The following is a 71342-nucleotide window of genomic DNA, read 5'->3' as shown; positions in this document are numbered from 1 at the left end:
TCTTATTTTCGGGGGGTGTCTTATTATTTTTTTAAAAAATTACAGTATGGTACCTCCCCTGTCCGGCGCCCGGAACTGGCTGCTGCTGCGCTGCTGGGCGCGTTGTCGGCACTTCAGCAGGGCACGCTGCTGGGTCCCGCCGGGTCGGGGCTTCACGCGGCGCGCGCTGAGGCTCTTGCCGGATCCCGGCTCGGAGCAGCGCGCGCTGCGGCTCTTGCTGCGTCCCGCAGCGCCAGCGCCAAGCGCCAACCCAGCAGCGGGACCGGCGGGACCTGCAGCGCGCGCGACAGGAAGAGGAGGGACCAGCGAGTGGCAGCCGTGGCGGCCAATGAAGGCTTGGCCGGGTGTTTTTTGTCGTTGTAGCTGCGTCCCGCTGCGTCCCTCCTCTTCCTGTCGCGGCTCGGCGCCCGGAACTGGCGGCTGCTGCGCGCGTTGTCGGCGCTTCAGCAGGGCACGCTGCTGGGTCCCGCCGGGTCGGGGCTCCACGCGGCGCGCGCTGAGGCTCTTGCCGGGTCTCGCCGCCGGGTCGGGGCTCGGAGCAGCGCACGCTGCGGCTCTTGCTGCGTCCCGCCGCCGGGTCAGCGCTTGGCGCGGTGCATGCTGCTGGACATTTTGGAGGGGCAGCAGCAGCCGATTCCGGGCGCTTACAGGTATCTTCCTCTTCCATGGCGCCATCCAGACCTGCTCCCACCACTACGGATTATTTTTGGGGTATGTCTTATATTTCTTCAACTCAGGAAAATCCTGCCATGGCTTATTTTGTAGGGACGACTTAAAATATGAGAAACACGGTATATCTATTAACTCTCCTTCCTCCTCCCGGTGCCTTTCCCCCCCTTGGATCAGCAGTCCTTTAACAAGCCAAGATTTCAAAAACCGTTGTTCAGACACCAAAATACTTTTTAACTAAAATTTCTCACCCCACACCTATTCTTTCCCACTTCCAAATCCAGGCCTCTGTCCCCCCCTTCCTCTGCCTTTTCTTTCCCTCTGTTACCCATGCCCAATTTTTATCACCAGGGGAATGTCAAGGAGCAGAACATTTTACAGCTCACCTCCTATAATTATGGTGGAAATCCTTCCCCACCCCTGAGGGAAGGTGTAAATTTCCTTCCTCTGATGCCCTTAGAAGGCTGCATCCTTTCTTGCATTGTGAAGGAATGTACGTTTCCGAGAACAGTCAAAGTGCTGGTGCTGACCTTTAAAGCCCTAAATGGCCTCGGTCCAGTATACCTGAAGGAGCGTCTCCACCCCCATTGTCCAGCCTGATCACAGTCTCCCCTTGCCAGACATATGCCACACATTCACAACAGCACTTTCTTCTTCCTCGCTAGTCCTCTCTTCCATCTCTCCAACCCTCCCAACATTCCCCTTTAAATGCAAACGGAATCAAATTTATTCCCCATCCCTGGTCCTGAGTGGCGGTTTCCCAGAAACCCTCATTAACCTTGCTATGAATCTGGTGAGCCTCTAGTTATTAGCCTGCACTGACTTGTGGGTGTTAAAGGTCATCATGGTTCGTGAAGTGACAAATGTGTGGGCAATTGTCTTATATCTCTACTTTTGGTTCTCTTTCTTGTGTGTCACTCAAGGCCCGTCTCTTCATCAAATGTTATGTTACGGCTCCACTTCTTCATTTCACAGAGGATTCTATTTGTCTTTAAAATTCTATTATTATTATTAGCATCATTAGCATTTTTAGTCACTTATACAATAAACAAATGTCTCAAAGTGACTTAACAGCAACAACAAATACAAACAAATAAAATAACTTAAAAGCCAAATTAGAACGATGCAATGGCATACAATACAAAATTCTTAAAACGTTCAGTCAGCTATGCAGCAAGAAGCACAAGTCTTACTCCACCTGGCTAAAGGATGATCACAGTAAAGCCTAACTTAACCTCTAAAAGCAGATCTTCTGTCTGCTTGTGAGTCTAAAGGTAAAGGGACCCCTGACCATTAGGTCCAGTCGTGACCGACTCTGGGGTTGTGGCGCTCATCTCGCATTATTGGCCGAGGGAGCCGGCGTACAGCTTCCAGGTCACGTGGCCAGCATGACAAAGCCGCTTCTAGCGAACCAGAGCAGCACACGGAAACGCCGTTTACCTTCCCGCTGTAGTGGTACCTATTTATCTACTGTGAGTCTACACATGACCAATTCTGAAACATAGTAATAACCAGTAAGTCTGAGATTTTCGCACATAGTTCCTTAATGGAATTGTTGATTAATGACTTGGTTAGAAGTAATGAATTGATACAGGCATTAATCACCTGACAGCCTTCATCAGAAGAATATTTGTAAAAGCAAAACAACAACAACAACAACAACAACAACAACAACAACAACAACAACAACAACAACAACAACTGGTTTGTATAGGGCAGGGGTCAGCAAACTTTTTCAGCAGGGGGCCGGTCCACTGTCCCTCAGACCTGGACTATATTTTGAAAAAAATATGAACAAATTCCTAGGCCCCACAAATAACCCATAGATGCATTTTAAATAAAAGGACACATTCTACTCATGTAAAAACATGCTGATTCCCGGACCGTCCGTGGGCCGGATTTAGAAGACGATTGGGCTTCATCCGACCCCCGGGCCTTAGTTTGGGGACCCCCTGGTATAGGAAGTTTCAGCCTCCCAAGATACCTCGACCAATGCAAAGTCCTCTAGAAGACAGTAGTGGCGATAACTAAGATGTATAGGGGTGCATTACATCAGTCAAGATGCAGCAGAGCAACATATATTTGCCATGTTCTGCCTTCACACAGGCACAGCTACTAGAATCTCAGAGCAGGCAAGGTCCAAAAATATGTGTTCTTTAATACAAGCGACTAATCAAATTAAGAAAAAGTCCTTGCAATCTGCCCACTCTGCCGTGAAACTAAGCCATGTGGGCGACTTTAGCTTTGACACATGAGTCAATAACACCCCCTACACCCAGAAAAAAAACCCCTCAGGGCTCTCTTTTACTGAAAAATCAAATGCCACTATACCTTCAATCGTTATTTGCACAGGCTTCTGTGTTACAGTATTTTACACATTTACAAGTACAGTATATAGGATAGGAACTTGTTGAATGTGACTCAGATTCCCAGCAGCAACTTGGACACTGACTCAAAGAGAGAGGATCCAGATGAGACAGAATGGCCAGTAACACAGGCCAGAGAAGCAAAGAATCATCAAGCCTGAGTCCATCAAGTACCTCCTAAGGCAGAGATCCCTAACGAGGATGCCCCAGCAAGTGTCAGCACCCTCATCCACTACAGGCAGTGCACCCAGTGATAGACAACAGAGAGGAGACAGAGTGTCAGGCTCCAAGCCAAAAGGCTGTTCATTTGAGGAACTCTTTCTCATCAGGTAGGTAGGGCCTGAGAAGGGTTGTCAGGTCCAGGGTATATGCAATGATACACATAATACCATGCATCCATTGGAATAAGCCATCTTCTCTCTGGACCACCCTTGTTCCCAGATGGTCCCTGAATGTCTCTTGTTTTCCACTCTAGGCTAGGGATTCCCAAATAGCTTCATGAGCTTCATTCATGTGGTCCATGGCTTATCTGTAAAAAATACACTTTAAAATCATACAGTGAAGATCTGGCCACTGGAAGTTTGGGGCTTTTTAGTTTAGAAAAAAAAGGTGAATAAGTGACAGAAGTGCCTAAAACTTTACATGGTGTGGATAAATTTGAAAATGTTTTCTCCCTCTCTCATAATACTAGAATCTGTTCTGATCTGATCCCATGCTGCAGAACTAATCGCCGAGAGATTCAGGGCAAACAAAGGAAGTACTTGCCCACTTATAATATTCACTGCCACAATATGTGGGGACTGATAACCACCGACTTGGATGGCTTTAAAAGGGAATTGAATGAATTCATGTAGGATGACTATAAGTCATGATGTCTCTACGTGTCTATAAAAGTCATGATGGTAATGTGCTAGATCCAGGTTCAGAGGAAGTATGCCTCTGATGGTGTAATCCTATACATCAGGCATCCCCAAACTTGGCCCTCCATATGTTTTGAGACTACAACTCCCATCCCTAGCTAACAGGGCCAGTGGTCAGGGATGATGGGAATTGTAGTCCCGAAGCATCTGGGGGTGCTATACATGTTTGCTATACATGTTTGCTCAGAAGTAAGTCTCATTGTGTTTAATGGGACTTACTCCCAGATACATCAGTCTAGGATTACATTATGAGGCTGTGCACACATTGTCCTTTTATTCTGGCTCCAGCACACTCCCACCTCTGATGTTTGAAGCCAAGTACACACGGTGCTAGCCACAAATACCTTCATCCTGCAGCTTCTTGAGAAATACACCTGTCTGATGCACTTTCCCTCAGACCAGGTTCCATCCAATTTGAGAACAAAAGCTGTTTGTGAAGCTGAGATGTGTACATTCCAGACAGCTGTTGCGCATGCTCTGATGTTAGTGCATGCACAGATGACAGCTTCAGTGAATTGGCGTTCAGCATGAGAAAATAAATCAGGTGATGGGCATACAGTTACTTAATAAAGCAGCTTGAAACACAGTGGGGGGGAAACAGCCCAGCTGCCCTTCAAGCCAATAGCCCAAATTACTAGTTGCTGAAAAATAACAGAGGAGGCTATTGCTCTCGTGTCCTGCCTGTGCAAGACGCATCTGGTTGGCTATTTCGGGTTGCCATATTTTGAAGAGCCAAAAAAGAGGACACATTTGCTGATTTATACTTTTATCTAGGGATTGCTATGATGACTCTACCCATGAAAAATAGGGCGTGTCCTGGAAAAAAGAGGACATATAGCAACCCTAAAGATAAAGGTACCCTTGACCGTTAGGTCCAGTCGCAGACGACTCTGGGGTTGCGTGCTCATCTCACTCTATAGGCCAAGGGAGCCGGCGTTTGTCCACAGACAGCTTCCAGATGCCATGTGGCCAGCATGACTAAGCCGCTTCTGGTGAACCAGAGCACACGGAAACACCATTTAGCTTCCTGCTGGAGTGGTTCCTATTTATCTACTTGCATTTTGATGTGCTTTCGAACTGCTAGGTGGGCAGGAGCTGGGACCGAACAATGGGAGCTCACCCCGTCGCGGGGATTTGAACCGCCGACCTTCTGATCGGCAAGCCCTAGCCTCTGTTTTGTGAGTAATGGGAAGAAATGTGGAAGATCCAGCAGAACCATTTCTGGATGCTTGACAATTACAGATGTCCAGATTTGGCATTTTCATACCTTTATTTTCAAGCATCTTAGGAGATGGTAGGAACTCACAAGGTTATTATTCGACAAGTAATCTTAAGATTTTTTTTGGACAGCCCTATATGGGATTTCCATAAGGAGAGAAATCGAAATGCAAAGCAGGGTTTTGTCTTCACTTGCCCTGAGGGCCATGCAGGAATGTATTTTTGCTGCTTCCTTTCAAGGTTAATTAGGAAACCTTTTTATTTCAAAGAGCACATAGACTGAGCTAAGCCTGGAGCTGTCAAGTTGTAATTCCTACTGCTAACCTGTCCATATTTTCTTAGTATTGTGGTGGAAACAGAGGAAATTAAGTCACCCATTAGTCCCACTGAAATGAATGGGAGACAAGTTAGTCATGGCTAAACTTGTCCAGTTCATTTCAGTGGGACTAATTCATGACAAAGTTCCTCTGAATCCAGCTCATTGTAATTGCAGCATGTTTGGTTTATATAGCACAAACAGCCTTGTATCTGACATGGCTTGGAAAGAAACAAAAAAACAGTGCCGTTTTGAAATGTTCAGTATGCCATCTTGATTCAAGAAGATCCCCATGATTCCAGGAACTATCATGCAAATTTTGGTTACCATATCTTAAGAAGTGCCCAAATGCATAGAAAACAGATTTTTTAAAATTGCCCAGAATCAAGGCATGTTCTCATACGTACAGGCCCGGCTCTAGGTGTAGTCCCGGTGGCGCGGGGCCGGCAGGGGGGGCACTGCGCGGCAAAACCGTGCGGAATCCGTGCTACGTGCTGCGAGGGCGGGGGCGCCGGAGCGATCTCCGCGTCTCAGTGCCAGGGCGCCCGACCTCCTTGAGACGGCCCTGCATACATAGCATGTGGCCTCTGGTGGGGCTTGATTATGTTGCTCTAGAACCACTTGCTTACTGCTTGTTCCTTCTTCTGTAGCATTTGCCTTGGCTTAATTATTTAAGCCTCTGATTGTAGCAGCCCATGTGCATTAATGGATCTGTTGATGTCATGCCTTGGAAATGGGAGGTCCTTTCTGATATTACAGTCCTCATTGATTTAAATAATTTATACTCTACTAGCTGGGTTCCCTTCCCCCCAAATATGTGAAAATCACTTTCAAAGCTAAAACAGTCTAGGAAATGGTGCTTTTAGAGTAATTAACAAATTCATTATGATTGCCATGTGAACAGATCCAGAATATCTTTACCCCAGGTGTGCTTTGATGTTACAGTCATACCTCGGTTTAAGTACACCTCGGTTTGAGTACGCTTCAGGTTGAGTACTCCGCGGACCCGTCTGGAACGGATTAATCCACTTTCCATTACTTTCAGTGGGAAAGTTCGCTTCAGGTTAAGTACGCTTCAGGTTAAGTACGGACTTCCAGAACCAATTGCACTCATACTTCAGGTTAAGTATGCTTCAGGTTGAGTACTCCGCGGACCTGTCTGGAACGGATTAATCCACTTTCCATTACTTTCAATGGGAATGTTCGCTTCAGGTTAAGTACGCTTCCGGTTAAGTACAGACTTCCGGAACCAATTGTGTACTTAAACCAAGGTACCACTGTAAAATATATGTCAGCACTCCAGAAAACGAACCATCTTCACCATCAGCCTTTAGTTCAATTCAGTTGAATTAAATAGATGGTCTCTCTCTCACACACCCAATCCACATTTCTCCGTACTCCACTTTGAATTACCCACAACACAAAAGTGAAAGGACTACTGTTGCTTACCTGATCCAACTCAGATATTATATTAATCAGAAACATCAAGGACATCTGGCTGTATAATGTTGAATGTTAACCATTGATTTTGTTGTTCCCTTTATTTTAATTCTGTTTCTAAATTAAGATTAATGCACTAGTTATAGTGAACCTAATACATTTCATCCTGTTCATGTATGAATGATACTAGGGTGTCATGGTTTGCTTATTTGTATTTGCATTTGCATATATATATTTTTGTAAAACCCAATAAAAGCTATACTAAAAAAACAAACTAGATTTGGCATTACTGACTTATGTCTTTGATAATCACAATAAAACAGAGTCCTAAATCAGAGCCCTTTGCTAAATGTTGCCAGACAACGCCATCAGATAACAATGCATTGGTGTCATTCAAAATACTACGTTGACTCTCAAGATTGCCTTGTCTAGAGTGCTCCTGTTTCCTACAATCATGTTTCTAACAGAAAACCCCCAAAATAGCGCACCTAGTCAAATTTCCCCAGTTGGTTGTAAACAGAATTTGGGGAAATCCTGTCCTTAATCAACTGTAACAAAGCTCTCTGGGACTTTCTCAAAGTTCTGACACTCGAGGGGTGTAGAAAGGTCAAACTGAAAATGAAACTTTCTGCTGCTTTATTTGGAACAAAGTGAATGAATCACGCAAAGATGTTTTTGTTCATTTCCTGCGGCTGCACATAGCTGAAACAAGTAAGAGAAACCTTGTGTTATTGCTACACTGAATATATTCACCAGTTTTGATTTGGGGTAGAAATTGTCATTTCATTGGGGTAGGATCCCCACACCCCTGGAAATGATTAAAATGATTAAAATGTGTTGATAGTCACCTTTTCTCTGTTCTGCTCAGTGTCATTGCTTCTCTAAGCTGCTACTGTCTCTCCCCCCCCCCCTTTGGCAGCTTCTTCTTCATCCATTCTGGATTAGTCACAATCAGAGATAATACCATGAACGCTAGATAGCGAATTGGATTTGGCTCAGCACAGTGTATAAGTCAGCTTTTTTTTCAAGGAATGCAAAAAGAAGGGGAGGATTATAATTTATTTATTTATTTTAGCACTGCCAACATTTTTTATTTTATTTTTTTTAAAAAGCACCTGTGAGTAATTTCAGCTCAGCTCACCCATGGAAAAAGCAGAGGTTGAATGCAGAGGTTTGTTTTGAACAAGGTAAACTGCTGCCTGTGGCGGAATAGTGCCTGATGATGATTACAGTTCATCATGGGTTAATTTATCACTCCCATTATAGGCAGGTGTTCCTTGGGAGGCGGAGCTTGATGGGATTCTAAATGGCAGTTGGCAGTTGGGGAGAGTAGAGTGTTAGAGAGGGATGCAGGAGCTGTATTAACAAGTCTGTGTTATATGAAAAGAAGATGATGAACTAAGAGTTTAAACAAATGAAACCATAAAGAAATATACATGTTCTCCAGTTAAATAAAGCTTTCATCTATGTTGTGTCAAAATTGGATGTTCCTCCTTATTCCAGCAACGTGTCTAAACTCAAAAGGGTGGTGACTGAAGAGGGGAGATAAAACTCAGCCTGAGGAGCAGGTGGATAGTTTGCATCTCAAAGTCATGCACAGAGGAGGCAAGTGGAGGGAAAGAGTTGGGCTGAGGCAAACAGCTGCTGAGGTGAACCTGAGTTGAGAGGGAAACCTTACTGAGGGCACAATATTGTTCCTGAAACATTTGCCTGGAGTTTTTAAGGATACAGAGCCACGTTATTTGGAAAGCTGGAACCGTACTCTATGTACTAGCAAACCCATATAAAAACAGGGAGTTTATTTGGGAGAAAGAAGGAATAGTGGGTTGTTTGAACAATAACGGAATTCCTTCAGCACACTGTTAGTAATAGAGGAGGGAGGATCGTCACACTGCCCTGATCTTTTTATGCTGACTTTGGCTACAATGTGTCCTTGTGAATAACTACTTGTATGCAAATAACATCTAGCTATTTTGGCTCAGATCTTCACGTGTGCTTCATTGGAGACGGGAAGCCGGGTGGCTTTAAAAAGAGGATTAGGCTATCAGCAGTTGCTCGCCACAACAGTTATGTTCTACCTCCACTTAGCTCCTGTGTAAGAAAGCTGCCCCAGGTACTCAAATACAGGTGAAGCTCGGAAAATTAGAATATCGTCGAAAAGTGCATTTATTTCAGTAATGCAACTTTTTATTTTTTATTTTAATTTTAATTTTTACAAATGCTTTCTTTTGGAAATTCCACAGTAATGAAACAAATAGTTTCAATAATACAAAAATAAACATCGCTATTACATTTCATTAATTACATTCCGTTTATAATTGACCTGCCTAACGACAAATAATTACAATTACAGTGGTACCTCGGTTTACGAACACCTCGGGTTACGAACTTTCGGTTTACGAACGATCGAAACCCGGAAGTAAGTAACCCGAGGTTTCCGAGGCCACGGAAGCGCTCCGGTCTTACCTCACGGGTAGAAAAGGTCTCCCAGCAGCAGCAGCAACAGCGGCTGCGGAGGAGGCAGGTGGAGACTCCCGAGCCGCTTCATGGTGGAGACCCCTGCTGCAGCTCCCGCAGCCCCTGCATGACACAGCCTCTCCCCTGCTTGGCAAGCGGCGAGAGGCTTGTTGAGTTGTTTTATTGCGCCGCGGCGGCGGCCGCGGCTCTCCGTCCCTCTCGCTCCGCGGTGCCGGCGGGCAACCTTCCTCCTTCTCAGAGCAGCCGCCGCCACCACCAGGTGCCAGGAGTGGCCGGGGTGGCTCGCGGTGGCTCGCGGGGTGGCTCGTCGTCGGCTGCTTCTCTTGGCCCTGTGCCGACATCTCTCTCCACCCCGCAGGGTGAAGGTCCAGCTTCACTTCTCTCGACTCCTCCGCGAGGCCGGGACTTCGCTGTCGCGCTCCTGCGACGTCTCTCCACCTTCTCCGTCGCGTTCCTGGACGGCGCGACCTCCAGGAGCGCGACGGCGAAGGTGGAGAGACGTCGCAGGAGCGCGACTGCGAAGGCCCGGCTTCGCTTCTCTCAACCCCTCCGCGATGCCGGGACTTCGCCGTCGCGCTCCTGCGACGTCTCTCCACCTTCTCCGTCGCGTTCCTGGACGGCGCGACCTCCAGGAGCGCGACGGCGAAGGTGGAGAGACGTCGCAGGAGCGCGACTGCAAAGGCCCGGCTTCGCTTCTCTCAACCCCTCTGCGAGGCCGGGACTTCGCAGTCGCGCTCCTGCGACGTCTCTCCACCTTCGCGCTGTCCAGGAACGCGACGGAGAAGGTGGAGAGACGTCGCAGGAGCGCGACGGCGAAGGCCCAGCCTCGCGGAGGAGTCGAGAGAAGCCGGACCTTCACCGTTGCGCCCCTGCGGGGTGGAGAGAGACGTCGGCACAGGGTCAAGAGAAGCAGCCGACGACGAGCCACACCGTGAGCCACCGCGAGCCACCCCGGCCACTCCTGGCACCTGGTGGTGGCGGCGGCTGCTCTGAGAAGGAGGAAGGTCGCCCGCCGGCCGCGGCGCAATGAAACAACTCAACAAGCCTCTCGCCGCTTGCCAAGCAGGGGAGAGGCTGTGTCATGCAGGGGCTGCGGGAGCTGCAGCAGGGGTCTCCACCATGAAGCGGCTCGGGAGTCTCCACCTGCCTCCTCCTCCGCAGCCGCTGTTGCTGCTGGGAGACCTTTTCTACCCGTGAGGTAAGACCGGAGCGCTTCCGAAGGGAAACCCCCCCCCTCCGGTTTTCAGCCTCCTTAAATGAGCACAGCGCAGCGTTTCCCATTGTCAGGAACGGATTAATCCACTTTCCATGACTTTCAATGGGAAAGTTTGCTTCGGTTTATGAACACTTCGGTTTATGAACAGACTTCCGGAACCAATTGTGTTCGTAAACCGAGGTTCCACTGTACAACAAATAAAGGCTTGACATATCTTGCTTTGCATGTCATGCATCTATCTCATATATTGCACCTTTTAAGTTGCATTACTGAAATAAATATTCTAATTTTCCGAGTTTTACCTGTAACTGGGATAACTTAACCCATCCACTCTGTGTCCAGAAATTGACCCTCTTAAATTTAAACTAGACCCCTTTGTGGGTAGTAGAATTCTGTGTATTCTGTGTATTCACTGGAGCCTCAACATCTAAAGCAGATTAGTAGACTAAGCAGTGTATATACAGTGGTACCTCGGTTTATGAACACAATTGAATCCGGAAGTCTGTTCATAAACTGAAGCGTTCATAAACTGAAGTGAACTTTCCCATTGAAAGTAATTGAAAGTGGATTAATCCGTTCCAGACGGGTCTGCGGAGTACTCAACCTGAAGTGTACTTAACCCGAAGCATGGGTGTAATTGGTTCCGGAAGTCTGTTCATAAACTGAAGCGTTCATAAACTGAAGCGAACTTTCCCATTGAAAGTAATGGAAAGTGAATTAATCCGTTCCAGATGGGTCCACGGCGTTCGTAAACCGAAAGTTCGTAAACCGAGGTGTTCATAAACCGAGGTTCCACTGTAACTCAGGGTCTGTCAGATTATATTTGTTTGACCCCAGGAAATACCACTGCATATTTTTCACCCTAATCTTAAAGGAAGGACGGTCTTAGACAATTAATGTATTTGCTTTAGATGAAAAGGCAAGAGTCCATACTATAACACTCATGTGTGTGTCAAAAATGAGGTGCCAGTACTCATATCTTGAACTGTGGGTGCCAGCACAAAATGGCTGTCATGTACATAAAAAAAGAGAGATGTATGTACTGTACACTGTACTAGTTAGTAGTGTCACAAAAAAAGCACTGATAACACTGCTATTGTAGGGAACAGGACAAAATCCCATCTACAGAAAGAGTTGAATTTGGCACTTAGATTTTGCATGTGTTCTAATCTTCATGGCTGTTCACCACCTTTTCTAATCCCTAATTAGAGCGATATAACACATCTCTACCAAAGTTTTTTTCTGTAGGAAAGATTTTGTCCTGACTATTTTTCATTATAGGAATATTGTTATAGTTGTCATAGGATTATTGAGCTGAGAACCAGCCCTAAGTCAAGCACAGATGAAATAATTCATGACATATAATTTACTAGAAGTAAATTCCAGAATCTGTTTTGAAACCTTCTTTCTTGCACTTGGATGGTGTCACTGTGGCATGATTTGGTGCACTGGGAATAAGTTTTCCAACAGTCTATAAGGTAATTTTACTGACGGGGATCTTCCTTTTCAAGAACCATTGTGTCTTGTGCTCACAGTGTAAGCCACAGCCACCACCACCACAACACACACACACACACATACACACACACACAGTAGCCCATAGTATTTCTGAAAATTCAAGAGAGCAATTCTATTTTTCTTCTCATCCTATACAACAAGCACGAAAATAAAACTCCCCAAAATGTTCACCTTTCCAGCAGCTTCTCCTCCTCCCAAAACAGACCCTTAGCCTGTTCAAGTAGGTACCACATAGTGCCAATGGTGGGGGAACCCATCAATTTGATGTTGACCTTTAGCTTCCCTCCTACATTCTTCTAATGGTTGTCTTCAGAAAGGCATTACTCATATTAAAGCTTTGTTTTATCTCATTTCAATGCTTTGGAAATAACAAGTCTAACCAACAGCTTTCTGAATCAGCCTTGATTTCAGTATTTGCAAAAGTAATTGTGAGATTTGTTTCCCATCACTACTATTAATTTTAGTGTGACAAACCTACTGAAATTTTATGGCAGGCACTGAGAACTAAAGCAATTTTTTCAAGTGTGGTATCTACAAACTTTGCTGTAGGGGAGAAAAGTTTGTACTGCCGCCCGCCCCCCAGCCTTCCACACCTGGGGTTGGTCTCTCACCTTTGATGGCTGTTTGCCCTTTCACTGCCCCACCACCTAGATCTGGTGATGTATCTAGGGCCTCTCTTCCTTGAGGAGAAGTAACACTTATATACAGTGGTACCTCTACTTACGAATAACTCTACTTACAAATGTTTCTACTTACGAATGGAGCTCCGTCCGCCATCTTGGATGAGGTTTAGATAGGATTTTTTCTACTTATGAATTTTTAGATAGGGTTGCTTCTACTTACGAATTTTTTCTCCCAATGCATTCCTATGGGATTTGACTTACAAATTTTTTCGACTTACAAATGTGTGTTCGGAACGCATTAAATTCGTAAGTAGAGGTAGCACTGTAATACTTAAGTCTGTGCAAAGAATGCAGCAGATATAATAATCTTGTAACCTTTAAAGCATAGAAAATAGGCCGATTGTATTATATTTTTATTGCAGAAAGTAGTTGAGGGTGAGAAACAGTTGCTTGCTTAAGGCTGAGGGAGGGTCAAAGCAAGGATTAACTTTTAGCTGCTGTGTTTTCTTTTTAATGACTGTGTAGAACCTGCCCTGCCATTAGACAAAGTGAGGCAGCCCCCTCAGGGGGCTGATGCTAGGATGCAGTGGCAACACACACAAGTGAAAGGAAGCGCATTTTGAGGTTCTAGAGGACACAGAAAGGGATCTGTTTTCAAATTGATTGCTTGCTCAAAACAAGTACATATTTTAGTGAAGGGTTTTTGAATATGCTCAGCCACTGCCTGAGGTAAAAGAGATGCCATTGTTGTTTTACAGATGATTAAAGGTGCGACTCACAAAGGCATCATTGCCTGTGATTTTGTTAGTACATTAAAAGCCTACCTAGTTGGCCAGAAACTACAGTGGTCAATGCCATTTTTACTTCTATTTTAAAACTAAATGTCATCATGTAGCCTCCACCGTTGGAGGCGGTAATACTGCTGAATGCCAATGGCTGGAAATGGCAGGAGGGGAGAGGGCTCTTGTGCTCAGGTCCTGCTCATGGGTTTCCCATGGGCATCTGACTGGCCACTGCAAGAACAAAATGCTGGACTAGATACTCCATTGGTCTGATCCAGCAGGCTCTTCTTATGTTCTAATGCCTCCTTGAGAACATGCGTGATGACAGGACTACCCAATGCAAATAATAAATAAGTAGGTAAATAAACTCTGTAAGACACTGGTTTTCAACCAGTGTGCAGTGGCACCCTGAGGTGCCTTGAATGATGGCCAGGGGTGCTGCGGGCAACACTGGCCTCTGTCACTGTCAGGGGGACTCCCTACAGGAAGCCTTCCCCCCGTCATCCTGACCAGCACTTCGCCCAGCGACAGCACAAGCAGCGAGTCAGAAGGAGGGAATGAGGAATGGAGCGGTTTGGAGAGAGGGCTAAGTGAGGTGTCTGAGTCCTGGCAACGCCATGGAGAACAGAGCGTGCAAGAAGGGCTCAGAGTCATGTCAGAGCCCTGGTACTGCTCTGGTTGAGGGTCAGCGGATGAGGGACTCAGAGAGACGTTGGAGCCCAGGCGCCGCCCCAGCCAGCAAAAGGGAAAACCTCTCCTTCTGGTGCCCGAATTGAGGCACGCGCCCACACATAGGGTGAAGGGGCGGCATTTTGGGGTGCCTAGGCTTTTATGCTCGCCGAAAAGCAGGCAGCAGCCATTGCCGGGTTCTGAATCGGCCTAGGTCAGGCATCCCCAAACTTCGGCCCTCCAGATGTTTTGGACTACAATTCCCATCTTCCCCAACCACTAGTCCTGTTAGCTAGGGATCATGGGAGTTGTAGGCCAAAACATCTGGAGGGCCGCAGTTTGGGGATGCCTGGACTAGGTGGTCATGTTTTCTGTTTTCTCTGTACTGTAAATAGTATGCACATTAAAACTCTTAAAGACAGTGCGGACTGGAGCGTCTTTACCCGAGAGTAGCAACAATCCCCTGACAGTCCCTCTTTCCTTCTCTCGCTCCTCTAATGCCCTCTTGCGTATCTTGCTGTTGGGAATGGACAGACAAATGGAAAGCCTGGCAGGCAGGCAAGCGCTTTGCTGGCCTTTCTTGTGCTTGCTGTGTGGAAGGCCTGCCTGGGAGCCGAGTGGCCAGTGCTGAGGGGGAGCCTTTCCACCATGCAGGCCTGGCAGTGCCCGCTGCTGCCACTGCTGGCTCTCAAGGTAAGGTGCTGGCCTCACATTTGGCCAGTTTCCATTGGGCCATTAATGCTGGGGCCATCCTCTTCCCAGGCCTCTGTGGGGCAGTGTGAGGAGGCACCTCTCTTTGGGGTGGGGGCAGCTCAGAGACCAGAGGCAGTGGCAGCAGCTACCCAGAGGACTCCCAAGGAGAGGAGGCTGAAGGAACACTCCAGAAGGGAGGGCGTTCGAAAAGGGGTGAGGGGCTGCCAGCTCTGCCAAGGGGTAACATAACTGGGCTCCTGAGCCCCACAGGGGAGCTGCAGAAAGAATGTAGTTGGTCAAGGGAGCCATGGACTCAAAAAGGCTGAAAATCTCTACTGTAAGAACATTCAAAAACTAACTGAGCAATCCTAATCATGTTACTCAATGGCAGGGATGGGGTTGGAAATGTAATTTAGTTCACATTGAAAGATGAACCTACCCCTAAATCACACTTTCCGAAATAATAAGCAAACTGAAACACAAGTACTATTCAAGATTTGCTCTTTGAATTAAGCAATTCTCCAGCCAAGCAATTTGTACAAAAATGCATATTAGTGAAAGTAACATCCAAACGTACATTGTATATTAGGGAGAATGGCATAGAGAAATGTGTATATTATAAGTATGCACCAAAATGGTGGATTTTTAGAACTTTTTTATATATTGCAAACTGATATAGAAATGTGAAGAACTGAACTAAAGTTTGGAAAAATGAGCACCTGAAATTGTTAGATTCACCCATTGCGACTCAGAAATGGATCTTAATGAGTTGAGTGAGTTCAGTGGGGTTTACTCCCCCAATGGGTTCCCTAGTAAATTACTTTTCTTGTTCAGTCCTTACTTTCAACTGAAATTGGAAGAAGAAGTTCCAAAATACTGTAGGAAAGAGTGTGTTTAAGATGTGTCTAAAATTGCCAAAAATGGGAAGTTCTAACAAACAGACAGACTTGCTTTCACAAGATTGATTGCTCAAGTTTCATTCAGAGTTTTTCTGGTTCACTCTGAGTATCTTTAAACAATCAGGTGTAAGGAAAACTGTCATGATACGAGAGAACTGCAGTTAAAGCAACTTTGGCCAAAGAAACAGCTTTAGTTTCATAGAACAAGGATCAATACCTTACTGGACCAACTAGCGTTGATTATGCTTAAAGCAAACGTTTGAGCAGAGCTAATCCAAGGTTGCTGCTCTAAGCAAATCAAAAAATTGTCACTCCTCACTGCTGGTGTCTCTTTGTATCTTGAGCAGCAGAACATGTCTACGCTTTTCTTCAAAGAGCTTAGGGTGGTATGTGTGGTTGTCGCCCCCCCCCTTTACCCTCACAAGAACCCTGTGAAGTTGCTTTGTCTGAGATAACAACTGACCCAAGATCACCCAACGAGTTAGTTGGCTGAGCAGGCATCTATAGCTAGGTCTCTAGGGGCGGAGGAAGGGGAGGGCGATCCGCATTGTGTGTCATTACGGAGGGGGTGATAACCTCCCCCGAGCTGTCACAGCTCCGCCCCTTCCCCCAATGGCTCGGGGTAGGCTTGGGAGTCGTGGGTGGGCGGCGTGGCAATGCTGGGCTGCTTCCTTGGGGGGGAGTCTCCCCCTAGGTGTCAAAAGGAAGAGGAAAGGGAGGAAGGCTGCTGGCAAAGCGGCGCGGCGCGGCTCCACGCCCCCCCCCAGGAAGCAGCCCTCCATGGATGGCTCACTCGACCCCCCCATGGGCACCTCGCTCCACCCCTCTGGGCGTGGCGCCCCCAGGATGTTCACCCTGCCCCCATGGCCCTGCCCCCCAGGTACACAGCATGTGCGCTGTTCCGGGTGCCGGAGCACCTAGCTCCACCTCTGCTCCCTGGTCTGAATCCAGTTAGCAAAATCACTTAAATAACGTAGATGGAATCCAGGCAGAAATCCAGATAACTCTTTACCGAGGAAAACTGAACAAAAACAATGTATACTTTGAGGAGAAATGAACAGAGAGGTTTTGTCTTTCTTAGGCTAGGCCATGGGTAGGCAAACTAAGGCCCAGGGGCCAGATCCAGCCCAATCGCCTTCTAAATCCAGCCCACGGACGGTCTGAGAATCAGCATGCTTTTACATGAGTAGAATGTGTGCTGTTATTTAAAATGCATCTCTGGGTTATTTGTGGGGCATAGGAATTCGTTCATTTTTTCCCCCTTCAAAATATAGTCCGGCCCCCCAACAAGGTATGAGGGACAGTGGACCAGCCCCCTGCTAAAAAGTTTGCTGACCTCTGACTTAGGCCTTGTACATAGCAAGGAGACATACAACTAAGCATACAAAGGGAGAAACCCCTTAGAACTACACAACCAATCATGACAGTTTGCCTGGTTGCTAAACAATATCTCCTCAACCCTCTTGGTTAGCAAAACTGACATACTGATAACAGAATTAACCCTTGAGTTACAAACTGAATGATCACTTTTGCAACTCCAACACAGCCAGCATAATAACTTGCTGGCTGTTACTTCCAGGCAAGTCCTCTCATTTTCACATGTTTATGAAATCTACACCTGCAAATCCTACTGCTACGGTAGCAGTGCCCAATTACAAGTGCTGAAGGAACACAACCCAGGCCCAGAAGTCCAGAGGCTCCAGGCCTGGGCCGCAAGCTCAGTACCCTGAGGCTTAAGACTGTTTATGCTATTATACCCTTTTATCTAGAGGGTCCAAAACCTACAAAATTTTGTAAGATTTGTTAGAACCAACCAGAAGCTATGTCAGAAGTTAGAACAGAACATAGAACGATTGGCGCATACTCTGTTTAGAAATACCACATAGACAATTTTGAAAGCTGCTTCTTCACAATGCATGATTAAAAGTTGAAGAGTTCATCTTGGCTGTTAGAAAATGCCGTACACGCTTCCACAAGATACCACCAAATAAGGCCAAAATGCCAAGTTCTCCATTAGTTCTCCATTAGTCTTATGGCTTTATAGAAAAAAGCATGCATTTCTTAGCAAGTTAATTTCCAGGACTGGGTTTTGTCTTGAATTTCTTTTTCCCTCCTTCCATTTGTCACACTCTGAACCAACCAAGCTTTACATCAGTCCAGGATAAAGCTGGAGAATGAAACGATCATCAGTATCTGCCCCAATGTTGCGGAGCTCCCTTCTCGCAGAGATGCTTCTGGCAACTTCACTATACAATTTTCAAGCAATGCTGAAGACCTCTTTGGCACTGGAGATGTGAGACCCATCCAATTCCCCTTCTGACTTCTAGAAACTGGTATTCAGAGGCATACTTCATCTTACAGTGGAGGCAGAACATAGCTATCATGGCTTGCAGTCCCTAATAGCCCTATCCCTCATAAATTTGTCTATTCCTCTTTTAAAACCAAGTTGGTAGCCATCACTACTTCCTGTGGGAGCAAATTCCATCTTATAGTTATGCACTGTGTGTATGAGCCATTGCCACTTTTTCTCTATAAAACGGTAACAGTTCTGAGGAAGCCCCCATTGTCCTTTAGTTTAGCAACTCGTGACAAGACACAGAGACAAATCCCATAGTCAAATGACCATAGTTACGCAGGCCAGTCACGCTTCCTCTTTGTCCCAACTGTCACACAAACAGTTGATATTGTGTTACCTTCCTCTAATTGCTGCAGCATTCTAGTAAAATGAAACTTAGCTTTTTTCCGTTTTTTTTTTACTTCCAAAAACACTGGGTGGATGGGTCTAACTTAGTCATGCTCACAAATTTCAACAGGTCTATTCTGAGTAAAACTTAAATGAATGTCATCCACTGCATCCATTATCTATGTCAGGGGTAGCCAGCCAGTTGTTGATTGTTCTCACCCATGACCATTGGCCAAAGTGGCTGAGGCTGATGGGAATTGTAGTCCAATTGGCTATCTCAGATGTATATCAATGGACAGAGAACAGATCTAGTCAGTAAGAAACAACTCTTGCCATGTACTCAAATACAGAGTTCCGGTCTTAAGTGAGATGGCAGCAGTCAGATCCATTTGTTTAAAGGTCTGCAATATGTAATATACAAAGCAGGAGGAAACACCTAGTTTTTAAACGGTTTCCTCAATTAGAATTTGTCTAATCTTCCTTGAAAGCCCGTTCCTTGAGCTGTCTGGTTTGGCCAGTAACACATGCCTTCCTTACAGTCCCGTTTGGATTACAGTGGAACCTCGGTTTATGAACACCTCGGTTTGTGAATTTTCGGTTTATGAACGCCGCGGACCCATCTGGAACGGATTAATTCACTTTCCATTACTTTTAATGGGAAAGTTCGCTTCAGTTTATGAACGCTTCAGTTTATGAACAGACTTCCGGAACCAATTACACCCATGTTTCAGTTTATGAACGCTTCAGTTTAAGTACTTCGCGGACCCGTCTGGAACGGATTAATCCACTTTCCATTACTTTCAATGGGAAAGTTCGCTTCAGTTTGTGAACGGTTACTCCGCGGACCGTCTGGAACGGATTAATCCACTTTCCATTACTTTCAATGGGAAAGTTCGCTTCAGTTTATGAACGCTTCAGTTTATGAACAGACTTCCGGAACCAATTGTGTTCATAAACCGAGGTACCACTGTATTGTAATGTGCTCTACATGGAGCTGCCTTTGAAAAGTGTTCAGGAAATTCAACTGGCTCAAAGAGCTGCAGCCCTTGTTTGCTGACCTGGTCTGGGAGCATATAACTCCCTTGCTGCAACAGCTCCACTGGCTACCTGTCTGTTTTCAGGCACAATTAGAAGTGTTGCTTATGACCCAATAAAGCCCTACATGGCTTAGGTCCAAGCTATCTGAAAGACCGCATTCCCTCAAACAAATCTCCTTGGGCTTTGAGATCTTCAGGGGCAGCCGTTCTCTCAGTCCCACCACCCTCACAGGCACATTTGGTGGGAACGTGGGAGAAGGCCTTCTCAGTGGGTTCTCCCATACTTTGGAAAAAAAAACCCAACCCCCCAGAAGTTAGACTGGCTCCCTCCCTGTTGTCCTTCCGCCAATGGGTAAATCCCTTCTTGTTCCAATAGGCTTTTGGGAATTGACTGCTTTTAATGAAAGGACTGGTGCTGTAATTATTTGTATGTTTTAAACAGATTTTATATGTGTATATAGCTTATATATGTATATAGTTTTCATTCTATCATTGCTTCATTATTTCTCAATGATTGTATTTTTTCTGTTTTTAATTATTCTTTTTTTTCTCTGTTCATTGCCTTGAGTCCTGGACAGCTTCCAACAAAATATTAAAAATACAATAAAACACCAGACATTAAAAACTTCCCTAAACAGGGCTGCCTTCAGATGTCTTCTAAAAGTCAGATACTGTAGTTGTTTATTTCCTTGACATCTGATGGGAGGGCGTTCCACAGGGCAGGCACCACAACCTCACTTCTCGCAGTGAGGGAACCACCAGAAGGCCCACAGAGCTGGACCTCAGGGTATAAGTAAATATATAATTATAATTATAATAACATGCATGATGGGGTCATTTTGTGACATTATCATATCTGACAGCCCTCTGGGGGGATATGAAGGAGCTACAACCCTCTTCATAATACAATATGGCTCTACCCTGCATGCTTGATGTAGGGCTTGCCTCCCACCACATGAAGCCAACAATACTGTACATACCTGGACAGCAGAGGTATTCCCTGCCTCCAAAACTGATTTGCCTACCCTTTTCAACTGCCATTCTTTGCTTTGAATGATACTGTAATGTTGCAGCTAAGGCATACACAGATTCGACTGGTTCAAATAAATGTAACATCACGGTCACAAAACCATGCGAGTTCTAAGATGAAAACTGGAACTGACACATAAGTCACCTTTTAAATGATGTTTTATCTTATTCAGAAGAAAAGGATCTCCCAAATGCTACTTAAGCTACACCAAGCAAAAGGTCCTTATTATGGGAAGTTTCAAGATGAGACCAAATAAGGCTCAGTTCGTAAGCTGTCTTTCTCACAGGGGATGATCTCAATTTCATTTATTCATCTGATAAATGAAAGGAAAGGTGAAGCCAAGATTCCTCTTTAAAAGGAAACATATGACTGGAAACTGTTTTTGAACAAGCAAGTGTTTTTTTTGCTGTGGTTACACAAACTCAGTCAATATTTAAGAAGCAGGGAAAGCATATCAGGGGGAAAATGGCTCTAAATAACTTAATAGGCTATGTTATTATCCTTTGTTGGAAAGCATATGTGTACATACACGCATGTAAATGTGCGTGCACACAATCATGTTATTTGGTTAATTGAATAGGATAAAGGAAAGGCATACAGGTGAGCCTGAAACCCCATCACATTTGTTTTTAAAGTTCTGGAGAATCGTTAGCTGACCCTGCGTTTTATATTGCCACTCTTTTGCCTGCCCGTTTTCAAAAGAAGTCTCGCCACTTATGCAATCCTGTGAGGTCAAACAAAGCTTGCAACAACTTGAGAAGTTGTAAGGCACCATTGCCAATGCTATTAAGCTCACGCACACAAATAGAAGTGTTTGCTTCTCAGCTTTAATAACTGAGCTGAATAATTTCATGAAGGAGAATTATCTTTATGTTGCATCTCTTTCAGTGTAGGATCTGGGTGTTTCACTTCCTCAAAGGCCTTATACATGCATGTACAGCAGGAAGAATGATCCAAATGGCAAATGTTTTATTCCTCTTGTGAGATTGTTTTGATAATTCATGAACTGGGTTTTTTTGGGGGGGGGGTTAAAGAGGAATTAAACAACCTTTTAATGAGGGTGAAAGAGGAGAGTGCAAAATATGGTCTGAAGCTCAACATCAAAAAACCCAAGATCATGGCCACTGGTCCCATCACCTCCTGGCAATTAGAAGGGGAAGAAATTGAGGCAGTGAGAGATTTTACTTTCTTGGGCTCCTTGATCACTGCTGATAGTGACAGCAGTCAAGAAATTAAAAGACGCCTGCTTCTTGGGAGAAAAGCAATGACAAACCTAGACAACATCTTAAAAACCAGAGACATCACTTTGCCGACAAAGGTCTGTATAGTTAAAGCTATGGTTTTCCCAGTAGTGCTGTATGGAAGTGAAAGCTGAACCATAAAGAAGGCTGGTCGCCGAAGAATTGATGCTTTTGAATTATGGTGCTGGAGGAGACACTTTGAGAGTCCCATGGACTGCAAGAAGATCAAACCTATCCATTCTGAAGGAAATCAGCCCTGAGTGCTCACTGGAAGGACAGATTGTGAAGCTGAGGCTCCAATACTTTGGCCACCTCATGAGAAGAGAAGACTCCCTGGAAAAGACCCTGATGTTGGGAAAGATGGAGGGCACAAGGAGAAGAGGACGACAGAGGACGAGATGGCTGGACAGTGTTCTTGAAGCTGCAAACATGAGTTTGACCAAACTGCAGGAGGCAGTGCAAGACAGGAGTGCCTGGCGTGCTCTGGTCCATGGGGTCACGAAGAGTCGGACACGACTAAATGACTCAACAACACATTTCTTGATGACTTGCAATTGAATGTGTGGAATGGTGATGTGAAAGTTCTGTTTGTGGAGTTGGGTCTGTGATAAGCCATGCTCAGTTCTTCAGCGTCTGTGGGTACCGAACTTGTGAAGGAACTCTCTAGAATGCACCTGGCCAGCCCCATCATTTAAACAAGGGCACACATGCCAGACACACAGATAAGGGGGGCAGGGGCAGCTGCCCCCTAAATCAATACAAATCTGAGGTTCTGCCCCCCTAACAAAAGCCTGCTCCCCCTAACAAAAATCCTGGCTTCACCCATGCACACTCAACCTAGCTGAAGTACAGTCAGCATCAGTCTAAAGGGAGCCCCTTGCAGGTGAAGCTATAGGCTTTCTTCAGACTGATACCAAGTGATCATTGCCCAGCAGTAGCTATGGCACACATCCTAGTGATGGTGTGTGTGTGTTTTGTGTGCTTGGCTTATAGATTGCTTCAGAAGTGTGAACAGTCCCACCCACCCCACCATCCCTAAAAGCTATCTATAGATGCATAACTTCTGGTCACAATGCTTGATGACTTGCAGCTCTTGAATGTGTGAACTCTTCCAGTTGACAAACTACAGTAATCGTGATATGCATGCAGTTCCACTACCTGCATACCTGCCTTAGCCTGTTTTAAGTTTGTTCTGTATTCCAGCTCATCCTAATATTTTTCAAGGGTTATATTGGTTTATTATTATTATTGTAGACTTTTACAATTATTAGAGAGTGAAGGAAATCTGGAACAATGAAGGGCAATTAAGAGGTATAAACATTTTATTGTGGAATATTCCATATCCCCAAACCGTGGATTCTCACTTGCCACATAGTATGATATATATCATGGGAAGAAAACTAAATTTTCAAGTTAATACAAAAGTCATTTAATTTTAAAATACTGGTAGCAGTACAAACTAGCCTGTTTAAAACTTTAAAAGAGCAGTAGCAGGTTGCTAATGGCAACAACACAATACAAAGATCACAATCTACTTGGAAGATTAGTTTTCTCATTTGGAAGCATGATTTTGATGAATGGTTATCACGTTGTACTTCAGAACATTTTGTTCTACATTTTCTCTGTTAAAAAAATGCATGACTTATACAGGGAGGAGCATGGGATATAAACTGCTAACACGACACATCACCATCCAATATTGATTTGGATACTTAGCTCTGTGTTGAATTGTCACCACACTGCCATCTTGAATAAGTAGCATTCCAGTCTCTGCAGTCCATTCAGAAACTTTTTTTCCTCAGGGTCAAACTCCTTTGGTTCAAACATCAGAGAAAAATGTATTGGCCACAATTTTTGTATGTGGACCATACAAAGATTTCTTCAGCCAAAATTCTCAGTTTGTGTATTTAAACGTGATTTCAAAACCGAGGCTGGCTCCACACAGTTTGCTACAAGGTGAAGTCCTATAGACCATTTCTACTAAAGGCTTGGCAACCAGATCTGTTGAATAAACTAGAGAAGATGGTGCCCCTCAAAATCCCTATACAGAAATTGCCTGGAGTGGCATTTGAATCTAATTTCAGCCTTGGTGATGATGCAGACTACAGGTAGCTTAGGACAGCTCTGTCATCCTTCCGAGGGGACTGGCTGACTCGCGCCTCACTCCACCCCATCCCCGCAATGTTATCTGTTGTCTGAAGTAACTACCACATTCTGCCCAATAGCAGGACTGGCCCTTCATGAAACACTGTTTCTGCAAGTTGAATGCATTCTGCAAATTTTGTCAATTTACTCTACTTTGTACAGACTGGGGATAATTTCACAATTGGCAGTATGTTTTCCAAAGCAGTTTTCTTTTGGTAATAAATTGCAGAGGACTCCTGTAACTCACAGAAAACTGAGAAGAAGGAATAGAAGGTGAGAAGGGGCTCAGTGAAGTGAATATGCCCCGCTTTCTGCTCTGGGGATTCTAAAGTGTCCCTTTGAAACTGGTTTGGTTGCAAAGCCTTTAGGAGAAGCTGTCTACATTGCTTCAGTGTCTTCTCACAATTAATACAGCCATGAGAGCTAGAACTTTCATTAAAACTGATAGGAGTTCTAAGAAAAGTTGTAAGAAAAGTTATCAGGTAATCCAGCTGATTTTAAAAATAATCATAATAATACGAAGAAGTTTCTAGTCCTTCTAAAACCCAAGAGAACCTAGTGTTGCTATACCCATTTTGCAGGTGGGTGGGCAGTGGAGGGACATAGTTAAATAGTGTATGACAACCCTGGCATGTTGGCTTACTTAAGGTAAATGCGGTGTGAAGTAGATTGTAGCAGCAAACCCTGCTGGAACTGGTTTCACTCAGAAGCTCCCATTCAGAGCTCCCAAATGGAGCCAATCCTTGCCAAAAGCAGCAGGACTTCCCTTTGGTGCTGAAGTTGAACAGCACCAAATACTAAGCCCCACTGCCTACCGGTAGGGATAATTGCAAATGCACAGCTCAGATTCACGTTCCCAGTTGTTTCTTTGCAATGGGGCTTGCACCAGACACTGTTTAAATTCAGCACCAAAGGCAAGCTCGGCTGCTGTCTAGCCACCTTAGATCCACCTCACATTGTAGGATGCCAGGCGATGGATAGATGAGGAGACTTCTCCACCTGCCAAAAGTAGCCTGCAGAGGAAAATGGCCACTGTTTGATCCAGCCCACCAGACAAAAGTGGTCCCCCCACCCTTGCCATAGATGGGCCGCAGTTCTTCTTTTAAAAAAAAAAGATTTTATTGATTTTCCATTTTCAAAACAAATATCCAATATCAATACTAAACATTAGTTTTTCACACCCACACCCACCCACACCCCCGGTTAACTTCCCTCAGCTTCCATTTCTGGTTTATTACATCAAATGATACGTTCTGCTGTTTCTATACAACACTATGTTATCACAGTGTTATATTCCTTGTTTTATGTAAATAAAATTGTAAATGTTTATTTAAATCCTGCCAACGAGTCCATGTTTTTTTGGTGTTTCTGCAAATATATTGTAAAAGGTTCCCATTCTTTTTCAAAGTCCCTGTTGTCCTTTTCTCGCAGTTTGTCCGTTAACTTTGCTAACTCTGCATTGGTATCTGAAGAAGTGTGCATGCACACGAAAGCTCATACCAAAATATAAACTTAGTTGGTCTTTAAGGTGCTACTGAAGGAATTTTTTTATTTTGCTTTAACTCTGCATAGTTCATCAATTTTTCTTGCCATTGTTCTTTAGGTGGTACTTCTCCAGTTTTGTGCTATTAGAATTCTTGCTGTTGTTGTAGCATACATAAATAACGTCCATTTTTCTTTCGGCAGCGCTTGTCCTAAAATACCTAACAAAAAAAGCTTCTGGTTTTTCAACAAATGCTATTTTAAACACTCTTTTCAGTTTGTTGTATATCGTTTCCCTTTTTCTTTTTATAATCTTGGAATCGCACCACATATGATAAAAAGTACCTTCCCCTTCTTTACACCTCCAACAATTCTTTTGTTCTGTTTTATACATTTTTACCAATTTTACTGGCCTGGTATACCATCTGTACATCATTTTCATGTAATTCTCCTTCAGATGGGCAGCAGTTCTAACCAATGAGAAACTATGGAGTGGTAGGCCTGGAACACAGGTTTATCAGTAGCCAGGTCTGTCTAGGCTTCACCACCACTCAGTCACCAGATGTACCTGACATGTTAGACTCGCTCTAGTTTTGTTTGTTTGTTTGGTGTATTTATTGTATGGAGATAGCCTGACACATGTATATTATGTAGTTTTGCTGCTGAAAACATTGTATACAATCATCCTACACCATGTGAGTTAGTCCATGTATACTATTAATTTCAGAGTGGGTTGTGGAGGAGAAATTCAGTTCTTATACAGAGGTACAGTGGCAACCTGAGTGTCCATTTTGCGCATGCGCAAAAGCACAATATCGTGCTTCTGTGCATGCATGACCTGCGCAGAACACTTCTGCGCATGCACAGACAGCGTGCGCAGCAGAAAATACTTCCAGGTTTGCGGAGTACGCAACCCGAAAGTATGCAACCCAAAGCATATGTAACCCAAGGTATGACTGTATAAAGCTGAACCTACCAAATTTACCAGGGCCGTCTTAAGGTCATTGGGCGCCCTGGTGCAGGGTTCCCTCGGGCACCCCCCACTCTTAAAAAAAAAAGGAAAACTCTTACCTGGCGTGCCGGGCGGCGGGAGTCTCACGGCGGCCCCCGCACCTCACAGCAGGGCCGTGCTGTGCCGGAGGCCGCCTGCCTGTCCGATGCCGCCGGATTGAGTGGGGGAGGGGGCGCTGCTGCTCCGTGCGGCCTTCCTCCCTTCTCCCAGCGGAGAGGGGTGCTTGGGCAGGCCGGGCCACGACAGGTTCCTTCCCGCCACAGGTTCCTTCCCGCCACAGGGTGCTGTGTTTCATTGGTAGAGGTGCTGCCATGTGGTGTCACCTCTACCAATGAAACGCAGTGCCGGGGTGAGGGATGACCCTGGTGCTGCAGAGTGGAACAGGGTCCTAGTGCCCCTGTTCCGCTCGCTTCCCTCCCTGCTCTCGTGGCGCGGCTGGTGGAGGGAAAAGGGAGGCCGCCGCGAAGCTCCCCCACTTGCTGGGGCGCCCCTCAGCGCCCCCTGATCGCCCAGGCGCCATGGTGCATTGCACCACTAGAGTCAATGGGCGAGCCGGGCCTGAAATTAACCTTTTTTCAAAACAATACATCAGCCAGCGCACAGCCGTCCTTCAAAACTGCTCTGAATCATGCAATGCAGGTCTCCAAACAAGTAATGTGTACTAATGTTCTATTAGTGAAGAGAACATACAAAATGCATTTTATTAGGAGACATTGTTTTGCAAAAATGTCTATATTAGACAAAACTGCATACAGTGTATTTATTAGGAGAAATCTGCACTAAAACACTGATGAATTTTCATGAGGACTTTTGGGGGGGGGATGATTTGCAAAGTGGTGTGGAAATGTGGAGAACTGAACTGAAGACAGAAAAAATGAAAAAACACAGAGAAACTGAAATTGACAGGTTTATCCATCCCTATTTCAGATTTTGCAAAAAATGTGTGTGTGTGTGTGTGTGTGAGAGAGAGAGAGAGAGAGAGAGAGAGAGAGAGAGAGAGAGAGAGAGAGAGAGAGAGAGAGAGAGAGAACAAGCTAAGCATAATGAAAGCAATAGAGATGGTCCTATAAATCTGTTCTTTGCAATCCAAAATATTACGGGAGGGAGAAGTAGAGGAAAAACAAATAGGACAACCAGCCTGTCTATGGGCTTACATAACTGCTCCCTTTTTATTTGGTCAGTGTTGCTATTGTTTCCCAGGAGACGGTTATGCTGCCAACTCTGGCAAAGCTGGAATACATTCTATATATGAACATTCAGAGGCACCAGCGCAGAACCTGGGTTGTTTTACTAGATTATAGGGGGGGGAGGTTAAAGTGTCAATCTCTGAGTAGCATCCTTTTGTCCGCTCAGCTCTGTGGTAAGTTCTGCTGTTTTCTCATTAGCATGACACTGAAACAAGCACAGATTTGTCAGCCATTTGCTGCCATGCAACTCCCATTTGCAACGGTCATCAGGGGTGCCTCACGTCAGCTGAAAGCTCTATTGAAACAGACAAATGCTTGCCATGGTTGGGATTTTCCCATTTGGGGTTTCACAAAAGAAGGAAAACAGATGCTGCTCCTTGAGGGGAGGGAAAAAAGGGGGGGGGATGTAGCAGTTTGGTTCCTTATTTTCTGATTCCCATGAACCTCTTAGCTGCCCTGGCTTCAAAATAAACTTTCTCTGCTGAGTTTAACAACTTATGTTTGCAAGTTTTCCTTATTCATAACACTGACATACAGTGCAAGCCTAGCCACGTCTATGCAGAAGTAAGCCCTGTTGAATTCAATGGGGCTTACTCTCAGGGTAAGTGGGGTTAGGATTGCAGTTTAAAAGTGTGTTGGGAGTTGCAGATTGCAAGCACACTAAACTGATAGCATTGCGCAGGAAACTGAGAGGCAACCAGCCTCATATAACCAACATGTTTAAGTCTAATTAAGACATGAAGGGGTTAATGCCATAGAGTAAACTGTCCTGCCAGGCTTAGCTTACCTTGGGAGGAAATGGGTAATCAAGCCTATTGTTCTCCTTCAGTCTACCTGAGAAGCTGAGTGTGTGAAGAGGTTTTGAGCTAGATGCCCCAGCTAAAACAGCATGTCTCTCACAAGCCACTTTTGAGTTCCTCTACCAATTTAGCAACTTTCACCACTTGGTAACTAAACCAAGTTTTACTGTGCAACCTTAGGAGAGTTTGTACGTAAAACCACTTTTTAATTTACCAAATGTATGGTCGTTTTCTTATGCTGGAGGAAGAGGGAAATGTTTGGAACTACACTGTGTTTGGTGCTTGCTAAAAACTTTTTAGTGTAGGCAAGCCTACCCAGACATGAAATTCAGCATGTATTTTTAAATGCCATTTTAATTTATTTAGTTTTTAATTGCTGGTTTTATTTTATTATTATTCTGCTAAATTTTCATTAAAATTTGTAAATTTTGTAACTTATAACAGCTCAATTCCGGGATTCAGAATGTATTTCTGCACTCAGAACTGATTAATTCTCAATTAATTCTGAAAGTATGTTTTTCACTGACTCCAGTTGGCAGACTGTGGAGTTCTAGTAACAAAGAAAGTAAACCTTGCAAGCCCAAAGTCTGGTTCAACATTGTGTGTGAACTCGGCCACAGGAACAGGAACAGACTATTTGTTATTGCAGAAGATGTTTATGCATAAATAATTCAGCACAAGATATGGGGTGGCCATGTGTACTATTTTACAGGGACAGTTCTCAATGTAAAGGGCTCCCTAGACCAGATCCAGTTATTAGAGTTATTAAACTATAAGAATGGGAAGCAGTAGGCTTGAAGCTGTCCGTCAACAATTAGCAGCTGTACATCAGACTGAGCAGTAAGACAGGTCTGCTATTATGGGACTCACCTATACAGCTCCAATTAAAACATTTTAAGTGTGTTTTAAATGTAATATACAATGTGACACTAGATGGTGATGGTGATCATCTAGACATAGAAATTATCATGCAAAGGTTCTATGCACATCTTTGTCCTCAGTTGGTCCTCTTTGGGGGTAATTAAATTTCCACTTTTTCAGCAAGGCATAACCACTATAATAAGATGGCCCTGAATTAAAGACCTGTCAATGCATTTTATGCATTCAAGACTTCTGGAAACCAGTTTGCAAGGAGTTTGTGAACATTCTACAGTACTAAGCAATTTCATCCTTTCTAAGTGGATCTGATAGCTTTTGCAGGGGCATAATTTTCTGGTATTTTTGTTTGTGGAAATCTTGATGGCAGTGGAAAAATAAGATTAGTGGCATGCCTTCAGTTCACTCTGTTTCATTCATTATATTTTTGAGCTCCCCCACCTCATAACTCAGCAGTGTGGATTCTCTGGCCCCCATGCCAAATTGGGCTAGGACAGGAGTCCTAAGTTAGACCACCAAGAGACTGCTTTCCCTAAGCCACTTCCATTTTATATCCCACCAGGTAATGTAGGTAAAGACACAGTTGCCAAGGAAGAACTGGTCACCTTAAAATGCACTCTCATTGGTTCCTTGGCAAGCAGGGCTCATAAAAAGGTAAAGGGACCCCTGACCATTAGGTCCAGTCGTGACCGACTCTGGGGTTGTGCGCTCATCTTGCGTATTCAGTGCCTATTCAAGTTGGCACCCAATATAAGACCTGCTGGGCTTGATCCCACGTGGAGCCAATCCCTGCTGAAAACAGGACTTGAAGCCAGCAGCTGATTGGTGGTGGCTTCAAGGCCTGCTGGAATTTGACTGCCCTGGAATTTCTGGTTGGGACTTGAGGTCATCCGTGACCGGCTGATCAGTCGTGATACCAAGCGCTGCTTGGATCTTCCTTTGCAATGCAGCTTGAAGTCAAGCTGCACTGCAGAGGTAAAACGAGTCACCTGGTCCATGTTTTAACTGGTCAAGTTTATTTTTTCCCATGTTCGAAGTTACAGATTCTAAATAACTAATAATGTCACACACTAACAGCAATGTGTAACTTATCTGTGAGTTGAGAAGACACAGCTTCAGTGCTGGCAACTAAGCCTGGCGATTGGCTGCCAACTCCCTCCTAACTCCTTCAGTTGTGCGCTGCCCTGTCAGATGGGGAGAGAAAGGTGCTAAAATGTGTGACTAAGAACTGCTCACCTTACCTCACCTCAAGCTTCCTGTTCCATTTTCCCTTGTTGCGTGCCACATCTAGAGCCATCACTTTTTCCACCAGAGGGCCACATTCCATCCCAGGTGAACTCTTAAAGGCCACATGCCAGGGGTAGGCAGGGCCAGAGGCGAAAGTGTGAAGAGCAACAAGTGTAAATTTTACCTTTGTATAGTAGGCTAGTTCCTACACAGACACTCCTCTCTACAGTCCACCCAGACAAGCCAAAGGCACTATCAGAGTTCAAGTACACATGCCAGCCCAGCAGAAACACACAAAAAGTTGTGAAGCAGAGCCAAAGAGAGACATGGCCTGTGGTGAGTTCCAAGGGCCTGATGGAGAGCACTGAAGGGCTCCATTTGACCCCTGGCCTGAGGTTTCTCACCCCTTCTGTAGACACTAGTGACTAGCATCTTCTTTAAGTTTTATCATGATTGTTGTTGTTTAGTCGTTTAGTTGTGTCTGACTCTTCGTGACCCCATGAACCAGAGCACGCCAGGCACTCCTGTCTTCCACTGCCTCCCGCAGTTTGGTCAGACTCATGTTCATAGCTTCGAGAACACTGTCCAACCATCTCGTCCTCTGTCACCCCCTTCTCCTTGTGCCCTCAATCTTTCCCAACATCAGGGTCTTTTCCAGGGAGTCTTCTCTTCTCATGAGGTGGCCAAAGTATTGTAGCCTCAGCTTCAGGATCTGTCCTTCCAGTGAGCACTCGGGGCTGATTTCCTTCAGAATGGATAGGTTTGATCTTCTTGCAGTCCATGGGACTCCCATGATAGTCAATCATTTGCAGGGAACAGGGAAGGTGGAATAATTTAGAGTGGTTTCCATTGCAATGAAAACAGTCTGAAAATGAGTTACGCCAGGCTCTCCATTTATAATGTGATCCTGAGGGGGCTTTGTTTGGCAACCCCACAAAATGCGGTGTCAATCCCTCCTTAGTAAATGTGCTTAAGGACTGCAGCCTTGGTTCCTCTTGGCCTGCCAGGATCTGCTCCCATGAGGCATGAAACCCGTTTTGGCAGCACCTGCTGTTTCACAGAGAGCGTGTGCTCACTCCGCCAGCTGTAATAAACCCCATTGTTCCTTCCAAAGGCAGCTTCCCCACCAGTGACTATTTTTCCTCCTCCACCTGGCGCTGCCTGCCTGCCACCGTTTCTTGTTGTGGGGGTATTGCAGCTGGTCTCCTGGCTTTGTGGAGTTGTGTGGCGTTTTGTGAGGCTGTGTAAGGGCCAAGGCTTAATTTAACTCTCCCTTTTTAATCTACGAAGTCACCTGGGAAGGGTTTAGTCATGTACATCCCTAGGTATCCAAATCTGCGATGCTTACATCCAAAGGAGGGATTGTGGAGGGAAAGCAGCATTCTGGGAAATGCATGTACTTAACCATTTATTCCATTGCTTTTTAAATGGATATTTTATTTTATTTTTTTAATGTCAAATACAATATGTATGGGAGTGTCAGCAAACTCAACAAAAGTATCTGGCGCACAAATGTGTATGACTAATAGATAACTTTCTGCTTTTTGACCCTCCCCCCCCATTTTTCTCCCCACATGCTCTATCCAACTCCATTGTAAAGGCTGAGACCCTGACCTACTTGCCTTGATTTGGAACTTTTTTAAAAGACGTGGTTTTTTAATTTGAGGTCAGATTTGACATCTTAAGAGTCAGGCGCACAGTGAAAGAAAGGTCTCCGAGAAGGATTCTTATGCCTAAAACTGCAGAATGCCCTTTAAAAGGCCTCCAGCCAGCCTACACAACACCACTTCTTTTTCTTCACACATCCCACCTGATTCCTGTCGTAAGGTGGAACGTTTACCTGTGAGCCATTTCATCTGTTCCATTGCCTTTTCGTCTGTGACAATACTGGGGTTTTTTATTCAAGAAGGAAAAAACAAAACACCCAAACACACACCCAGACTGCAGCTGCCCTAAAAGGAAAGAGGAAGCCAAGGGGACTGGCGAGCATCTGCCAGGGAGCACTGACTTCTGCCTTTGAGCCGTGATGCTCCTTCCTGTGCCTCTTACGTTTGTGACTTTCCACCTGCCCCCCTTTCCACCACAACTCATTTTGCATGCAGCACACGTGGTACGGAAGGGCTCTCTGTGTGTGTCTCCGCATCTCTCTCTGGCAAATTAGTCTGAGGAGGAGGAGAGCGTCATGCTGCTTCCCTTTCTGTCTGCAGTTCACTCGAGTTGAAAGAACTCTGTCCGGATACCATTCTCTGGTGAGCCTAGAAGATGAATGCCTGTTAAAAGTTCACTGTAAGTAGCTTGCTGGGATTTTTGTTAAGAGAAATGTATAGGAAAAGGCACCCACTGCCCAACTTAACTGTACTGTACCTCTTAACTGTACAGCTGATGGGGGCTTTTTGATGTTTACCATTGCACATGGAACTTAACACCAACATCAAGCAGGTTAGGGGGTGTTCATACATTGACAGATGTAATCCATCTGGTTACAACTGTCTGCATTCCCTCAGTTTACCGCCATAGATTATCTTTTCACATTGCTACATATTTTACAGCATAGTGCTTGAATGGAGTGGATTGAAGAGTTGATGTTTTCACTGGTGTAATGATGCTTTTATGGCAGGTTGTCGAGAGAATCTTTGTATGTGGGAGCATCTTTTAGTTCACATCTGATGCTTGAGACTAATCAGAGCCTTTTCAGAGGATTGAAGGCAGTTTGAGAGAGAGCTTACCACTTGTGATGTGCACACTCAGTCTACTTTTCGCTTGGGTAAAATAGACTTTGCAGATTTTGTACTGTTTCAAACACTCTCAGAAACCAGAGGTGACAGGGAGAGAAAACTAATGTGTGTGCATGTCACAGGAAGAGAAGCCTCTCTCTCAAATCACTTTCAGCTCACTGTTGTTGTTTGTATTGAGCTTGAGTTTTCAGAAGGGAGAAATAAAATATTGTTAATATTTGCCTCCTCATTCTAAACAGGCAAACGAAAGGACTCAAAGGAGCAAACATTGTTAAAGCTTCCTTAACCAAAATCCTGATGAAGGTGCTAAGCAGCTGCAATACAGTGAGTCTTTATTGCCCCTTCAACTAATCTACTCTCCGGAGACTATAGTATGTTATTATGCATAACTGAATGGGATTTTCACGATATCCTGCCTTTGTTTTGATTTTCAGCCCAAAACCATAAATGCGAGTGATATGGAGACTTTGGTTGCATGCCAGTCAGAGGTAAACACCAGCTTCAAATTCTTTGCTGAGTCTTTACGTTACAGGCTACAATCCTAAGCATGCTTCCTAGGAAGTATGCCCCATTGAACTCAGTGGGACTTACTTCTGAGCAAAGCTGCTCAGGATTCTACTACACAGCTCTGCCTCTCTGAAATCACAGTCAGTCAAGGTTTTGCAATGCTTAATTGAATTCGGAATGGAAGCACTGCTATTGTTGCTATTGCCATTATTGTTGTCTTTTTAAATACCCAGCGTTCCACATGTACCTTCATGTTAGCTTGTGCCTTCATGCTTATTGCATAAAAATCGTGTTTGTCAAAATTCAGTCATGAGCCTTGAGTTACAGTCCGCAGTCTGGAAAATTTGCAAGCAGATCTACGTGGTCTGTTCTAGAGTGAATTGGGGTGACATGCTTAACTAATAGTGGGTGTACAGCCCACTGAAATGAAAAAATAGCTCTTTTCAGACGCTTTGGCCTGCTCGCTCAATTACAGATGTGTGAAGGGAGGAGCAGGGGCCGCATTCACACACTGGGTGGGAGGTCTGAGGCAAGGTGCCCGCTGTACGATTGTGGGCTTACAATACGAATTAGAACTCTGATCACTGCTAAGCCAAGTTCACAGTGCTTGTTTTTATATATACAGCCTGATATGTCTAGGGACCAAGATATTTGATGAAATGCCTTATCTCATATCTACAATACATTGCCTGGGCATGAAGGTCAAGTGGGAATGCCTTCCGGTTCCTGATAGTGCCACGTCTGCCACAAATCTGGCATGTGGTTACTTGACGAAAGGCATTCTCCACACACTCTGGAAACCCCTTTCGCTCTCAGATAAGATCAGTGGCGGCACTTCACACAGTTTTAAAAAAATAATAATAATTCACCCAGGCTTGATTATTTTTTTTGCCTTTGCTTGATTTTTGTTTCCATGGCTTTTTGCACTTTGTCATGACAATTTGTTCTTGTTCTATGGGCTGATGATGCTTTTACAGATGGCTTATTTAATGGCTTGGGTTGGTGCTTTTTTTAATGCAAGTATATTGTAAACAAGTTTGAGTCTGTTGCTTGATTCTGTTGCACATATTTTGAGGGGGGCACACCAGCTGCTAAGTTTTGAAAATAGAATAAATACATTTGTACAGCAGGCTCCCTGCTTCAAACCTGGTCCCTGCAATGTCTGAATGGAAAGGGACAGGACCAGAAAAGACCAGGCAGCAGCCACCAGGGCCCTGTTCTCCCATTCCCTCTCCCCATGTAGTTGTAATTGTAGGAGGAAAAACACCTGAAAAGGACAAAATAAAAAAAATTCCTTCAGTAGCACCTATTTTGTTTCGACTCAGACCAACACGGCTACCTACCTGTAACCTGAAAAGGACATGAGACTTTGCTAAAGTAAAGACGTTTTGAATGGAGCTGTAAAGCTGAAGCCTGTATGACCATAATACCGGAGCCTAAACGCATTTCACTTTAAAGCCCCATCCATTTCAATGAGACACAGTCAGTCCTATGATGTGCAGTTAGAGCCTTACTTGGCTCTATGGCTAGGATCCAAAGGCCTGCTTAGGTTCACAGAAGAAGCTTGCACTACTCCCTCTGGCATTGTTGACTTTTTCTGTGAGCCAATAACCCCCATGCCAAATTGCAAGCTGCTTTTGAAACTCAGTTACAAAAGCTGAGGAGGGGTGATAGGGGAGAAAGGTATCTGAGAAAGCAACTTGTGCCCAACTCATCCATTATTGTTTTCTATAAAAATTGATAAGAAGAGCTACGCCAGGGAACCTGGCATGCTGGGATTACACATGTAACCTCCAGCCCTACTGTTGCCACTACTGACTGTTTGCTTATCCCCTGCTAAGTGCCAGGCAGAAGTTGTGAGACAACTTGAAGGAAGTTTGCTTTCCATTTGGCGGAAAAGACATTGCACAGACATATTATGGCAGTGAGCTGCGTGGATATGCTAGCTAAAAAAAAAACCATTTAAGTGACTTTCTTTCTTACTGATTGTTGTTTATTCCAGGCTGACATCAAGAAATGCCACTTGTTCATGCCATGTGACGCTGACGATGGACTGTGTCATCTGACTGGTGCGTTATAACAAGGAAATGATGCCCTTTGATAAACATGAAAATGAGTAATTCTGCCATGCTCCTTAATTTTACTATACAAGTGCAATCAAGTGCTGAAACATTTACTTTGCTCCACTGTGCAATAGCAGCAGATAGTAGGAGCTGTTTTCTTCCTGCTGGGGCCATTCTGTGCAATGGGACAGCAGCAGCCTGGCACAGGCCCCCCATGATTAAGACTGGGATTACAATCAGCATCAACTTTCTAAATTGCCCCCTAGTGGCAGCCCTGCATAGAACTGAGGTTTCTAATAGTACCGGTAGGCAACGAGTTTTGCCGGAGGGCCATTATAAAGCTAAAGCAAAGGGGCTACAGACACTAAGTCTTCCACCTGAGTTATGCTGCATCTGCACTGTACATTTAAAGCACTGTTAAGGGTACTGAGAGTTGCTAGGAGGCCTCTCTTCCCCTCACAGAGCTCTATGAGCTTGTGTCCTCTTTCTCCTTGTCTCTTCGTTTTAGGCTGCACATCATATACTCACTTAGCTGGGAGTCAGGCCCATTGAATCTAATGGGGCTAACATCTGAACAGGCACACATAGGATTGCACCATTAAATCGCCTATACTTCATGGCTTCTCTTTATTCCATGGGCGTTTTACGTCTCTTTATACAATTTAGCAGTAATATGCCATTCATCCGTGTATCTAATGTTACTCATTTTTCTTGTTCCCTTTTCTTCTTTCCAACAGACAGTAATAAGAAGAGAAAAAAAGTAATATCTTGGCCATTTATGCTGAGACGAACCACCACTGGATCAGAGACTCTGGGGAATCTGGAATCTGACTTGAAGCCTCCTCTGTTTGATCAGCCATTGTCAATTGTCTGTAGTGAAGATGATATGCTGCCCAAGCCAATACAGGTAAGCAAAGCGTATACACATTCCAGGTAAACCGTTGTGTTACAATGACTGTGTTGGTTTCTCTGCGGCTGTTTCTAATGAAATGACAAGCAGCTTTTCTTTTGTTCTTGTTCTTTTGCCTACATAGGATATCCTTACAATGCTCTTCTTGGAAGGGCCTTTAACGGAAGGAATATTCCGGAAAGCTGCCAACGAAAAGGCACGCAAGGAGCTGAAAGAAGAGTTAAACTTTGGAGGGAAAGTTGTTTTCGAAGATAAATCTGTTCATCTGCTAGCAGTAGTTTTGAAGGTATATTCGCTTGGTTTCTTGCTCTAATCATACCTGCCAAGTTGCTGTCAGAGAAATAAGGGACCGGGCCGGAAATAGCAGACCGGACGTAGCGCTGCCGCCATTTTGGAACTGGGCGGAGCATGCTCAGAAGTGACTTTTGATGCTGCTTTGCCCAGTTCCAAAATGGCTGCCGCGCCAGAAGTCGCACTGCAGCCATTTCGGAACTGGGCAGAGCAGCATCAAAAGTCGCTTCTGAGGATGCTCCGCCCAGTTCCAAAATGGCCACCGCGCCAGAATAAACCAGGGAAAAACTTAAAAAATCCATTTTTTCAGCTAACAACAGCTGGAAAAACGGGGATTTCCCGGGGAAAACGGGAGACTTGGCAGCTGTGACTCTAATTCAGGCATAGGCAACCTTGGCTCTCCAGATGTTTTGGAACTGCAACTCCCATGATCCCTCACCACTGGCCCTGTTAGCTAGGGATCATGGGAGTTGTAATTCCAAAAAATCTGGAGAGCCAAGGTTGCCTATGCCTGCTCTAACAATTCGTTTCATTACCCCAATCTTGGAAAAGGCACCAATGCTTACTGTTACACTTTAGCAAAACATGTTCCCTCCATGTTAAAATGAGGCTCATTATCTTGCAGGATTTCCTTCGAAACATTCCCCATAAACTGCTGCTCTCTGAGCTTTATGATGAGTGGATGATGGCGCTGGAGAAGATGACTCACCACAAAAGAACTGAAGCAATGAAAGAGTAAGCTGATACTCCTTCAGAAAGTTTATTATTGCTGTGCCTTGCAGTGCAGTACGATCCTGATCCTAAACATATTTCCTTGTCAGAAGGTTGATTCAGGTGGCGATTCCTTCCAAGTGTGTATGCTTACGATTACAGCCTTACAGCTTTTATCCCAGCTCCTATTTATTCTGGTAATGGTTTAAGGAATCGAATCATTTAGGTGGCTTTTATGGTCCCATGGTCCCTCATGATTCTTACTGAAAGTACACCTGAACATGCTTATTTGTGAAACTGATCGATATCAATGGTAATCATGCTTAGGGTTGCAGTCTAAGAGTAATTCTAAGTGCGTTGGCTCAGGAATAAGTCTCTCTGAATTTGGGCTTGTTCTCTAATAAGTATGGGTCAGATTGCATCCTAAGGCTTGCAATCATATAAACTTAGTGGCCACTTACAGTGGAACCTCGGTTTATGAACACCTCAGTTTATGAATTTTCGGTTTACGAACACCGCAGACCCATCTGGAACAGATTAATTCACTTTCCATTACTTTCAATGGGAAAGTTCGCTTCAGTTTATGAACGCTTCAGTTTATGAACAGACTTCCGGAACCAATTACACCCATGCTTCGGGTTAAGTACGCTTCAGGTTGAGTACTCCGCGGACCATCTGGAACAGATTAATCCATTTTCCATTACTTTCAATGGGAAAGTTCGCTTCAGTTTATGAACGCTTCAGTTTATGAACAGACTTCAGGAACCAATTGTGTTCATAAACCGAGGTACCACTGTACTTAAGAATAAACCTATATATGGTGAAACTGCATTTTGTGCAGTCACCCAGAAGGGAAGGTTTGAGAGTTTTCTCTTTCAAACTATGACCTTGCTTTCAATAATTTTTCTTCTCTAGTTCAAAAGGGTGTGAAAGTAGTCCCACTGCCAAGGCAATTGGTATGTCAAGGCAGAAAATGTTGTCTCAGTTGCTTAGGCCAGTGGTTTTTCAACCAGTGTGTCGTGGCACCCTGGGGAGTCTTGAATGATGGCCAGGGGTGCTCCAGGCAACTCTGGCCTCTCTCCCTCTTTCCTTTCCTCCCTCCTCTGATGCCATCTCCTGTCTCTGCCTCCCAAAGGCTTGCACAGCTGTTTGTTGCAGCTTCTGGGGCTGACCAAGGGGTGCTTCCCAGGCCCCTGTGGGGCAGTGTGAGGAAGTGCCTCTCTTTGGGGCAGGGGGGGGGGGCAGCTCAGAGACCAGAGGCGGCAGCTGTGGTTGCCCAGAGGACTCCCTGGGAGACGGGAGAGGAAGCTGAGGGAACACTCCACAAGGGAGGGTATTTGAAAAGGGTGAGAGGCTGCCAGCTCTGCAGGCAAAGAGTGACATAATTGGACCCTTGAGCCCCACAGGAGTGCTGCAGAAAAAATGTAGTTGATCAAGGGAGCCGTGGACTCAAAAAGTTTGAAAACCTCTGGCCTAGGCAATGGGGTTGTATTTACTCTTCCCTACAATTCAGAATGAGGACTTGGTTTGCCTCATGAAGTTACCAGCCAAATCTGAATGGCTACATTGCATCATGAAGGTATCATCCTGTCACAGTGATGACATCACCAGATCTGAACGATAATGCGAAACATGTCATCTCTATGTGATCCCTATGATCTCAATGTGATCCCTGATTGGCAAGGATGAAGCAGTGAAGAAGCCCTTCACTGACTGCGGCTTGGTGCAGAGCAGAGGCGAAATAATGAAATGTACAGGATTTTTCATAAACGTTTTTGCACACTTTGAAATAGCAACTATTGCAGCAAAAACAAAGCTCACACAAATTGGGAACATCATAAATTGTAGTCCTAAGTGTATTTACTTTCAAGCAAGCTACACTGAATTCAGTAGGATTTACTGCTGAGTAAGCATGATTGGGATCCGGTCGTAACAAGTACTGAAAGCTTACAATCCATTTACCATTTTACTAAAATCAACAGTGAGTGAGTAATGGTATGCCACAAACAAATACATTCAAATACTGAGAACTTTTAAGCTACATTGAAGTCAGTTGGAGTAAAATGTGTTTAACCCTGGATGAACCGTGACCACATTTTCAGTCACCTTTTCAATCCTGTAGGGAGAATAGCCAGCCCTCTGTGATAGCTAAGAACTGACTTACATAGAATAAATGTCAATTTGTATTTATTATTTATTTGTTTGTTTGAAAATGTACATACCATGCTTCTTATTGTTACAAATATCAAATCAGATGCTTTTTTAACTCCATAGTTTTACATCGGAATTACACTGTTTGGGGCCTGGTCAGGAGTTTGTGGTTAGCCAGTTTCGACCATGCAAAGCTGCTGTCTGGGGACTTTTGAATGGGAATTTTGAGAGACCACTTTAAGTGAACATTTCCACATTTGAGCGGAAGTATCACTCATACTGGTGAATCTTATGGTTTAAAAAAAAGCAGAAGTTTCTGAGGATGACTTTTTCCTCTCATTTGTTCCTTTCTTTAGGGTTGCAAGCAAACTCCCGAGACCCAACCTTCTTTTGCTCAAGCATTTGCTCTGCGTGCTTCACCACATTAGCAAAAGCTCAGAGGTCAACAAAATGGATTCCAGCAACCTTGCCATCTGTGTTGGGCCAAACATGCTGACTCCAGTTCGGGACCAAAGCCTACCACTTGAAGCCCAGAAAAAGCTAACAGATAAGGTTGGCTTACTTTTGCTTCCTGTTCCCGTCATGTTTACTTTTCATCTTTTTGCTATTCATTTTCCAAAGTAAAGGCCATTGCTATGACACACATTGAAACATAGGAAGCTGACTTATGGCAAATCGGACCAGTAGTCCAGCTATTTCCCCATTGTCTACCCTGACTTCATGCAGCGCATAGTTAAACTATGGAACTCACTCCTGCAGAGTAATAATAATTATTTTATTATTATGCCCACCTGACTCCAGGCATCTCCAGCAGGCTTCACTGGTGATGGGCAAAGGCCCTGAGCCAAAACAGGTGGGGAGAGCAAGGCAGGTTGGCCTGCATTTCCTTTCCATCCCATCTGCAGGACTATTCCATAGGTGTCCTGCGAATTTCCCTTCCAGAATTCTTAAATGTGAAGAACTATACAAATAGCTGTTGATTGAGACAAATGCCTGATTAACAAATATCCTTCTTTGATTTGCACAGGTGAAGACACTGGTGGAATTTCTCATTGATAACTGCTTTGATATATTTGGGGAAGAAATCTCTTCACTGTTCAGCATCTCTCCTGAAGATTCCCTGGACAGGCCAGGTACTAATAATATTCTATATTCACATCCGGCCTCTTTAACGATTCGGCTAATCACGATTCAGAGAAATGTTTTCTCTTGAATGTGCCAGGATTTCGTTGAAAGTGCTACACCGAAAGCTTGATATAATTGTTCATTGTTGGTTTCTTCAGACATGTTCTAAACTGCTAAGGAAGTGGTTAGTGATAACCAACAAACCACAATGCTGGATCCTTTCCAACTGTTAAGCAGATGTCTCTCAAAAGGAACATAGGAAGCTGCCTTTTGCTTAGTCAAACCAGTGGTCCATCGAGCTCGGTGACAGTGGTTCTTCAGGGTTTCCGTCAGGGGTCTCTTCCAGACCTACCTGGGGATTGAGTCTGGGGCCCCTTCTGCATGCAAACCAAATGCTCTCCCACTGAGCTCAGGTCCTTCCTCTCCAAGGCTCATATGGGAGTCTAATCCTATTAACCTACCACTAAAGTTGCTCTCCTACAGGAGTAGGCAGAAAGGTCTCATTAAGCCCTGTGAAGCTTCAACTGGAGGTACAGCCTTGAGTGGTGCTTTGCAGGATCAATAGACATATGGGAGAACCCTGGGTAAATGTGGAATGTCAATGTTTTTGGTTCTCATTTCCTTTTTATGCAGTTTGAGAAGGGTCAAAACGAGGGCATCTGCTTCACATGCAGAAGATCCCAGGCTCAGTTCCCAGTATCTCCAGGTGGAACTGGTGGTGTTCCCTGTCTAAAACCCTGGCAAGAGCATTCTGGCTCTATATGGGCCAGCTTACTGTGTCCCTATGGCATCTCAGGATGCCTGTATGCTGGCCTAATAGCAGGCAGTTGTGTTTTACCTCAGAAACGTCGATAGAATTTCTCTAGCATTTAGAATGTGAGAAACCAGGAATAAGCACCTCCCATTTTTGAAGATTAAAAAAATATTACTGCATATGTTTATATAGTATTTTTAATCATCGGAGATATTGGGCAGAGCGTGGAGGGGAGAGAAACCATGTGCATTTGGGTAAAAACATTAAAAATAAAAGTCAGTAGTTCCCTAGGTTGGTAAGATTGCACACTACAATATTTGGTAAATTCAAAAATATTGTTCTAAATACTGTGGAATGTGGGCATTTGTCCATGACGCTTTCAGAAGTAGAAAAAATTCAGGGGTACCCTGCCCTCCAAGTGTTGTTTGTCTCTCACTACCATCAGACCCAACCAACATAGCCAGTAGTCGGGGATGATGAGAGTTGTAGTCCATCAACATCTGGAAGGTACCACGTTGGCTACCCTTAAATTATATGCTTTCATATTGCAGAACCAGATTTTTGTCTTTCTACTGTGTCTGGAAGGTTTTAGCTCCCACCCCTCCATTGCTATTTATATGCAATATATACATTTTTGTTACTGCTAATGGTAATTGGCTAATTTATAAAGCCTGGACCGGCCCCAGTTTGCTCACATTTTCTTCCTCTCCTCCAGATATGTTGTCTGCTAGACGTCAACATGATTCTGCCTACGACAGCACAGATTTTGAGGAAGAATGCAATTCCAGTGAGCTCCAGGCCAACGATCTACCACAAGCCAGGGGGACAGAAAACAGGTGCAACAGTACAGAGCTGTACTCTCGAGAGCCAGTAGCCCAGACTCCATCTGTCTCTTCTCCTGTGACCCGGTTTAAAAAATCCATAAGCAACCTGGACAGAAGGTTCTCTGAGCCAGACATGCTCTCTTCTAAGGGCTGCCAGGGAAGCTGTATGAGAAGCCAGAAGCTAGCCAGAAGTGAGGAGAGTGTCATTCGGCAGGAGGAACTGCGTTTGAAGTGCCAAGGCCTGAGAGAGGAAATGGCAGGAGAATGTCGTCTTGCAGGCCTCTATAGGAACAAGAAGCCATCCAATCTGACAATAAAAGCTAGTCTGCTGTCGGAATTGTCAAACAATTCATTGCCCAGAACATCCTCTGGTAGTTCGCTAGACAGTGCTTCTCCAGTCTCTGACTGTTCGGTCTTCACCAGCTCACCACTGACGTCGCCTTCCATCTCCAAGAAAAACGCCTTAACCCGGCCGCAGTCCTTTTCCACCAAGGCTTCCAGCGGAAGTGACACCACCTCCTTCAGAGAGCTCAAGAGGCATTCCATGTCGTTTTCTGTGGCAAGCCACAAGAAGGTGCTAGCGAAAACCCAAAGCTGTGGCATGGGTGGCTTTCAGAGGGACAGTTTCAAGAAGGACTCCAAGAAAGAGAGACATCTTTCCTGCCGCATAGTCCACGCAACTTGTGCTGATGACCACAGCCCAGCACCTTCGCGGGGTCAACTGAGGTCTCGTTTCATGTCAGCAGATGAAGTGTTTCAGCTTGTGGACCAGAGGAATCCTGGGAATCCTCCGTCTTATGAGGAGGCTACCAGAAACTGCTCAGCTGCTAGGCTTCCCTCATACAGTAGCTTAACGGTTCGAAATATGAGATCCACTGTGCTGCCTCCAGACTTTGAGCCTCACCATCTGAGATTCAATAAAGAGGTTACAAGCAAAGTATACAAGGACTTTTTTAACGACAGGCACTCTGTGACCAGTGATCCTAAGGACAAGGCACCAGCCACTGACTTTGTTATTGGAATACATTCCCGAGCTAATTTGCCCCTAACCCCTCAAGTCTATCGCCTCAGGACCATGTCTGGGTCTTATCAAAAGAACAAACAAGAATACCTGACACAGCCATGCAGCCAGCCAGCCTTTGGCCACATACAGTGCGCTAAGGAATCCTATGTTTAACTAATCTGTCCCCTTTCAACACAATGTCTGCTGTACACGTGGCACGAAAGCAAGTCTTTCAACTGCATCTAATATAAGCTCACCTATGTCTACCTTTCCTTGAAAAGGTAGTCTTCTCAGTGTCCTATGGAATACGCACTGTTCTTCCTGAAATGTGTAGCTCTTGTACATAATGGATATATCTCTTTGTTGTTTATGTCTGTGGGTTTTAAAGCTATACAAGAGGACTGGTGGTTTTATTCATCTTGTTCCTTATACATTGTGTGATGTGTCCTTTCCCCCTTAAATATAGCCAGGAGCCCAGACTGCTGTAGGAAATGCTCTAGACCATCTTAACAATGAGCCAAAGTGAAACTGTTCCTTACAATCTACATGGTTGAGCTGCTTTGTCTAGGTTTGCATTACTCAAGTGTCCTAGTGTCTACCACTTCCCCTTTATATGCTATTTCTAACTGAAATAAACCTCCGTCTTATGAAATGGTCCCCAGCCAAAAATAAAAAATAAAAATGCAGGATCTGCTTTCTGTTTCTTTAGGTTATCACTAAAAATCCAAGCAGAGCAGATACCCTCATCTGCAACATCTTTTCTGCTAGTTCAATGGATCTAAAGATTTGCCCTTCTGAATAAATGTTCATTTAGGTCACTATTCTGTCCCTTTAATGTAGCCTGTCAGATGCTTGAGAATAACGGAAATTTGATCATCAGAGATATGCTACCTTTGAACTTCATTATCGCTCTTAGCTAAGAACCCATTACAACCGGGTGCTGTACGGAAAATTATTTTTTTTAAAAAAAAAACTAAAAGACACCAACCCCAAAGTTTCCAATTTTAAATGCTGTCTCCTCCCAATTTCATTACCCCACCTCAAATTCTAACAAGGACTCTCCTCCCTTCCAGAGGGGAGGGATTGCGTGTGGGGCCCGCCTCCTGCGTCTTCAGGGGGTGTGGTTGACCCCCTGCACCAGCCCCTCCCTGCCGCCACGTCATACCCCTCTGCCAGCCAATAGGGCTCACGGTGGGGCAGAGTCCAGCTCCGTTTAAATGGCATTCCTGCCCTCATCAGATCAAGACCTCGTCAGACCTTTGGCTGTGGACCACATGGCTGCCTCCATTTCAATTTTTTGCGCTTGCTGCTCCTGTTTCCTCTGCGCTTTTCAAGATCCCGCTTTTCAAAACCTAGCAGAGAATAATTCAGTAGTGTTCAACTAGGTTTTACTCATAGTAGACTGATTGTAGTTAATGAACCTAACTTAGTCATGTTCATTAATTTTAATGGGTGTACTCTGAATAAAACTTAGTTGAATATTACATTCAGTCTCCTTTTTGAAGAATCCTGAACTCCCATAGACAACTTGCATACACATTCAACTGGTGATTAGAGTGCCAGCTATTGGCACTGCTATTGGTTACAGCTTTTGGCAATGGCCTCAATCCACTCCATGCATGTATAGTACAACTAGATGGTGATACGCATTGTCCCAATCAAAGGATGCAAGATTAAGCCAATTTACCGAGATCTGGATAATCCTTCTGGTGTTGATGTACACCTGCATCTTCTTTGATTCCCTGTCTAAGCCAGTTCTGAAGGTACAGTGGATTGCAGGAATTATTTCATGGAGGTAAAGGCTAGCAGTGGCTGCCAGCTATACTGGCTATCCTCTGTCTCCATGGTCAGAGGCAAGTAGGCTTCTGAATACCTGTTGCTAGAAATTGCAGGAGGGGAGAGTGCTCTTGGGCCCTACTTGTGGACTTGCCATAGGCATCTAGTTAGCCCCTATGATAACAGGATGCTGGACTACATGGGCCATTGGCCTGAATCAACAGGCTTTTATTATGTACTTCTGACACAGTGGAATTGTACAAAATGGGAGTTTGAGACATGTTGAGAGTGCTCTTCTGAACTTGCAAGATTACTTTTAAAAACACATTGTTCTTGCTATATCAATAGCAGCAGTCTTTTTTATTCATGGCTCACAGTAACCTAGTAAAGTGAACATAGCAATGTGCAAGCAATTGTTTTTAATTCGTAAGTAAATTCACCAGAATAAAGCACTTTTATGCCTAGAACACCTGTACAGAAGTTGCTGTTTGTTTTCTAATATGCAACCAATGTCTGCAAAAAAGGGGTCAGGGCTCAATGATAACACAGGAATGACTATGTGGTAATGTGTGACCTGGCTCTTAGGGGGTAGTCAAAAGTTTGCATGTAGAGGAGTAAACCTCTTCTGAAATTCCTTAATGACAAGAGGAGCAAGAGGTACCTTGCCAGTTGCAAGTTATGATCCAACGCACAGCTTACATAAAAACAGTGTGTAAGTCTCACTTATTATTTCCATATTCTCACTTGCACTTCCACAAGATCAGTGGCAACTCCAAAATCTCACACATACCCTGATGGATAGTTTTTGATTAAATGTAGCTGAATTGTTTTACCACTAGCACCCTTATTTATTATTATATTATACTCGGTGTTGCTCAGGAATTCTAAGGACTCAAAAATATCTTGATTCAAAATGAGGTTTAACTGTATCCAGACAGATATGGAAACTGCTCCTTGACCTCAAGGACCATCGTGCAAAACCTGCTCAAAATTGATCCAGTTCGGAAAAGTTGAAGTCTACCAATTTGATTCAAAATGGCATGCAAGTGTATCCACGTACAGTATAGACAAAAACTATCATGCAAAATTTGGCTATGTTATTTTAAGAGGTGTCCAAATGCACAATGAACCATCACCTCTCCAAGATACATAGCAGATATAACTCCCACTGCCCCCACAGTATAAACCAATGTGCATGATAAAGTCATAAGGTGTTCTTGGACACGTAGCTGTCAGTGTTAAAATGCTGCAAAGGTTATTAATAACTTGCAAAATGCACATGATGGTGACAAGTGGAATACATGTGGAAGCAAAGGCAGTTAGACACTGTATTGCACAGTCTCTTGCCTGACACCACTCCCTATGGTTTCTGTGTCAATAGAACCTGCACTATTCATTGTCAGGTGTTAAATACGTCTCCAAAAGTTTAGTTACACCGTGTGTCTGACTGTGGGCTCCTCCAGACAGCCTATTTATTGAGCATTCATCCTGCTCTCCTTGCACCGAGGTTATACTAAGCATTCTTTGTTTGCAGGGCAGTTATATGACATCCTGATTTGCTTGTGGGGTATTTATGTGTCTTCCCATAATTCATTCATCCCACACTTTTCAGTGCATTTTCCCATCACTTTCCTAACCGCAAAAAGCAAATTTCTTCTTCAAAGTGAATTTGTTGCACTAGGGTGACAGAGCACATTAATCCACTCTAATTAAATTAATGGCATGCGCTTGAATTCCTCCCACAAAACGGTAACATTCTTAAGGCACTCTAGCTTTGCACAAATGCAACGAAACCCTGAGCTATACGGATATTAGGCAATCTGCTGGCTCAGTGGGGTAACCCACAAGATTGCCTTCATTCACGATAAGCAGCGTGCCGGAGAAGGTGAGGAAATCGCTTCCGTTTCAAACTGCTTAATCCTCATGTGAAGCAAAGCATTATGGCAGGAAACTAAAAACCAAGCTCGGCCTAGGCTTTTTGTTTTCTATGAAATCTGTTGTCAACATCTGCATTTATCTTTCACAGTATATCAAGAGGGGATCCAAAGTTCTTTATCTGTGTTTGTTAACACTTCACGGGCCCAGGTCATTTCTTAAATTATTTCGATTACAAATTTCCATCTTTCATACAAGCTTACAGTTACATGATCCCAAGGATTTCTTTGTCACATGAATGACTGCCCTCTAGAATGGTGACTAAAGTTGGATTGCAACACTTTCCTCTCTATTTCCTTGGGGTTTCAAGACACAGCTATGGTTGCTATGGTGGTGTGTTTCCTGATTCATATCTCCCGTTTAGCTTGGGTACGACCAGTTCTTGTTTTCTAACACACACACACACACACACACACACACACACACACACACACACACAGCATACTACTGAGATACAGTTGTTACATCCACTTTCTGATTGGCAAGACACTAGCTGAAAGAAGCAGGTGTATGGGTGAAGCACAACTTTAAAGCCTTGGAGAGAGCAGGTCAACAGGCAGAAACAGCGAAGAGGATTGGGAAAAATTGTGGAAGGTAGATTTGAAATTTACAGATTGTTCTCTTCTGAAAGAGAATTATATGAAAATGATGTACAGATGGTATAGTACACCAGTAAAAATGGCAAAAATGTACAAAACTGGGACAAACATACGTTGGAAATGTAAAAGAAAAGGAAGGTACTTTATACCATATGTGGTGGGAATGTAGAGAAGTCAAAAAAATTGGGGAGATGATATAAAATGAATTGAAAAAGATGTTTAAAATGACATTGGGGGGGGACCAGAAACATTTTTGTTAGGAACCAATGAGATCAATTAATCCAAGGAAAGTGACAGGGAAGGTTTCACCTGCTTAACTTCTACATATCAAGAGACTACTCAGCAACAACGAAAAGAATCAATTTGCTTACACTGTGTTGGAAGTTGTTGGACAATTGGAGTTTTTTTCATGCACATGGCAGAGCTCTTCCTGTAAGCATGTGGTTCTTTTTCATCAAAGCAATTATCAGCCTGTGTGTGTCTGACACATAGTTCTTTCCATGACTCTAATTCAAAATGATGTATATGTTTTTATAGTCAAGACATTATTTTACTGTGCATCAAATACTATGTTGATTACAGCAGTGTACATTTGTATTCATCTGCACAAAAGCTGTATGCCTGAGATCATCTCGCTATCTGAGGCTGCAGTCAGAGGAAAATATGTCCAGTGACACACACGCACACAAAAGGATCACAGTGACATCTGGTGGTAAAACTCCCAGGAGTGACCATTGCAAATGCTATGATACCAGTCACATGCATCATCTGCCTCTTTCCCCATGTGCAACTTGCAACAGAAGAACAGCACTGGCATTTTCTCATTTTTTCCTGCATTGTTGTGCCTGGTGTAAGCATAAAAGTGGTATTTAAAAAATTGCTTTGAAGAGGAAATGTTAAAGACAACAGAAGGATAGGCAAATGTTTATAATATGCTTTCCCTGTATAATGTCAGAATCCAAATTAACAGGCAATCCTACTCACAGGTAAGGCCCACTTAGTTCAGTAGGTGTCAGGAGTGAGTAGGCAGCAACGCCATGCAAGTTGGAGTTCACTCTTTATTAGCAAGAGCACCATCTACACAGACCTGGCGGAGTGTCTGGCCTAATGAGCATAGCAGCTCATACCCAGTAGGTCTTGGATCAGTTGCTAAGACTGAAAGTCCCTGCCTCCCCAGGAGTTCGCCCAAGCAATTGGAGACAGCACCTGCATGCATGCATGCAACCAACCTCTCCTTCACCCTCTTCATGCCTCTTCTGGTTCCAGGATACAAGGGGGAATAGGAGCTGGTCACAGTAGGAGGGGGAGACACCCATGACTCTTCACCAGCCTGACTCATTTCGGCCTCTTGGCCTCTCTCTTCCCATCCTCCTGTTGCAGCTTCTGATGTTGATTCTGGACTGCTCTCTGCCACAGACTCTCCCAGCTCACTAAGCCCCGTTACCTCTTCAGCTTCTGACACCTCCTTTCCCCAATCTTCTCCTTCTTCCCCCTATGACCACTCATTGTTGTCCCACCCCCAATCCCTGCTCTGAGCCTTCTTCCCTTGCTGCTTCCTCCCACCATTCCTCTGCATCCATGACAATAGGGCTTATTCTGAGATCAGTGGGTACAGAAGTGCAGCCAAAGATACATTGAATAAAAAGGAGCGGCAATTGGCTCTGATAAAATTTATCAAGAAAAGTCAAGTTCAGAATGTTGGAGTTCCAGCTAATCAGCAGAGTTGCCTAACCCAGATCAGTTTACCTTGGCAACTGTTGTTTAGGACAGAACTTCACATCGCCTAGCAACAGTTGGCAAGGAGGATTCTTCTATTATGCCACCAAGACTTTGAAAAGTCTATTAGAACTAAAGTGGATAAAAGTGGACAAATCTCAGAATGACTACAGGCTCAGTGATTTTCACCTCAAATGGTGCTCCAGCAGCATCTAGTACTTACTCCTATAGCACCCGCCCTCGAGTTGTGCCCTCTAGAAAACGATTTCCAGATCCAACAACCATTGATCGGTGAGTAGCATTGCCTGACCATAACAATCCTAGCCTCAATCCTCAGTCCCAGAGTGGAGACTGTCTTGGCATGAGCAGGCCCTCACATCTCCATCTTTGGCTTTTCTACCCTATCATCTACTCTGCTTCTTCTCTCACATATGCCCACATGAGCAGTAAGTGTGTCCCACTATTGAGGTACCTACTCTAGGGTTGCTGTATTTCCTCATACAGTTGCCTTAGAGCAGCTTTCCCTAACCTTGTGCCCTCCAGCCAGATGTTTTTGGACTCCAGTTCCCATCTGCCCCGGCCATGATGGTCAATGCAAGGATGAAGGGACTTGTAGGTCGCTTCCTGTTGGGTTTTTACCATGGAAATGGTGCTGTTCACACATGCAAGTTTTCCACAGCGTCCACACATCAGCATCAGCATCGCAATGCCAGCTCATATCCCCTGCCCTATTTAATCTGGATTTTTCCTAAATTCATCTAAGCAGCTTTGTATGTTTTTTATGCATTTCTAGGTTGGTAAGTACAGCTTTCTCTATCTTTTGTTCTTCCTTTTTCTTTTGCCCTTCATTTTTGGGTCCTTCTCGTACAGGGACAGGAAACCATTTTTAGTTCAACAGCCATGTTCTCTTCTGGGCCACATACCAGTGGAGGGCAGAGGAATGAATATGAATTTTACCTTTGTACAGTAGGCTAGTTTCTACACACAGCCCTCTCTATCCTCCATCCCAGCAACCAATAACATACCCTCCAACATTTCTCCAATGAAAATGGAGGTGTCCCATTCCATAACTATAATTTTACTATTTATACCCCACACCTTTTACTGGGTTGCTGGCCTCCAACATTTATTTTAAAAAAACATACTAAAACATTAAGCATTCCCAAAACAAAAACAAATAAAAAACCCTTCCCTACATAGGACTGCCTTCAGATGGCTTGGGGATTGGATAACTCCATACCCTCCAACATTCCTCCAATGAAAATAGGGACACCCTAAGGAAAAGTGGGACATTCCGGGATCAAATCAGAAACCGGGACAACTTCTCTAAATCAGGGACATCCCTGGAGAATAGGGACACTTGGAGGGTCTGCAAGATGCATTACCAGAATTCAGGAACAAATTCCAGCCAGGCAAAAAACACTTGAGGAGGGTACAAAGCAGTGCCAATAAGGAATGTGGCCTGGGGAGAGTCCCATCGGCTAGCTAGAGAGGCCTGGAGGGCTGCCTTGGCATGAGGGTCACCATCTCTGTTCTAAGAAATATTGGATTAACAACATTTCAAACACCAATGAACTTTTTCTTGTCTTAATTTAATGTATTTCAGTGATGAATACCCAGTCGGCTATGGGAATCTCATGTATGACAGAAGAGTGGTTCGAGGCAACACATATTCTCTTCATTCATTACCTTGGGTAGGTCCTTTTTACACAAATCTTTATATTTTTCTTGAACATGAGAAAACAAGCAAATGGTGGTTGGAAATGCACACATATTTCCAAGAGAACACTGTGGTTGGGGCTGCTTCACACGTTAATGTCCATCAAATGATGACTGCAGCATCAAGCAATGACTTGCATGTATGAATGGGCCATCACAGGTTTAGCAGAGGAATGCTGCAGATTAAGAGGATGTGGTTGACAAATATCCTGGGGTAAGGCATGTTTAAAGCATATGTAAAACTACTTTAGAACCTATAGTAGATTCTGAAAGTATCCAGGGATTCCACAATTATTTCTCCAGGGGAGGAAGAAGTTAAGTTGGGACTGGGAAGTAAATGAGAGGGAATGGTTTTTCCCAGGACTCTCCAATCTCAGTGCTTTGGGGAAGAGAAGTTTAAGTAAATTGCAGTGCCACCTAGGGCACTTACACTGCCACAGATTGAAGGTTATATTTAAGTCCCATTGACCTTAATTCCATCCCTGTTTTCTTGAGTCCCCCATTTTTGCAATGCTATTTTCAGGCACGGATGCAACGCAGTTTGAACTGAAGTGTGGTGGGGGACTTCCCACACTAGGGTCTCCCACACGTGGGGGAGGGAAATGCATTCCACCACCTTACTATGCAGTTAAGGTCGTGCCTTGTTTGGGACCTTTATTTAATTCTTAGTAGGCGTACATCTGATCACATTGTATGTTCTATTGACTTCAATGTGATTGAATAAGCAGGATAAGTTTTCTTTGTATTATTTCTTTGGCTTATTCGTGGCCTAGGACTCCAAAGGAAAGAGTTTTGTTCACCAGCCAAAAGAGGAAAAAGAAACCTTAGCTTTTCTCATCTCTACCACCAGTGCTATTTTTCTAGAAAAAAAGGTGCTGAAACTCACCATGAATCTCTCACCCCGTTCTCTTATCATGGCAATGGCTCTCACCTGAGAGGTGCAGGGACTGAGTTCCACTGAGTTCTGGCTCCCTGTCTACTGCCCAGGTTAGCTGCTATTTTAAGAGGAACTTTCCACCCCATTTTCCAGTGCCCTGCTGAAACTGAAACTGATCCTGTTGAGATTCAGAAGAAACGAGAAGCCCACCGGAAAATGCTGGCCAGAAAGCGAGCAAAGGAAGAGAGCGAAATCCATGCCCCTCAGGTTGAGGTTCCCCAGCTCCGGACTGATGTGCAGACAGGTAAAGCACCAGAAATCCTTGCGCAGGGCTTTTGTGTGAGTGCCTGGAGGCGGGTGGAGGGTGGGTGGCGGCTAACAGATTGAGGATGAATCCTGACAGGACAGAAGTACTGTTTTGGGGGGGACAGTGGGCGGGCGGGTGTGGGGGACTCCCTGGTCCTGAATGGGGTAACTGTGCCCCTGAAGGACCAGGTGCGCAGCCTGGGAGTCATTTTGGACTCACAGCTGTCCATGGAGGTGCAGGTCAATTCTGTGTCCAGGGCTCTGGCTATACAAAAAAAAAAATCAAATCCTTGCAGATATAAAACTAGATTTTAGGAAGAAGCCAAGGGTAGAACCTTTCTCCATGACATTCTAGTTTTTTTATGTGCAGGGGTGTTTTGTCTACACACAGGTTTATTCAGCCCTGTCTGACAAGACAGAAGTACTGTGCTTGGGGGACGGGGCGGGCTGGTGTGAAGGACTCCCTGGTCCCGAATGGGGTAATTGTGCCCCTGAAGGACCAGGTGTGCAGCCTGGGAGTCATTTTGGACCCACCGCTGTCTATGGAGGCACAGGTCAACTCTGTATCCAGGGCAGCTGTCTACCAGCTCCATCTGGTACGCAGGCTGAAACCCTACTTGCCCACGGACTGTCTTGCTAGAGTGGTGCATGCTCTAGTTATCTCCCACTTGGACTACTGCAATGTGCTCTATGTGGGGCTACCTTTGAAGGTGACCCGGAAACTACAAATAATTCAGAATGCGGCAGCCAGACTGGTGACTGGGAGCGGCCGTTGAGACCACATAACACCGGTCTTGAAAGACCTACATTGGTTTCCAAGCACAATTCAAAGTGTTGGTGCTGACCTTTAAAGCCCTAAATGGCCTCGGTCCAGTATACCTGAAGGAGCGTCTCCACCTCCATCATTCTGCCCGAACACTGAGGTCTAGCGCCGAGGGCCTTCTGGTGGTTCCCTTGTTGCAAGAAGCCAAGTTACAGGGAACCAGGCAGAGGGCCTTCTTGGTAGTGGCACCCGCCCTGTGGAACGCCCTCCCATCAGATGCCAAAGAGAAAAACAACTACCAGACTTTTAGAAGACATCTGAAGGCAGCCCTCTTTAGGGAAGCTTTTAATATTTAATAGATTATTTTAATATTCTGTTGGAAGCTGCCCAGAGTGGCTGGGGAAACCCAGCCAGATGGGCAGGATATAAATTTATTATTATTATTATTATTATTATTATTATTATTATTATTATTACAACTCATTGGTTGACTCTGACCCACACTATTTCAGTAAAGATTATTGATTGGTTGGTTTTATTTATATCCTGCCCTTCCTCCTTCCCCCTGGTGGGGGGAAATTCAGACCTCTCCACCCCAACAAAGGCAGACCAACTAAAAACATTTATAGTACATGGGATATAAAATAAATGTGTGGTCTCATTTTTACATTAATGAGAAATATGATCATATACCTGTTGAGGATATTAAGAGCCTAATGACATATCAATAATATAAGCACCCACACAATCACTGCTGAACTTACCATACACTTTAAATGTTAAATTTATACATGTAACGCAACACAATGAGTATCACATAACAACTTTGTTATATTTGTACAGTGTTCACATACAAACGTGGCTGAGCATAATAAGTTGAGACTGCATTGTCCTAATAATGCCAAAGCGCAGAAGCCAATGTTCATATAAATACTGGGAATTGCTTGGTCCACAGCACAGGTTCGCAAGCCATTATTCTGTGCATGCATTGACCATGAAACATATATTTTGGAAAGAATTACATAAAACATATGCAAGACAGTTGGGCCCCAGGCCCCATTCTGAACCTTGGTACTGTAATTTGTACTAGCTTCCCCCACCCTCACCCCTCTTGTCAGCCCTGCCAATTTTAAATAGCGGAAGCTAGGAGCCCCCTAACCATAGTCTTCATTGTGTCACTGTTTCAGAACTGTACCTGGAAGAGATTGCAGACCGCATTATCGAAGTTGATATGGAATGCCAAACAGATGCTTTCCTAGCGAGACCAGACAGCCCCTTGTTCGTTCCATCAAAAACTGGGGCAGATGTAGCTACACAAATAGAAGAAGGAGAGGTATTCAGAGCTTAATTAACCTGAGAAAACTACCTGAACAGTTAAACCCCTTCTCGTCTTAAATTAAAGCATTCAGAGATGCTCTGCATTCACCACATCGTAAAATTCAATACTGGAAGTACAGAATAGCATGTGGATCAGTCGGCATGCAAGTTCTATCCTTTCCTGTTGACAAAATGCTTCTTAAGCAAATATGATTTAATTGGCCCTTTGGATCCAGTAGACTTATCAAAAAGGTACTATCTCTAAGTAAAGGACTCCTGGACAGTTAAGTCAAAGGCGACGGTGGGGTGCAGCTTTCTGATGCTGATTCTGAACTGCTTTCTGCGTCATGTGGCCAGTATGACTAAACCACTTCTGGCACAACGGAACACTGTGACGGAAGTCAGAGTTCACGGAAATGCCATTTACCTTCCCACCCCAGCGGTACCTATTTATCTACTTGCACTGGTGTACTTTCAAACTGCTAGATTGGCAGGAGCTGGGACACAGCAATGGAAGCTCACCCCGCCACGCAGATTCAAACTGCCGACCTTCTGGTCGGCAAGCCCAAGAGACTCAGTGGTTTATACCACAGCGCCACCCACTCCTGCTATCTCTGTTGTCCAACAGGCAGCACAGCAATTATCAGAGGCCAAAGGATTATTTTGTTATGCAATGGCAAACAGAGCAAGCGTAGTGCTAGGATTTGCCTTTGTCTTGATTCTATGGCACAAAATTGCCTAACACGGAGGCCTGAAAGAAAATCACCTTTCTGCCCACCTCCCTGCCATAATTTGCTACTTGTGGATTTTCTTCATACTTAAGTGCCCTTTCTCGTTTGCTAGTTGAGCGCAAAATTATGTCTAAAGGGGGGGGGGCAATAGAAGCAAGTCTATTTTGTCCCTGGCTTCGGTAAACGAATTGGCTACTCCTGAACAAGGTAACCTATTTTGGCAAGAGATTTTCTCGAGTGTGCTGCTCCTGAATTACAAGCAGGTTCAGATGAAAAGCAACTAATTCTACAGGATATCCGACCCTGCCAGATTTTGCCACGAAATGAGGTTACAGAACAGGCAACAGCTGGCACAATGGGATGGATCCAGCCATGATGGTGCTTAGAGTTGACCCATGGAAATCAATAGAATTTAAATTATGATTAACTTAAGCCCCACTATTTCAATGGCCCCACGCTAAGATTGAATGTCCAGATCCAGCCCACTATTGCTAGATTTTGTTAGCAGCCTTGAATTTTCTTCTGGACAGAGTTTGTTCCAAGTTCCAAATAATGCAAAAATAGTTATGACTTCAGCATTTGCTATTATTAGTATTAGTGTTACTGTTGGTCGATCATTTGCAAAAGGTCAACATGCTCCTCCTTGCAAGTGCCTTATCTAGGGTTACCATATTTCAAAAAGTAAAAAAGTTTTTTAGGAAGACCCCAAAATTGTTGAAGGTTTTTTTTTTTAGGGGGGGGGGAAACCAAAGTTGTTGAACTTTTTTTTACAAAAGCGTTATTTTGACATTCCATCCGCACGTCAATTCCGTCTTTGAAATCCCATGGTAATGTCCAGGGAAATCCGGACGTATGGCAGCCCATGCCTTATCTCAGTGACCCTTGCAACAAGCTTGTCACCAATGAAAGGCTCATTTGTAATTTCAGCAATTGTTTCAGAAGTCAGTTATTTCTGTTCCCCTTCATAAAACATAACATTGCATGTTGACTCAGCACTGGCTTTTTATCCTCAGCTCTTTGACTTCGATATTGAAGTCAGACCAATGCTTGAAGTTTTAGTTGGGAAAACCCTGGAGCAAGCTTTGCTGGAAGTCACGGAGGAAGAAGAGCTGGCCAATCTTCAGGGGCACCAGTTCGGATATCATGAACTGCGCAACGCAGAGCTGGCTGAAGTGCAGCGCCTTGAACAACAAGAGTTACGACGGAAAGAGGAAAAGGTATAGCTAATGTGAACCCAAGTTTGCTTGTTCATTTGAAAAATTCCTAACCCGACCTTCATTCTGTATACAGCGATACCTTGGCTTACAACCATAATCCGTTCCAGAGGTCCGTTTGTAAACCAAAACAGGTTGTAACCCAAGGCACGCTTTCGCCAATGGGGCCTCCAAAAAAAAATTGTTTCTAATCTAAAAAAAAAAAGGGTTGTAATCCAAAAAAAGGTTGCAAACGGGGACATGCACTTCCGGGTTTGATGTGTTTGTAATCCAAAACGTATGCAAACCAAGACATATGCAAACCAAGGTACCACTGTAATCACAGACACGTCATAATAAATGTAATACAGTTGTACCTTGGAAGTCAAAAGGAACCCGTTCCGGAAGTCCATTCAACTTCCACGGCTTCCGATTGGCTGCAGGAAGCTCCTGCAGCCAATCGGAAGCCACAGAAGCCGTGCCAGATGTTCAGCTTCTGAAAACCGTTGAAGAACCAGAGCACTCACTTCCCGGTTTTGATCATTCGGGAGAAGATTAGTTCGGGAGCCAAGGCGTTTGAGATCCAAGGTACGACTGTACAGAATAAGACCACCATTACAACCTTAGTACAGCTAATAGGAAACAAGTCAGGTAGGGCAAACCCTCTCGAGCAAACCCTCTCCACCAGTAGCGGATGGGGTGGTGAGGCAGTGGGGCTCACTTGACCTCCCAAAAGCTGAGTTGCTGCTGGTTACTGGGAAGTGGGGAGAGGCAAGGGGGCCTGGAGATTGGCGCCATGCAGATACACCACGATCTTTATTTGGACCATTTATATACCACTTAATTACAATTGTCTCTAAGTGGTGTACAAATTTTAAAAAGAGTGGTATTCGAGTAAGTTTTGCTCAGAGTATACTTATTGAATGGCGGGACCTAACTTTGCCACATTCATTCATTTCAGTGGGTGGAATTTAGTGTAGCACTAAGGAAATCGTTCCACCAGTTCAAGCGTTTCTGCTTGCCAAATGGAAAGAACTCCCCTTGTCTCCCACACACACTGTTGTGGTGGATCTCCCAAGCCTTCAGAGCAGGTATGGGAGAGGCACATGGGGAGGAGAGAGGGACAAAACCCCATTGTGAGCTAGCAGGAGTCCTCACACTGGCTTCCACTAATGGAACAAGGTAGTTGAATGGGTCCACTCTCAGTAAAACTTACTTGAAAACCACCCCAAATCTGTTAAAAGCTAATAATAAAATCAGAAATGACCTTTTTTCATAATTTTATTTATATTTTTTCAGTACAGTATTACAATTTCCAAAATCATATTCATATTGAAATCAACATTTTCCTCATTCATAACTTACATAAAACAATCATGTACAACTTCCGTTCTTCCCTTCCCCGGTTCCTTTGATTTTCCCACCATTCCTACATATTCTTATATATCCATTTAGTTCTCTTTTCCCTTTATTATCCCTCTGTTTTGTATTATGCTGTTGAATTTACCTTAATCGTGCTAACATTTTCACGTTTACAATTATTTTCCAAATACTCCACAAAGTTTTTCCATTCCTCTTTATTTACTTGATTTTCTTGTTCTCTTATTTTACTAGTTAAACCTGCTAACTTTGCATATTCTAGCATTTTTAATTGCCAGTCCTCCTTATTTAGGGACCTCACTCACCCTCCATTTCTGCACTAACAAGAGCTGAGCTGCAGTAGTGGCATACATAAATACCATTTTGTGACACCTGGGTACTTCCGTCTGTACCATTCCCAAAAGGAATGCCTCTGGTTTTGGGGGAAAGGTTTTTTAAACTTTTTTTTTTCATCTCATTATATACCATTTCCCAATACCCTTTAACTATTTTGCATGCCCACCACATATGGAAGAATGTTCCTTCTGCTTCTTTACATTTCCAGCATACATCAGATTCAGATTTATAAATCAGAAACGACTTTAAATGCTTTCTCAAATTGCCAACAAAAAAATAATCTCAGGTCGTTATCCTAAATTCAATATGTTCTGCTCAACAGAGGAAAACTAGCAACCATTTGTAGCCAAGGTAAAGCTAAAGGACCTCTGATGGATGAGGCATCACATACAAGTGGATTTGGGACTGTATAGCTACATGCCACACTCATAGCATCTGAAGACAGGTTGGGTTTCACCAGTGGAATACGGCCAGAGCTGTGTTTTGGCAGAACTAAAGGTGGGCAAAAGAGAAAAGCACAATAGGGGAAAGAGACAGTGCTGATGGTGAACCTCACCTGGTCACCTGGGAGCAATTGTCACTCACCACAGGTAACCAGGCAACCACTTGGTTAGAAAGCTGCCTTGTTTCATCAAAGGCCAGGCCATAAACTTTGCCATCAGCAGACAGGCATGGTAAGACATGGTGGAGTAAAATAAAAAAATGGTAACCAGAAATAGTTCCTTTGGTGGACTCCAGAACCCATCATCCCTGAGCATTGACCATGTTGGCTACAGCTGATGGGAGCTGGGGTCCAATAACATCTCCAGGCCGCAGGTCCTCTACCCTTGCTTCATAGATTTGCTCGGTGGAAGAAAATAAGCTTTCAAAGGCCTGGGGTGAAGTACATGCCGTATTGTTTTCTTCAGTTTCCGTTTCTTGTATCATTTTTTCTTTTTATGAATATCTGGTCACAAAAATGGTTTCTTCACACATTGCACAAATGAATAAAGAGCCAGCTTCATAGTGAGATAATCTCATTAAAAGTAATTAATCGGATTCTTACAGTTTCTTTTGTCGGGATTCAGCAAGCTTTTCAGCACTTAATTGAAGGGGGGGGGTTAAGCCCTGGTTTTTTTGTTTGTTTTAGAGCACTGGCATATTTTATGCAAAGAATGGGTGGCCATCTGTCATGTATGATTTACAGTAGTTGAGATTCCTGCATTTCAGGGGGTTGGATTACATGACCTTTGGGTTCCCTTCCAGCTCTACAATTCTATGGTTCTATAGAAAAATGTCTACATTGCTTGGAGTTACATGCACCCTTTCCTTATTATTTAAAGGAACGCCGTAAAGCACAGCAGGTCACCACAAATACAAAGTCGGCAGAAGTCAAGCAGAGAATTTCTTCTCGAGCCTTTTCTCTGCAATACTTGTCGAACCTCATTCCTTCAGTCTTTAATGATCTTCATAATAAGGGTTTCTTCTTCGATATCACAGAAAGAGGTATGTATCATTCTTTACTGCACATAAGCTTTTAAAACGGGAATTCTGCACCACAAAGTTCAGGGCTGATTAACACCCAGCTCAGGGTTAATCAGGCCTCCCCAAGCAATTTTTTTCTGGTCCCCCAATTCTGGTGGCCCTGGCGAAAAAGAAACAGACACATATTTAAATCTTTCCACCCAGTCCACCACCTTAACAGGGATGTATCTCACTCCTCCCTAGTCATCAGATCAACAACCCTTTTGATAATGCCCCAGACCATGATCCGTGGATCTACAAGGACTGTGTCCTTATGTATGTCCTGTGTGTATACAACCGTGTGAAGGTAGCCACACCCCCAACTGGCACATGGTTGGCAAAGGGTGAACGTGCCCCTCAGGTTAAAAAACAGGTTAGCCCACTGGTGGAAAGAATCAGCTAAAATGAACTGAACAAGGACACACACACACACACACACACACACACACACACACACCTGCAAACAGCTGAGATATTATGGAGTATTAAAAAGAAGAGGTGTGTATTTCAGACAACTCAGCTTCGAACAGAAGAATAATACTGGTCATCTTCGGTTGTTCCAAAAGGAAGTCCTTCTGTGAAGCAGTGCATAATTGAACTGCCACAAAACGTAGTGATGCCCACCAATTTAGATGACTTTCAAACAGGGCACAAGTCAGGGTGGCTATGTATTGCCTCCTGCCTCGGAGGCAGTATGCCTCTTGAATATCAGTTGCTAGGCAGCACAAGAGGGGAGATGTTATTCCGCTCCTGTCCTGCCTTTCAGCTTCCCAGAGGCATCCGGGTGGCTATTGTGTGGGCAGAAGGATGGTCTTGTGGGTCTTTGGACTGATCCAGGTGGAATCTTTTGCTCTCTTACATCATATAGATATTGAGAAAGAATTCCTTCCATATTTGATGGGCAGAGTGGTAAAAAGAATATCGTCGAACCAGCTAGGAAGAATAATGACTGACGGTGAGTTAGTAGAAATAAGGTAATACAGACTAGCTAACATTCTGCCATACTGATTACAGAATAGCAAAGTCATGTTACTGTGATTGGGGACTCAACTACAGTACATTAGTAAAGAAACAGTGATTTGAATGTGCTATAAACATGCAACACCAGAAGGCACCAGAGAGCAGGAAATTTAAAAACTCAATTTTCCATGGAGATTATTTGCTTTTGTTAACAAGATCTAATTTCTGATTTATTTTTCCTGTGTTTAGATCCACCCCAGGTGTGATCTCAGGGACCGTACTTATTAACAAACAAACAAACAAACAAACAATTGAGCATTACAAGTATATTTCACCATGGCTGTTATAAACACATTTATTGTTAGAATTCAGCTTGCAGATTATCCATGAAGAGAAAATGTAGCTAAAATTAAGAGAAGTCCATAACTGAGCCCAATTTTGTTGTTGGTACATAATAAGAAGGCTGATTCGAAAAGTATTGAGAAAACCTAGAATGACAAGCCCAATAAAAGAAATGTTTATTAACTATTGTGAATAAGTAGTTCTGGGCTGCACCCCATTGAATTCCACTCAGAGTCGGCCCAGCGACATTAATGGACCTTAGTTAGCTGTCATCTGTTAGCTACAGTGGGTATACTTGTGACTAATGTTCATGGCTGCCATATGTGCGGGGGAGAAACTCAACAATTTCTGGGTCTTCCTAAAAAAAAACCTCAACAACTTTTGGGGTGTCCTGGTCTTTTTACTTTTTAAAATATGGAAACTTCTGTTTCTAACTGTGTATTTCATAGAATCATGAGGAGTTAGTGGGGATCTTATAGAGTATATTATCCAACTACCGCTCAGTTCAAGAAACCTAGAGCTAGAACATAGTTGGCTGCTACTGAAAAAGCACCACCAGGGAGAGGTGACCACCTTTATAAGTAATGGATTTCATTGTAGAATTGCTCTTTCTGACATAAGCCAGCCAAAGTTAAATTTGGCTCAATTGATTTGAGCACTCTCTCTTGCTGAAACTAGTGGGATTTGAAAGCCTTTATTTCAAGTCAGATCCTTCCTTCCCTATGTATTTAAAATTTCATAAACGTGCCTAATGGGACTTTAGACTGTCTTAGGGCAGCAGACCCAGGCACCCCAAATTTCAAACATGATTTGCTGTGCTGGGGAATCATGTATGTACCGCTGGTTTTATTAGGACATGCAAATCTAAAGACAATACAGTGCTTTTTTCTGGGGGCACGCAGGGTTATGCATACCCCAAAAGATTTTGTGAATCTAAGTTTTGCCTCATTGAGGGGCAGTATTTAAATATGAGTAGGAAAATGAGAGTACTGTAGCCCTAAACATTTTTTTAGAAAAAAAGCACTGGACATATGTATCTCTTGACTATCATTAATCTTGCTAAGGAACTCCAAAAACAAGACAACACCCAAAGATGAAAAGCACTTTCCTGCACATGTAAACCTGTTTCTTTCATTGTCTATTCTTCTTGCATTTAGTTTCTGACCTATGTATGTTTTATGAACTACCGTATGTATTCTTTTCCTAATGATATCTAATACCCCCTGAGTCCTTGTGGACAACTACGCATCAAAATGAATCAGTACAATTGCCGTGCTGACTATAGCTTCAAAAAAATTATCTAAATGGCTCATTGGATAAACTTCCATTCAAAGCAATTACATTTTCAGGCTTAATCAATGACGTGGTTGGAAAGAGGTTGAAGGACTTCGCTGAAATTCAGTCAATTCGTCGCCAACTACGACGTCAAAAATCGGGGAGAAATGCTCGTTACCCTACCACTGGCAATTAACGTGGCTAAACTCCAAAGAAGCAGGTAATGGGAAAGAAAGTATTGGTCCTATCAAAATGATATACAGCCTGATGATAATAATCTCAATAACTGCTGTTGGCCCTGCAGGGACCAGGGCCGCACTGCCCATGCAGCGAGGTGAGGCAATTGCCTCAGGTGGCAGATCCTCTGGGCCTGGCTACCTGCTTGGCCAAAATCTGCAGGTGGCAGCAGAGGAGGAAGACAGGTGGGCACTGAGGTGACACCGGGGAGGGCCAGCATTTTCCGTTTGGCCTGGAGTGGCAGAACATCCATGGCTGGCCCTGGCAGCGACAGTTTTTATGGGGATCACAGCTGGGGAAGGAAAGCTAAACCTCCCTTACACACCCACTGTAGTGCCCATGAAAATGACTCCACCCTCCCCACACACATGCCAGGTATTTACAAATCCAGATGTGTTTGCTAGTTATGCAATTAAAGTAATGTTTACTTAGGCCCTGGGATAATGAGGACACGGAGCGATCTGACCACTCACATACCCACTCACAATGATTTAAAATCCACTCACAGTTATTTAAATGACAGAAGATGTATTCAGGCATTATTAGAACTGAGGTTAAAGTAGTCGTGCGAATGCTGCAGGCAACAGCCCTGTGCTCACATACCCGTTCATGGCTTTGCTAGATCCAGTTTTAATCTTCACTTGTTCAGCAGAAAAATATTCTGCACATGCTCAGTTAATGGTGCTTAGATGCCTCCTGGGGACTGCAGAACCTCATAACGCAGGGCTCCTCAGCTTAGGGAAGCTTCTGGGGGCATTCAGCTACATATTTCTTAGAAGATCCCTTCAATCCTTTGCACTGAAGATGCAAAGGTTGAAAACAGTGTCCATGTGGATGTTTGCAAGTGGGGGAGTGAGGTCTGCGTGCATGGCCCCCAAATGAGTTATTGCAATAAATAATAATACAGTCAAAACTCGGTTTAAGTACGCCTTGGTTTGAGTACTTTCAGTTTAAGTACTCCGCGGACCCATCTGGAATGGATTAATCCACTTTCTATTACTTTCAATGGGAAAGTTCGGTTCAGGTTAAGTACGCTTCAGGTTAAGTACGGACTTCCAGAACCAATTACTCTCATACTTCGGGTTAAGTACGCTTCAGGTTGAGGACTCCGCGGACCCTTCTGGAACGGATTAATCCACTTTCCATTACTTTCAATGGGAAAGTACGCTTCAATGGGAAAGTACAGACCTCCGGAACCAATTGTGTACAGTACTTAAACTGAGGTACCACTGTAATAATAATAATAATTTATTTCTTATACCCCACCCATCTGACTGGGTTTCCCCAGCCATTCTGGGCAGCTCCACTCTGGGCGTCTTAATATCGCCAGTTTTAATAACACCAGAATAAGGCTTCTGTTAAGAATGTGTGTGTGTTTTATTCCCATTCAAATGGATGAGATTTTAAAATGTTTTAACACTGGCTGGATCAAACCTTTAACACATAACTTTAAAATAAATTTTAATCCCTACACTGAAGTTCAGTAAATTTTACCACTAGATGTCAGTAATGCCATTAGAAACCCAAAATTACACACCTCTTGATGAATGCCATTGCTTTTTACCCACAAACCCTCTGGCTTGCTGAAGATGTATGCATTCCTTAATAGAGCAATCTGATGCATGCCTCCTCAGACTTGTTGAAGCCAGTGGGACTTGCTGCCAAGTAAGCGTGCATAGGATTGCCTGCACTGGGATAATAATCATGAGTTTAAAGACAATTTTTGCCGTTGCTGTTGCATCTTTCACAATCACTCTGGCTAACTTTTATCAGTGAAAAACAAGGCCAGAGTTTGTGTTGGGGTGTAATTCAGATTGCTGTTATCAATGCCCAATGCCCCCCCCAATCCTATATCTGAGCTAGGTTTCCTTGGGAATTCAAACATAGCCAGGTCAGGGGCATATCTACATGTGGAATTCCAATTATCCTTTTGTAATAATCTCAAGAGTAGTATGCCTGTCTCTGTTAGGAATGGAGAACCTGTAAACCTCCAGCTGGTGCTGGATTGAAACTTCCAAATTTGGCCATGTTCACTGCAGCTGATAGAAACTACAGCTCCAACATCTGGAGGGCCATGTGTGAGCCACTCCTCTTTGAGCATGTACCTTTCATAGTGGTGAATCACATCATTTACATGTTGAAAGACTCTTGGGAGCAAGAGAGATCTGCATTGGCTCCTGAGAGATCTACATTGGCTCCCAGTATGTTTCCGAACACAATTCAAAGCGTTGGTGCTGACCTTTAAAGCCCTAAACGGCCTCAATCCTGTATACTTGAAGGAGCGTCTCCACCCCCTTCACTCAGCCCGGACACTGAGGTCCAGCGCCGAGGGCCTTCTGGCGGTTCCCTCACTGCAAAAAGTAAGGTTACATGGAACCAGGCAGAGGGTCTTCTCGGTAGTGGCACCTGCCCTGTGGAACGCCATCCCACCAGATGTCAAGGCAATAAGCAAGACAATCTTACTTTTAAAAGACATCTGAAAGCAGCCCTGTTTAGGGAAGTTTTTAATGTTTAATGCTGTATTGTGTTTTAATATTCAGTTGGGAGCTGCCCAAAGTGGCTTGGGAAACCCAGCCAGATTGGGGGGGGGTATAAATATTATTATTATTATTATTATTATTATTATTATTATTATTATTATTATTAAGTCAGGGAAAGGCCTTTCTTTCAGATCCTAAATGGCCCATTTGTTTGACTCAGTATAAGCAGGCCCAACATTAGGGGTCAGCCTGGTCAGGCAACTTGGCTGAGGGCTTTGGGGATCAGAAAGACTGTCACTGACCAGCCTGATCCTCCTGTTGTCACCAGACACAAACGCACACTGGCCTCCCAGATATGTTCTGGTGGTGGGCGGCTGTGCCACTTTTGAATGGGAACCAAACTTGACTCCGATCTGCAGTGGCCACTTACCATGTTAGATTGCCCAAAATCAGGCTGTGTTAGGGTGGCACGACTGGTGCGGCGGCATTGGGCGCCACACTGCAGAGAGCACCAAAACAATGCTGTAGAACAGAGCGCAAGAGGCATGGGAGGAGCTGAATTTTGGCATTGCACAGGGCGCCATTGAAATTTGAGAAAGTCAGCCACTGCCAAAATGCAATGGCTGATCCGCTGCCCATCACTAAAGAATGTATGGAGACATGGGAGAGTGACTGAGGGAACAGCAGCAGAGAAAATGTGTGGAACTACAGTGGCAAGCAGAAGCACTGGACGGGAACCTGGTGGGCATTAGATGGGTGACGCCTACTGAAGTCCAAGTCAGACTGAACATTCCTTTCACACAGCTCTTCATAATAGTCTTCTTGTTTATGATGTGTTTGATCAGAATTTGCCAGAACCAATATCTGCTGATGAGTAAGCCTTCTCAAGGAATGCACATTTGCAAGGGGATGCTGAGTCACATTAATGGATTATGTTAGGTGTGGTTATGTACGAGCTCTTAGAACTGGAAATCTTGGCCAGCTGTAATAGGGAAGAACTGAGAGCCTTCTTCTTTTCTAGAATCTCTAGATATTTCTGATATACAGGAGCCAGAGCAAGCTAGTTTTATTTTTAATTCGTTCATTTAAACAATTGATATTAACTACAATAGTCCCTAGGCCTAAGCAGTTTACAAAGCTACCATGCATTCCTTTTAAAAGAGATCTGGACCCAGGGATGGGGAACATGTGGTCTATAGATGGCAGCTGGACTATAAATTCCATCATCCCTGAACAAACAGGCTGGGGCTGATGGAAGTTGGAGTCCAACCAGTAATGTTCCCACTGAAATCAGACATGCACTTACCAGGTGGAACGGCAGGATGTATTTACTCTGCCACCTCAGGTATACCTCAAAAGCATGTGTATTGCTATGCCAACAATTCAAGTGGAACCTTGCCACTTAAAAGAGCACCGCTGCATTCCACTGTAGAAAAGCAGTGTAATCTTTAACCACACCTGAAAACCACACCTTTTCAAAACTGAACTGTCTCTTGTGCCAGCTCTGTAGAACAATCTGAAGTTGTTAATTAAGCCCATGTTATAAAGCTAAGTTTGAAAGTGAAGTACCGAAAGAATTAATTATTACATGTTCTGAAGAGTCTAAGCGATTCTCCTTCAAGCCTCACTGTCTGGGCAGCAAGTCTACATGTGTAGATTTCTTTGGCTCTCTAATTCTTTGGAGTAAATGAAGCAGTGACTTGTATGGAGCAGTCAGCCCCACTTTGCCAGGTGACCCTGTAACACAGTGGTGGAGCTTAGGCTTTGCCATGTCAAATGATCCCAGGTTCAATCCCTGTCTGAAACCCTGGAAAGTTGCTGCCACTCTGTGTAGACAATACTAGGCTAGATGGGGGACCTTCTGGATGCAAAGCAGATGCTCTGAACGATCAGCAAGTAGATACAATGATACTGTCTAATAACAAAGGTTTGGATTTGCATCGAGCAATTGTTTTTCTGTAATACTGTGTATGTATGTGTGTGTGTGTGTATATATATATATATATATATATATATATATATATATATATATATATATATAGGGATGATCATGGCAAAGTTAAGAAATCAGTGCATCTGATTTCAATGGGAAAGTTAAGCAGGTGTTTAACTTTCTCCTACCGAAATCAATGTTGAACTTTTAAATGTTTGGCTGGATAGCGTCGTTAAGTCTTGATGCAATGTACTTTTAAGATAATGGTGTGAATTGGAAGTGATAAAACAAAAGAAGGAATAAAATCAAGCACTTCTTAAAAAGTGATGTAGAGCCAAGTTCTCTGAACCCTTTCCAGGCTGTCAATGTCCTTACTTATTCAAAATGGGCTTTCTCCAGTGTGAAGGTTGTAAAGCATTTTTAAATACTTATATGAAAGAGACATTGCATAGTTTTAACATGAACCTTTCTGTGTTTTAACAGGGATCTTAAATATATTCAAGAAGATTGCACATGTTTATCTGGGAACATCGACCAAATAGTGAATTTGTCCTGCTGAAAATTATCCCCGGGGCCAATAATAAAATGAAAATTACTGTTTTGGTTTGTTTCTAATGTTGGCAAACTTGATAATTTAATTACAACAACATTGTTTGTTCTAATCTTGATTGTATGCTTTGCCCTTGTTTCTCTTATTAGTTATTGTTATTGTTGTAAACAACAGGATAGCAAGCTTTTAGGGTGAGAAGAAAATTACATAAATGTTGCATGTGTATATTTTTCAGTACTTAGGGGGTGAGAACCAAGGCAGATCCAAGCAGGGATCTACTCACACAATGGGACTTCTGCTTCTCCTTCCTCTTGCAGTCCTCCTTCAGCTCACCAAATCTGTGCTGGACTGTTGGTGCAGATTTTGGGGAGATGTGGGGGGACGAGAAATCAGAAGTCCCCGCTGTCCAAGCAAATTTTCCTTGCCTTAGCAGGCAGACATCACCGGATGTTGCCCAGAGCTTTGAGTATGCTGTTTTTATTCATTTTAATATTTTTGCATTTTTAATTGTTTAAATGTTGTTTAATGCTCTAGAAGTGCCGTGGAGAAAACGTTTCTGAAGCGTGTAATATAAATCTTATAACTGATAAGTAGAAGCAGATTGTACTCATTCTTTATATATGTACGTTTCATTCAGGGGCAGCACATGCTGTTTTGCCGCTTGAGCCGAAACAGAAAGCGCCGCCTGGCCCTGCCACTGCAGCCACTACCATCATACCTGCTGCCGCTGGAGCCGCTTCTCCACCTGCCCTGCCGCCTCTGCCGCTGGTGAAGCAGTGCCATCATTGGCATCAATTTTGGGTCAGATCTCACCTGATTGGGCTGAAATGAGTGCTGTTGCTGCGCTGGCGGCCGGGCAGGTGGGGCCCCTGCAGGACTGTTGCCTTGGTGGCTGCTTCTGCCTAAGATAGTCTGTCTAATGATTGAGCCGGCTCTGGTTTCATTGTGCAAAGAGAATTAAAATGCATTTTAAAAATAAATGAATGTTCTACAGTTAGAAACCGATTCCTTGTTTTGTAATATACTGCAACCCCGCCTCCCCCATTATATTTCGTTAAACTGTGGATTTTGAAGTTTTGGCCTGCAGAACATGCAAGGGCAATTCTGTTTTCCCTCTGTTTCATTTCTGACTTCCGAAAGCAAGAATCATGGAATCATATGATGGTAGAATTGGAAGGGACCCCAAGGGTTGTCTAGCCTAGCTGCCTGCAATGCAGGAATCACAGCTAAAAATCCCTGACAGAAGGCCATCCAACCTCTGCTTTAAAACCTCCAAGGAAGGAGAGCCCACCACCTTCTGAGGTGCTGGTGGTCAGTTCCACTCAGTGGTTTTTTGGAAGAAAAATAGGTGAAGATTCTTCCTAATGTTTATTTGCAATCTGCTTTCCTGTAATTTGAATCTGTTGGTCTGGTTCCTCCCTTCTGCATCAGCAGAGAGAGGGGCTTTTTTGCATTTAGAGTGTAATTCATTGTCCAGGGGACATAGAATCAAACTACCTGTGAAGCATCAACATCCTTTGTAGTGGTGCAAAACTGTTTTTTTTTTAAAAAAAAAAATGCGGATCAGGACCACAGCATTCAGGGAGAGGTTAACCATTTCCTCCCTGCCAGCTACCAGTGACACAGACACTCATTCCCTCCTATTAGCCCTGGCAAAGAAGCTCCCATTGTCGTCGCTTGGAACAATATTCCCTTCTTTTGTCTCCCCCCCCCCCCCCGACCATCATCAGTTCACAATTCCAGGGCAGTTTATAGCATAAAACATACAGAACACTTTACAGCCGCAGTGGCATTACAATATAAAAGTTGAATCATCAAATAAAAATTTAAAACACTCTCAATAATTCAGCCATCGTGGCTAATTCCCATCAAAAGGCAATGCAACCAGAGACCTCTGTAGTCGTAGCTTCTTAAATGATTCGCTTTTCAGACCTATGAACCACAGCACACCTTAGAGAACAACAAATTGCAAACCGGCTTCATACTGGTTTCAGTGTGTGGTCATTTTGTAATGGAGGTATTCTATTTATTTTAATTTTTATTGTTTATTAAATTTGTATACCGCCCTATACCTGCAGGTCTCTGGGTGGTTCACAGGATAAAATGGCAATATAAAAACACAAAATACATAAGCAAAATAAAAAACAACCTCCCCCCCCAAAAAAACACCTCACAGCCCACTTTAGGTCAGCAATGGGGGATCTGAGGCCCTCCAGATGCTGTTCTCTTCATCCTGACCATTGACTATACTGTCTGGGATGGATGGGAATTTGACTCCAACAACATACATCCAAGACGTGTTGAGCACAAGGAATGTGTGATGTGACAGTATCATGTCCAGCATTTCCACACTCCCTGCAAGCAGCAGTCAATGAGGATATGCTGCTATGTACAATGACGTAATGTCACATGTTTCTTTTAGGAGATTACTAAAAACACATGAGGGGAGAGGCTGGTTGGCAGCACTCATGTGTCGCCATCCCCATGACATCTACTTAGGCTGAAATTTTATTCCTTTCCACCTAGCTTTATAATGTTTCTCAACAAGGCTTTAAACCAGCACAGAACCCATATTGTGTGACTGCATGGAAATCATGAAGATAGGCCAAAAATTACCATTTTACGGATATGTGGCGCTGTGGGTTAAACCAGAGAGCCTAGGGCTTGCCGATCAGAAGGTCGGCGGTTCGAATCCCCGCGACGAGGTGAGCTCCCGTTGCTCAGTCCCAGCTCCTGCCAACCTAGCAGTTCGAAAGCACGTCAAAGTGCAAGCAGATAAATAGGTACCGCTACAGCAGAAAGGTAAACGGCATTTCCGTGTGCTGCTCTGGTTCACCAGAAGCGCCTTTGTCATGCTGGCCACATGACCTGGAAGCTGTATGCCGGCTCCCTTGGCCAATAACGCGAGATGAGCGCCGCAACCCCAGAGTTGGTTACGATTGGACCTAATGGTCAGGGGTCCCTTTACCTTTTACTCACCAGACACTGAGATGTAAAACTAATGCAAATGGTTTAATATTGTGTGTTTTTCTTTGGAAACTGTAGTCCATTTTTGTTTCTCAGAAGGTCACTTGTTTGATATTGGGACATTTCCACTGAGTTTATGTTTGCAAATCCAGTCTACTGTATTTCTATAATCATATCTATACTTTCCAGATTACTTAGGTTAAGAACAAACACAATGTGACGACAGTTCTATGATATAAACTTTCTTTGACGATAAAACCCCCACAATGTTTTCCCAATCTGGCTTATTACATTGCATATGTTCTATGATCAGCTAATGGTTCTAGCTGGCAAGGAATCCAATATTAAACAAGCTTTCCCGCCCCGCCCCCCACTTCCATTCTCCTGAATACAGTTTAGATGATAGCAATGGGATGTATGGGGTGTGAGGGGAGAAGTAGTACCTCTGGTGAGGGACACGTTGTGCTCCTTCTGGTGTAGTTTGTCCACCTTTGGTCCCCATCTTGCACTCAGCCACACCCTGGGAAACGGCTTTGACGGCCCGGCTAAACCAGATGAGGGTAACTGATGGGTCTCAAACCCTTGGTGGGTTAGGGACTTCTCCTACATGTGAAGACAGCGGATTGAGCAGATGAGACTGCGGTCAAGAAGGCAGTTTCTGCATGTGTTGTAAAGTGAGGGGCAGATGAGTCCTTGGGGTCTTCCTTTTAAAAGCTCAACAACTTTTTGAAATATGGCAACCCTAGGGAATGTCTCCCTTATTTATTATATCTTTAGTGGAAAATCTTTAGGTGGGGGCTTAGGCGACCCCCAAATAGCCCAATAAGGCCTGAGCATGGTCAGTGG

At 44.0% G+C, this 71342-nt stretch overlaps 2 protein-coding genes across 6 annotated transcripts; both read left to right on the top strand.

Annotated features, from left to right (window-relative positions):
- Positions 1 to 27704: 27704 nt before the first annotated feature.
- TAGAP (T cell activation RhoGTPase activating protein) lies at positions 27705 to 44002 on the top strand. Of its 4 annotated transcripts, XM_035108628.2 has the most exons (11): positions 27705 to 27797; positions 32735 to 32813; positions 33502 to 33586; positions 33697 to 33750; positions 35772 to 35838; positions 36570 to 36739; positions 36867 to 37028; positions 37659 to 37768; positions 40252 to 40447; positions 40923 to 41028; positions 42490 to 44002. In XM_035108628.2, exons 2-11 carry the CDS (start codon positions 32794 to 32796, stop codon positions 43773 to 43775), a joined length of 2256 nt encoding a protein of 751 aa, XP_034964519.2. In that variant the 5' UTR covers positions 27705 to 27797; positions 32735 to 32793; the 3' UTR covers positions 43776 to 44002. The 4 variants fall into 4 exon arrangements, with proteins under 4 accessions (XP_034964519.2, XP_060128776.1, XP_034964520.2 ...); XM_035108629.2 differs by lacking the exon at positions 27705 to 27797 and having other exon boundaries at positions 32397 to 32776; XM_035108627.2 differs by lacking the exon at positions 27705 to 27797 and having other exon boundaries at positions 32397 to 32813.
- A 3653-nt stretch (positions 44003 to 47655) lies between these two features.
- On the top strand, positions 47656 to 68497 carry RSPH3 (radial spoke head 3). Of its 2 annotated transcripts, none has more exons than XM_060272794.1 (9): positions 47656 to 47906; positions 51234 to 51321; positions 52377 to 52527; positions 54480 to 54625; positions 56354 to 56557; positions 59572 to 59734; positions 60621 to 60707; positions 62404 to 62549; positions 67463 to 68497. In XM_060272794.1, exons 2-8 carry the CDS (start codon positions 51265 to 51267, stop codon positions 62523 to 62525), a joined length of 930 nt encoding a protein of 309 aa, XP_060128777.1. In that variant the 5' UTR covers positions 47656 to 47906; positions 51234 to 51264; the 3' UTR covers positions 62526 to 62549; positions 67463 to 68497. The 2 variants fall into 2 exon arrangements, with proteins under 2 accessions (XP_060128777.1, XP_034966463.1); XM_035110572.2 differs by lacking the exon at positions 47656 to 47906 and adding an exon at positions 49768 to 49918.
- Positions 68498 to 71342: the final 2845 nt, after the last annotated feature.

Source organism: Zootoca vivipara, chromosome 3, assembly GCF_963506605.1.
Source record: "Zootoca vivipara chromosome 3, rZooViv1.1, whole genome shotgun sequence".
NCBI classification, from domain to species: domain Eukaryota; kingdom Metazoa; phylum Chordata; class Lepidosauria; order Squamata; family Lacertidae; genus Zootoca; species Zootoca vivipara.
Note: the sequence above shows the minus strand (reverse complement) of the source record. Positions and strands in the feature narration are given on the sequence as shown.

What these genes read in the sequence shown, in the direction of transcription:
- TAGAP (XM_035108628.2), top strand. Translation starts at nt 32,794, where the DNA reads ATGCCTGTTAAAAGTTCACT. An exon ending in TGGTTGCATGCCAGTCAGAG is followed by an intron (nt 33,751 to 35,771) that starts GTAAACACCAGC and finishes TGTTTATTCCAG; the next exon opens with GCTGACATCAAGAAATGCCA. An exon ending in AGAACTGAAGCAATGAAAGA is followed by an intron (nt 37,769 to 40,251) that starts GTAAGCTGATAC and finishes TCCTTTCTTTAG; the next exon opens with GGTTGCAAGCAAACTCCCGA.
- RSPH3 (XM_035110572.2), top strand. Translation starts at nt 49,791, where the DNA reads ATGACTACAGGCTCAGTGATTTTCACCTCAAATGGTGCTCCAGCAGCA. An exon ending in CTCTTCATTCATTACCTTGG is followed by an intron (nt 51,322 to 52,376) that starts GTAGGTCCTTTT and finishes CCCATTTTCCAG; the next exon opens with TGCCCTGCTGAAACTGAAAC. An exon ending in CCGGACTGATGTGCAGACAG is followed by an intron (nt 52,528 to 54,479) that starts GTAAAGCACCAG and finishes TCACTGTTTCAG; the next exon opens with AACTGTACCTGGAAGAGATT.